The sequence below is a fragment of the Myodes glareolus genome, chromosome 25, assembly GCF_982192425.1.
Source record: "Myodes glareolus chromosome 25, mMyoGla1.1, whole genome shotgun sequence".
Classification (NCBI taxonomy): Eukaryota; Metazoa; Chordata; class Mammalia; order Rodentia; family Cricetidae; genus Myodes; species Myodes glareolus.
The window spans coordinates 6,499,555-6,571,643 of NC_142050.1; the positions used below are offsets into that span (position 1 = coordinate 6,499,555).

General features: G+C 42.6%; 1 long non-coding RNA gene and 1 pseudogene across 1 annotated transcript; one reads left to right on the forward strand and one right to left on the reverse strand.

The window, feature by feature from the left end:
• Positions 1 to 42,340: 42,340 nt before the first annotated feature.
• On the forward strand, positions 42,341 to 42,964 carry LOC125402496 (U1 small nuclear ribonucleoprotein C pseudogene; annotated as a pseudogene).
• A 49-nt stretch (positions 42,965 to 43,013) lies between these two features.
• Positions 43,014 to 47,496, reverse strand: LOC148117810 (uncharacterized). Its single transcript, XR_015736616.1, has 3 exons — positions 47,373 to 47,496; positions 46,505 to 46,614; positions 43,014 to 43,069 (listed from the first exon to the last, which is right to left on the reverse strand). It is a non-coding gene; the product is annotated as an uncharacterized LOC148117810 (long non-coding RNA).
• Between the last annotated feature and the right edge of the window lie 24,593 nt (positions 47,497 to 72,089).

The following is a 72,089-nucleotide window of genomic DNA, read 5'->3' on the forward strand; positions in this document are numbered from 1 at the left end:
TCTTCTTGAGGATGACTCGAATTCTCTGTCTGTGTCGTGTGTGTCTGTGTTTCAACCCCTAGGACAATATAGAACTCGTGGGAGGTGGATGGTGATGCTGACCACGTGGCGTGGAGCGACCCCCACATGGACTCAACTTACCTTTAAAAAGACACAGGCTAACAGATTGGATATGAAAACAGAATCCACCCTTCTGCTGCATACAAGAAACGCACCTGAATCTCAAAGACAGATATCACCTCAAAGTAAAGGGTTGGGAAAAGTTTTCCAATCAAATGGACCTAAGAAACAAGCTGGTGTAGCTATCCTAATATTTAAGAAAAATGCTTCAATCTAAAATTAATCAAAAGAGACAAAGAAGGGCATTTTATGCTAGTCACAGGAAAAAAAATCTGTCAAGAGGAAATCTCAATATTAAACATCTATGCTCCAAATACAAAGACACCCTCATATATAAAAGAAACACTACTAAAGCTTAAGCGATACATTAAATACCCCAGACTAATAGTGGGAGACTTCAACACCCCACTCTCACTGCTTGTCTGCCAGGCAGAATTTAACAGAGAAATAAGGGAACTAACAGATGTTATGACTCAAATGGACTTAACAGACATCTATAGAATATTCCATCCAAACAGAAAAGAATATACCTTCTTCTCAGCACCTCATGGAATCTTTTCAAAAACTGACCACATACTAGGTAGCAAAACAAACCTCAACAGATACAAAAAAATTGGAATAACCCATGTATCTTATCAGATCATCATGGCTTAAAACTAGAATTCAACAAGAACACTAATTCCAGAAAATCCACAAAGACATGGAAATTAAACGATATTCACCTGAGTCACCAGTGGGTAAAGGAAGAAATAAAGGGAGAAATTAAAGACTTCCTCAAATTCAATGTAAATTACCACACGACATACCCAAATTTATGGAACACAATGAAAGCAGTGTTAAGAGGAAAGTTCAGAGCACTAATTGCCTACAAAAAGAAGCTAGAAAAATTCCACAGTAGTGAATTAACAGAACTGAAAATTCTAGATCAAACTGAAGAAAACTCACCCAGGAGGACTAGAGGTCAAGAAATAATCAAACTGACAGCTGAAATCAACAAAATAGAAACTAAGAAAACAGCACAAAGAATTAATGAGACAAAGAGTTGGTTCTTTGAGAAAATCAACAAAACAGACAAACCTTTATCCAAGCTAACTAAAAGGCAGAGAGAAAATATCCAAATTGACAAAATCAGAAATGAAAAGGGGGACATAACAACAGACATGGAGGAAATCCAGAGAATCTTCAGGTAATACTTCAAAAACCTGTACTCCACAAAATTGGAAAACTTAAAGGAACTGGAAATTTTCTGGATAAATATCACTTACCAAAATTAAATCAAGATCAGATAAGCAAATTAAATAGAGCTATAACTGCTAAAGAAATAGAAACAGTCATCAAATGCTGTGGGAACACATTCTGCCCCTTCAGCCAATAGCCTTTAAGATACCAGCCCACTTGGGCGTGGTCCCTGATACTGTAAAAGCAGTTGCAAAGTGTGTGCTTACTCTTTTGCTTCTGGCTTCCACTTCCGGCTGCTAGAATCTGTTCCTGTTTGCGCAGAGGACTGTTATCTAAGACAGTGACCTGTAAGTTTTCCCTTAAATAAATAAACCTTTTATTATTCATAATTCTAAACTAGTGTGAGATTATTTTGTGACTTCTAATGAAAGACCCCCGAGGGATGTCTTCCTTACGAGAGAGGCCCCCAAACCTCTCTCAAATCAGGCGAAACCACACTTACGGATGCAAACAGCAAGAGGTTTATTCGAATACACAGGTACCTGGGGCGACAAGGTCTCTCGGAAGACTTGCGCGCCCGTCAGGCTGGGGTGAGGGGTTTTTATAGGAGAGCAAAAGCGCGGGAACAGAAGCGAAAAGCGTGGTTATGGGGATTCATTCCATTGGTCAATTCAAATAAGGCTAAGAGTGCGCGCTCAGTGGCAAATTCTTGACCTTTCACCTAAATACCAAGGAGGGGGTTGTCCAGGAGCTTCACCTAAATACCAAGGAAGGGGTTGTCCAGGAGCTTCACAGGACAAAAGGCCTCCTCCCCCTTATTCTAATACCTTTCATTCCAACATTCAGGGTGGTATCTTTTCTTTTTTCCTTTTCACTGTCATAAATCAAAAATCACCCAACCAAGAAAAGCACAGGATCAGATGGTTTCAGTGCAGAATTCTACAAGATTTTCAAAGAAGAACTAATACCAATACTCCTCAAATTGTTCCACACAATGGAAAGAGAAGGAACATTGCCAAACTCTTTTTATGAAGCTGTAATTACCCTGATACCCAAATCACAGAAAGACATTACTAAGAAAGAGAATTGCAATTTCACTTTGAATTTCATCCCTATTTGGAAGACAAGGTTAAAAAAAAAAAGTAAGCACCAAAGTTCTGATTTGCTTAAGGTCAGAAGGTTACCAAGAATATACCTGAGGCTGGAGCCCATGTCTGCCTGAACCCACAGCTTACCTTCCCTAGTCTCTGCTCAAATAGTTCCCTTGGACAAAATAGGCAGTCCTGTTGGTGTTGCCTGGAAAGTCGGGTTGGGTCTTCATTAAGGAGAAAAATTATTTCATCTCCTTTCTCTTTCAAGTGACAGTAAAATCCAGTTTCCACAGCATGTCTTTTTCATAATCCTCCTATTGTAGTCTGTTATAAAAGTCATAAATGTTTTTAAAAATACTTCATTTAAATTATTGAGAAAATGAATAAAATATTTCCTTACTCTATACAGACTTTGTAACTCCTGAATACTAAAGTTGATCAGATTTATAAGCCTTTGTACATAAACAGAATCAATAGCTTCTAATAGCTTTGGTCTAAAAAGTGGTTTTAAATCACTAAACACTGAAACTTAGAAGAAATATTTAATGAAAATCTAATTTATTTGATCATATTCATGTCATGTGACTGTCTTTCCTTCCAAACAAAAAATTGTAACCCTACATGAACACTGTATACTTTTAAGGTAACTGTCATGGTTTGAATGTGATATGTCTCCCCACAGGGTGATAGATTGAGGTCTTAGTTTCTGACTAATGATGGACTTTGGGAACCAATTTCTCAGGGCTCTGACCTAATCAACGTGCTTATTACTCGTTTGGTAGATTTATAATACAATGCCATTATTCTGGGTGAGTACAGGAAGTGGGCCTAGCTGAAAGTAGTATCCTAGAATGATGTGTCTGTCCCTGGCTCTCTCCCCAGGTCATCTCTGTTCACCACACTCTCTTGACACTATATGCTGTCTCACCAATTTCAGAAATGATGCTTTGAGTCAACCATGAACTAGGCACTCTGAAAAAGGAGGGAAATAAATTCTTCTTTTGAAGTTGTTTTCCTGGGTATTTGTCACACTGAGGAAAAACCCGACTAACAAAGTCACCATGGTCTGTGTGGTGGTTGGAATATGTATGGCCCCACAGACTCAGGTGTTTGAATTCTTGGCCCATAGAGAATGGCACTAGTAGGAGGTGTGGCCTTGTTTGAGAGGAAGCATGTTACTGTGCGGGCAGGCTTTGAGGTTTCAGAAGTTCAAGCCAGTCCACTTCTTGCTGTCTGTGAAGCAAGATGTAGGACTCTCAGCTCCTTCTCCAGAATCATGTCTGCCTCCATGCTGCCATGCTTCCCACCATGATGATAATGGACTAAACCTTTGAAACTGCAAGCAAACTCCAACTAAATATTTTTCTTTATAAGAGTTGCCATGGTCCTGGTGTATCTTCACAGCCATAGTTGGTACCAGGTACTGGGGTATTTCTGTGATAGGCCTGATCATGCTTTTCTTAATAGGAATGTGGACTTTGAGATTTTGGACTAGAAAAGCCCCACATTTTAAGTGGGGCTTGGTACATAATGGACCATACTAGTAGGAGTATGGAAGACAGTAATGCTGAGGGTGATTTGAACTATGGGGCTGGTTCAAAAAATTTCAGAGAAGAAGAATATTAATATATGGCCTAAAGATTATTCTTATAATATTTTGGTGAAGAATATCACTGCTTTATGCCGTTGTCTGAAAAGTTCACCTAAGGCTAAAGTGAAGAGTTTTAGATTAATTGCATTGGCAGAAGAAACCTCAAAGCAGCCTAATATTGACTCTGTTGTATAGTTATTTGTAGGTACACAGGTTCCCCATTCCCCCCCCCCCCCCCCCCCCGCCCCGGCGCTTTGCAGGGCTGTTCTGCTTCCTGGTTCCACTGCATCGCTTGAGGGTGTAGCATAGAACTGCCCTCTCCTGTTATGTTAATTTCACAAACGGCCCAAGGGTGTAGCTTAGAGAGAACTCTTCTGTCATGGTAATTCCACCTGCAAGCAAGGTTCTCGCCCGCCCGCAGGCAAGGTTCCCAGGTCAGCTTTTCTCTGAGCCTGAGCATGCCCACCTGGCTTCCTCTTTTCTCTGTTCAGCTGCTCTCTGACCTTGGGTGCGGCCCCCTGACTTTTCTCTTTCCTTGTTCCTGATGGGGGGCTGGTGTCTTTCTGCCCCACAGTATATATACCCGACTTATGCTTAATAAAGCTGCCATTTGCCACTTGCTCCTTGGCAGATGAGCCTGGTCTCTTTGTGTGTGTGTCATGTGTTTTAACCCTTAGGACAATCGTCCGTTCTCGTGGGCTCGAGTCAGGAAAAGCGCGCGCCTGTTTCGAGGTTCGGGTGTTCACAGAAAAGTGCGGAAGCTTACAGTTATTAGTGATATATTAGTGAGATATATTAGTGTTATGCAGTCCTATAATGTAAAGGAGTAAGCTAAGCAAGGAAGAATATAAAACATATACAATTTGAGGAGAAAAGGAGTACCAGAAAGTAGAATGGAGCTAAGTGCTAATCAAGGAAATAAACAGATTAAAGAAAAGTTTGAAATTAAATGGAATAAAGGGCTGGTGACTTCAGGACAAGACCCCACCCAACTAAGCTTCCAACCAGTGAAAAGGAATTAAAGAACAGTTTAGGTTCAGGCATAGTGGCACACACCTTTAATCCTAACATTCAGGAGACAGAGGCAAATGGATCTCTAAGTTCAAGAATAGCATGGTCTATAGAGTGAGTTCCAGGACAGTCAGGCAGCAAAGGAATCCATCAAAGACAGAAAGCTGGTAAAGAGATATAATTGAACAAAGGGGCCGTGTTCCAGCCCCAGCAAACAGCAGAACTTGGTCACTTTAGCAATGTGGTTCTGGCTTTATAGTCAAGGGTAGAAGAGGTTATGGAATCTCCCTCCACAACTAGGGAAAGCTATTGAGGCCAGGCTTGAGTGTCAAGGATGTCCCTGAATGGAGGCCTACAGTCTGTTCCATGAAGTTGTGAAGGTGAAGCCTGAATATTTTTAGAGACCCCAAGACGTTGGAGATGCCAGGGCCAGGGATATCAGCTAAGCAGAGCTGCTAACAGGGAATGGAACCAGCCCAAGGGAAAGATGTGTATTCCAATCAACAAAGCTGAAAGGAGTTTAAGATCTGGAGTACTTTGATATCAGAAATGTAGATGCAGAATCTGGAATTTGCTCAGCTGGTTTTCAGTCTTGCTTTGGTCCAGTATTCTAAACTATACTCCCTTTCGGAATGGTAATGTATATTCTGTGCCATTATATGTTGGAAGTATGTGATCTGAATGTTGATTTTGATTTTTACAGGGGGATTACAGGTAAGAGATTGTCATGCATCACATAAGAGACTTTGAACAAAGGATTTTAAATAAGTTTGAGAGTATTATAGACTACAGGAACTTTTGAAGTTAGACTAAATGCATTTTGCATTTGTTACAAGTCTTTGTGGGTCAGTGAGTGGAATGTGGTGGTTTGAATAGGTACTTCTAGACCTGGAAACTTCTGAAGAATAATGAATAAATATTTACTTCAGAATGAAGTAAATAGGAGGTGGGGTTTTGAGGTAAAGAGTTGGTGAGACTGATGTGACTCACAAGGGTTGCATGAGTTAGGTTGGAAGACAGGGGAACATGCAGATATGTCCTTGGACATGCCTGTGAGCATGTAAGTCTGATAAGGAGGGATAAGATAAGATAAGATGGATAAGCTAGCTATTCGTCAGCACTAAACTCTAATTATTAAACACATAATAGGAGGCGTGGCTTTTGTGAAGTGGGTGTGAACCTTTCTGGAGGAGGTGTGTAACTGTTGGGGCAAGCTTTGAGGTCTCAGAAGTTCATGCCAGCTCACTTCTTGCTGCTTAGGGATCAAGATGTAAAACTCTCAGCTCCCTCTTCAATGCCATCTCTGGCTTCACACTGCCTTGTTTCCCACAATGATGATAATGGACTAAATCTCTGAAACTGTAAGCCAGTCCCAATTAAATGTTTTTCTTATAAGTATTGCCATGGTCACGGTGTGTTGTCACAGCAATAGAAACTAAGACAGACTGAAAATGTTTCTGACTCAGAAGTCAAAGTGATGACTGCCAACTTTGGAAATAAGTTTCTTTTTCCTGAATCTAAATAGCATCTGTATCCATCTGAAAAATATAATTGGCGTGCATATGTGTGAAAAATATCTGACTGCAAAGCAGGCCAGGGCAATTGTCAGGAGCCTTGCTTGGCATATCACAGATATTAAAATTTATTCTGTGTTCAGAATGGAGCTAAGAAAGGTTTTAAATCAAGCTCACAGGAACGTATATACGGCATATGGATAGATATAGATATGATAGACAACAGCAGTTTGGGAAGCCAAATGTGCTTTGGAAAGAAAAATGGCAGAAGGTCAGAAGAAGACGGGAAATGGAGCCAGGAACCCCAGGGATGCAGAGACACCTCCAACCACACTTGTAGATGAGAAGTGAACAGCTAGGTACAGGCATCACAGGGCACAGGGCCCACAGATACTTCTAGACCTGGAAACTTCTGAACAATAAAGATCAGAATGAAGTAAATAGGAGGTGGGGTTTGGAGGTGAAGAGTTGGAGAGACTGATGTGACTCACAAGGGTTGCATGAGTTAGGTTGGAAGACAGGGGAACATGCAGGTATGTCCTTGGCCATGCCCTTGAGCATGTAAGTCTGATAAGGAGGGATAAGATGGATAAGCTAGCTATTAGTCAGCACTAAACTCTAATTATTATGACAGTAGCTTCTAATTCAGGCATTCCCCAGCTCAAATCCACTTACTAAAGGGAGAAAAATTCTGAGCTTTACAGACAGGAACTTAGTTTCCTCATCTAGAATTTGGATTGTTAATTAATACCCAATCAGTAACTTATTTCAAAGCATTTAAGATTTTTGAAAATTCTTTATTAACACTATACATAACATGTGATAGTGAATCATCAAGTTTTGGGACTTTGTAAATCACAAATCACTAGAGTGTAGACATCTTCCCTTGAAATAATATGTTGTGACCAGTGCAGAACAAAAGGGAAAAAGAGAAGCCAGGGCCCTGGAATGTAGTGCTCAAAGAATGCAGAAGAGGCTGAGAAGGAAGGAAGAGGGCCAGGCAAAGATAGGGACCTGGAATTTATGGGAAAAAACATTTCAGTAAGCAGAAAGCTAATTCATTTCCTGTGGCAGAGACAAAGTACTCTAGAAGTGATAAGAGGACACTGGAAAAATACTGGTGTAGGATGCAGACCTTGCAGAGAAAAAAAAGGTTAATTATCAATATTACCAATATTATTTTAGATAGCAAGAGAGAAGAAGGAGCTTAGAACATATTTAATAGTGTTGACACCGTTAGGGAAAAAGTATTGATGCATCTATTTGACAGACCTGGAGTGGTTAAAGTCTGCTGCCAAAGGTTCAAGACTGACACAAGAACAAAGCATCCTCATGTCTGATTGTGGTGGCCAAGACTGAAGAAGAACAAAGCATCCTCATGTCTGATTGTGGTGGCCAAGACTGAAGAAGAACAAAGCATCCTCATGTCTGATTGTGGTGGCCAAGACTGATAAAAGAACAGAGTATCCTCATGTCTAATTGTGATGGCCAAGACTGACAGAAGAACAGAGCATCCTCATGTCTGATTGTGGTGGCAAAGACTGACAGAAGAACAAAGCATTCTCATGTCTGATTGTGGTACCCAAGACTGACAGAAGAGCAAAGCATCCTCATGTCTGATTGTAGTGGCCAAGACTGATAAAAGAACAGAGTATCCTCATGTCTAATTGTGGTGGCCAAGACTGACAGAAGAACAGAGCATCCTCATGTCTGATTGTGGTGGCAAAGACTGACAGAAGAACAAAGCATTCTCATGTCTGATTGTGGTACCCAAGACTGACAGAAGAGCAAAGCATCCTCATGTCTGATTGTGGTGGCAAAGACTGAAAGAAGGACAAAGCATTCTCATGTCTGACTGTGGTACCCAAGACTGAATGGGAGAAAGAGGAGGGCTGCAAAACTAGAGAGAGAGAATAATTTCTGTAACTCACAAACAATCTTGTCAATAGTGAACTGTTTTACTCCAAAGAAATTAAGTGTGTGTGTGTGTGTGTATACATATATATATAAAATGTATTATACATATATATAATGTTATATATATATATATATATATATATATATATATATATATATATATATATATGTGTTGAAACAGAAGTATACAAGAAACCATTTTTTTTCTACTGGCTCCAGTTTTCCAAAGGTGCCGTTATCTTCATTTCTAAAGTCAGCCGCATCCCTGACCTTATCTGTGGTGACTTCCTAGTGGATTAATTCAGCTGAAAGGCAGTACTTTCCCAGAATTTCACTCTCTGTGTAGCTGTGGGTTAGGACTGGACGTCAGAGACACTGACACACGATTTCGGTCTTAGATGTGAAGCTTTCTCAATTCATCTCTCCAGGTCAGCGCAGGATGCCTGCTTAGCTCACTGTTGACTCACTAGCTGGAGTGGAGCAGTTGCTGGACTGAGACTCCTCCATCACCCCTCCTCAGAACATCTCTTCAGCCTCTCCATGCCCTGACCAGTGCTGCAGGACTTACAACACCCAGGCCTAGAAGAAAGGCGTGGATCCAGCTGGTCTGCACTTCCCCATGCTTCACATTCAGCTCTCTGCCTCAGCTCCTGGGCCAACAGATTTCAGTGATCTTAGCTCTACCGTTAGATACACAGTCAACAGCTCCCCACAGACCCCTTCATTTCCTACTAATAAGTAATTTTTAAACCCTATTATAAATCCCACATTTTGTATAACTGATAGTGGTTGTTTACTCAGCAGAATTCTAAGTGATACAGAAATTGATACCGTATAGAAGTAGTTCTGAGGGAACAGAACCTTGAAAAGGAGTTCCCTAGATTTGGCCTATGTTTGCTGATATAACTGAGCCAATAGAAAGAGACACTGGTAACTCCCAGGTTGGGGGTGGGGGACCCTGGAACTAATTACCTGTACATATTTTGCAGCCAAGAGTCTACAGAAGGCGAACGCTCGAGGAAACTAATTGCTACCATTGAAGGTTTCAGTCACAACAAAGTAGTATAAAGTTAGAGGTTTGCTTCTAAGCACAGCGAAGAATGTAAGGGAAAAAGTGTTGAACTTAAAGAGTTGTGGCTGCCCTGCAGGTTAAGGGTATTTTCTAACTATATTACAGGGCTGAGATATTTGAAAACCAAATGGAAAATTTAATCTTGTGGGTGGCTGAATTACGACCTAAACTGAGCACCCAACTTCACAGAACCTTTTATGTTAAGAATAAGACATAGACTGGGGGAAATTAGGCCCTAGAAACTGAAAAGGAAATATGGGAGCAGCTCCCAATAAAGTTGGAGCCTTGGTCACCTGTACGTGCAATAGAAGACGCGCCTTTACTCCTGGTTGAGGAGCTGGGTCTTCTCAAGTCTGAGAAAACCAAAGTCGTCCCCTCATTAGTTGTTTTCTTAGGGGCAGTTGATCATCTTTAACAGCTACATGACACCTTGCCTCACTGTTAGACCGGGATCAAGGCTCAATCCCTTTCATGCCCCAGGAGGTAAGCTATTATGTGTAACTCATAAGAAGGTTGATGTAAACCAAAAGAATCACAATTATTTTTCAGTTTACAGACAGAGCCTCAGTGACATGTAGGAGAATGGATCCTAAGATGTTGAAGCTGTGAAGAAGAAACATAGCATTGAAACTGGAACTGATTCAGACACACGAGTGTCTGAGGATGGACTCAGTGTATAAGCTCAAGGGAATTGAGATTGGCTCCAAAAGTAATCGCTTATTACTGAGTTAAAATAACTTTCCATTAAATCTATTCAATTTTTAATAACCTTGACAGGTTCATACAGTGACCAAAAGCTTATAAAGACTGGTAAAATGGATATCTGACAAACTAGATGTGGTAACGGAAGGTAATGGTGGTGTCATAGCTATGGTTTGTTAAAAGAGGGATTACTTGATAGCTTTAGCTTAAATAAAATTTTGTTTGTGAAATGCAATATCTGCTTAGGTAGCCTCTAACTCTCCAGAGTTGTCCAGAGAAGGGGGCATCCTCTACTGTGGCTCTGACAAACACTGGGAAAGGAAACCCCTCCAAATCGTCTAAGGGCTAAAAGTGAAAGAAGAAAATGCTACCATATAACTGTGGTTCCTGACTTCCCTGCCTTCTACAAGCATCACCTTGGGGATTATAAGTTAACTTATGAATGGAGGCGGCGGGACACAAACACTCTGTGCTCTGTACTCTTTGACATCTTACTTGGTTTCTGCAATCAGATGTTGTACCTGAGACAGCACAATAAACAGCTGTGCGCTGTGAACTGATTCCCACTCTGAAGACCAAAGCCCCCTAAAGAAAGGCAGCTGAAGAGCTCTTCATTTCCTTAAACCCTTAGTTGAGCACTTCTCAGCCTAGGACAACTCAACCTCCCAGGGACAAGTTGCCAACGTCTGAAGACACTTTTACATGTCAGAACTGTGTCTGTGACGCTAGCATCTTGTGCACAGGGGTTGGGATGCAACCAAACATTCCACAGTGAGCAAAACCTACCACAACAAAGAATTTTATATCCTCAAAGTCAAAAGCGCTATGGATGACTGAGAATCCATACTTTTCAAACACCTGTGACCACTGATTTTCAGCCATTAAGAAATGAGAAAGAAACCTGTCTTTGGTGATTCGTGACCAAGACGAAACAGTAAATTCAGATTCCTCAGTGAGACCGTCACTGTAGGGTTGTGACAATGGACCTGCAGGCCCAGAATTTTGAAAAGTTCATTATAAAAATAATTATTTAATTTCAGACCAGGCAGTGGTGATGCTTGCTTTTAATCCCGGCACTCGGGAAGCAGAAGCAGGTAGATCTCTGAGTTCAAAGCCAGCCTGGTCTACAGATCAAGTTCTAGGACAGCCAGGACTACACAAAGAAACCCTGTCTTGGAAAACCAAAACCAAACAACCAACCAACCAAACAAAAACTTACCAAAACATTATATAATTTCAAAAAAGAAAAGCAGTCTGAGCCTTAAATCAAATGGTACGATTAACCACAAAAAAACAAATTTAATTAAGCTAAAACTATCAAGGAGTCCCTCATTTAACAAATCATAACTATGACACCACCAAGAAACTTCGTTACCACATCCAGTTCATCAGCATTTGCTTTCAAAACCAGACCCAAACCAAACCTCTTCTCTGTGTTCCTAATTCTCTTTGGGTGGTTCTTCTAATTGAAATAACTGCTGTTTCAGGCAGCAGAAACAAACCAATAGTATTTGATCACAAAAGGCAAAGAATTGTAATACCCTAAGAGGCAATTTAATAGCCTCTTTATTTCCTTTCTCCATTTCGAGTGCCTCATTATATAAGCATGGAACTGGCTATATAGACCAGGCTGGTCTTGACTTTGTGCCCCTTCTCCTGTCTTGTCTATCAAGTGCTGGCACCACAGGCATGAATCGCTGCCTGGTTATAAGGGAATCTATCTTTACTATGCTGCTTCTGTAAAACAATTTTCTTAAAATGCTGCTACTCATAACAGCCTTGAGCATTCCAGAGCGATGTTGAGGATGAAGCAAAGGGCATGGTTTGTGAGGTCATTAGAATCTCTTTCCTATCTCCATGGAAAGATTGGAAGCGCAAGAAAGGAGGAACACCTGGTCTATTCTGCTCTGCTTGGTAGTGACCTTAGGGTAGGTTTCCTTCCTCTCTGTTTTCTCCCGTTGCCCCGACTTCTCCCAAACACGTTCACGGCAGACTCCATAGACGGCAGGTAGACAGCAGAGAGCTATTCTTGCCGGAAATCCAGCCACTCATCTACATCCACATCTACAAGTCTTCTCCAAGCCAGTGCTGGATCTGTGTTCCTCAAACAGAACCCAGAAATCTTTCCAGCTGACTCTAAGATATCCAAGACTGAACACCCAGGCCAAAGCTGCTGAAAACATCACACACACACACACACACACACACACACACACACACACACACACGAGAGTCTTATCGACTCCTTTCTCACCTGGTAGGGCCACATGGCCCCTGAAAAGTTGCATGCCCTCCAAGGTGCTACCCCTGTTGCATATTAAGCCCACCATATGGATAATGGGAATTAAAATGAATTAAATTTTCTTACTGCACTTGGAGCTGTGGTTTGCTCCTGCTATCCCGCTTACTCTCTGCCTCAGCTAACTTTCCCTTACCTTGAGAAACAGACTTGTAAGTTCTTGCAGGTGTATCTCCCCCTTTGTATTAAAACGCCCAGCTCAGGATTGTCCACAAGGACAGAGTTGTGGCTAAAAAAACAACAAGGACGTTTCCTACTGGGAACAAGTCTGGAATAGTCTAAAGAGAAACACCATTTATCCCAATGGGTGGTAGACTTTCTTTCAGCTAAAATGCAGTAAGACTCACTCCTGCTATTCCCTTTTGGAGACCAAGTCCTCAAAGTGACATGCTAAAGCCTTATCTAAGCATACTTCTCTCTCTGATGTCCCTCTAGAGCAACCATTCCCAACTTTTTCATTACCAAAACCCTAAGGATTTTATAACCCTAACCATACCCACCATGAAGGATTAATACCACAGATAAGCAATGCATATATTTCTATTCTTCTTCTCCCTTTAGACCAACAAACCACTATAGCCCTAAGAATTGCTAGCAAGTCCTGTGTGGGTAATATCACTCTCACCAGGAATGCACGATCAATATCCATTTGCTCATTCAGACTGCCTGGAGTGCTGGCCTTGATCACATGCTTGAACACATTTCTCCATCCTAATGTTCACAGACCAATGTGTAAAGTAGAAATGGTGCTCTCTTTAGAATTAAACAAATCAATTTAAAAACAACTTCACCCACTTACAAATCACTAGACATTAAGTATCTCTATTATCCTTGCCCTAAGTATCTCAACTGTAAAAAAGAAATTAAATGATTCGTTCTCTCTCCCTCTGCCTTTCTTTCTCTTTCCCACTGAAACTACCCTTTCTCTGTGTTGGTACTGGAGATCCAACCAAGGCACCTCCAGTTGGAATTAACTGTTACACAGGAAGCTTAGTATGGAGGTTATGTAAGATGCCCTGTGCTAGTTAGGATTTGTCAACTTGGCACAAACTAGAGTCACTTAAGAAAAGGGATCCTCAACTGTGGAATTGTCTTGGCCTGTGTGTATGTCTGTGGGACATTTTCTTAATTAATGACTGATGTGGGAGGACCCTATCCATCATAGGTGGTACCACTTCCGGGTAAGTGATTCTGTTTGAGTTTTTTTTTTTTTTAAACAATCTGAGTAAGCCAGGGGACACAAATCATTAGGCAGTGTTCTTCAAGAGTCTCGGCTTCAGTTCCTGCCTCCAAGTTCCTGCTTGAGTTCCTGCCCCAACTTCTTCCAATGATGGTCTGGGACATGAAAGCCAAATCAACCCTCTCACCTTCAAGGCCCCAGGCTGCTTTTGATCAGTGTTTTATCACAGCAGCCAATAGGAAAACTGGACAGAAATTGGTACCCAGAGCATGTACCATTTCTATGATAGACCTGACCACATTTGTTTTGGAGGATTTTGGAAGCATTTGGAACTTTGGGCTGGAAATGTTCAGAGTTAAATGAGCTTTTGTTGTGGGAGCTTAGAAGATAAGAATATTGAGAGAAATGCAAACAGTGGGGTCGTTTGTGTATTTTCAAAGGGAAGCAAAGACTCCATCCAGTCTTGATTCAAGTCATCCAGACTTGAATGACTCCACAGTCATTCCTGTGATATTTGAATTAAAAATCTTTGGAAATGAAACTTGTGATTTTGTTGAGATAATAGGCACTACTCATCTGTGGTTGAAGAAAAAAAAACTGTGATTTAATAAGAGAAAAGCATCATTAAGGCAAAATCTTCAGAAAATTATTTCTTCTGGATCAGGGCAGAGAAGTTGTGGGCCGTTGCAGGGCAAGGCTGCACATTGTGCCAGCAGGAGAACGTGGCAAATATTGTGAAAGAGGATCCCAGGCGATGCTCACCTGAAGGTCATGGAGGTCAGCTGAGGCTCGGCATTGTGAGAGGCTAGGGAAGGATATTGGGGAAGGTGCAGCCCCCATGGCTATGGAGATTCCAGCATATTGGAGATGTCAGGATCATGGGCTGACCACCAAGGACAGGAACAGGTGCAGAGTGGTGTCAACTTGAGCTTACTGAAAAATCTGCCCATATTGTGGGTGGCAAACTGGAGAAATGAGACGGTCAAACTCCTTTGGAGTCAAGAAGATCATAAATGAGCCCCAGGCTTTGGAAGTTGAACTTTTCACATTGTTATATTGTGGCCAGCCTTGAGTAGATTATAACCGTGCCCTGGTTCTATACTCTTGGGATAAGAAAGCATGTAAATCATTTTGAATTTTACAGGAGAACACAATTAAGATACTAGATTTTTTTAAAAGACCTTGGACTTTTAAAGTGTTGAAAAATTTAAAGACTGGGGAACTTTTAAAATTATATTATCCTTTATACCGCTATCGTGACAGGAGAGCCTGAAAATAAACGAGAAGTAAAAGGTTATTTCAACAGTTTTGAACACCGTTAAACAGTTATTTTAACACTGTTTCAACAGTGATGGATTTGTGTGTCAAGGTGACAAGGAGTCAGCTGTGCTCACTAGTTTTTGTCAGCTTGACACAAAGCAAAATCACCTTAGAAGAGGGAGTGTCAGTTAAGGAATAACCTCCATCAGATGGGCCTATGGGCATGTCTGTGGAGAGTTTTCCTGATTATTAACGTGGGAGGTGGGGAGGTGGGTAGTAGGTAGTGCCCGCTCCCAGGCAGGTGGCTCTGGGTAGCTTATGAAAGCAGAATGAGCAAGCCACAGAGAACAGATCTGTCAGCAGCATTTCTCCATAGTCTCCACCTTTGTTCTTGCCTGCAGGTGCCTGCCTTGAGCTCCTGCCTTGGCATCATTCTGAGATAGATTGTAATTTTTAAACCAAATAACAGCGCCCCCCCCGGCACACATATGCCTACAAGTTTTTGTAGTTTTTTTTTATGCTTTTGTTCAGTGTATTAATGTAGTAACATAGGAGCCAATTTGAATGCCCCACCCTCTGACTAGTGCCCTGCTATGACCAGATAGTCATAGATTTCACACTCAAAAGCTGCTATAGATGCCTCTCAATCAACACAGCTCCTTCCCAGTGCCAAGTTCTGCTCTCACCAACACCCAGTTCTTCACCCTGCTTGGACTCACTTGACTAAATTCCTCACCCAGGACTTGGATCCTCTAAGCAAGTACTTGCCATCTATTCCTCTTGAAATGCACACCTCTTGAAGCTGTGCTCAGCTTACAGGTGACCTGCCTCTCTTAGCTTACCCTTGCCTTTAAAATGGCAGCAAAAGAGCTCTCTCCTGGGGACATTATGAGGGTTGGGACAATTAGGTAATTAGACTGTTCTGAGGGTACCTGGCTCCTTTAGGACCTCCCTAGTGAGAGACTGACCCAAAGAGCTGGTTGCCTGGTGATGGTGCCTGCGGAACAGATGGCTTCACCGGGAGGATGCGTTTCAGCTCTGAATAAAATTGCAGGATGCACGAGAGGACCAAATTACATCACACAGTTCAGACTTATGACTAAGAAACTATTAATCCTTTTCACTGACTTTTAACTCCTTCCTATCAGATTCTACTGTCAGACCAATGGCCTCTTAGGATCCTACCCTGTAAGAGATCCATGCCAACAGTCACTTTGAGCTGTATTTCCCTTTAGGGCAACTTCTGCCCATCTTAACTTCTGCCCTGCCAACACCCATTCCAAAAGTCAGCACCATGACTGAAGATATTAAATTCAAAACCAAGACCTATAGGGCTATTTCCAACCTCCTTTGCCTTTCAGAATGTTTATTCTTTAATAGATATCAAAATGAAATCAAAAGCAAAGGATCCCTCCTTTACATGACAATGTACCAACAGAAATCCTGATCACGGGGCTTTTCACTTTTACCAGAACCCTTAGGGATATGAGAACAGCTTCAGGTCTGAAGGAGAGCCGGTACAGAAGACTGTCCCTTCTGCCAGCTGCTTCCCCAACCAGAAGCTGACTGGGAACTGCAGGCTGGGTTATATCACAGAAAGACAATGATTGTAAAAGAGGGTGGTATCTCTATGGAAAACAGCACCAAATACACACAGTTCCATTCTCCATGCAGAATGCACACAGCTCCACACACACCCCCTCCATGTGGAGTGCACAGGGATCCATCCCCCATGTGGAGTACACACAGCTCCATCCCCCATGTGGAGTGCACAGGGATCCATCCCCCATGTGGAGTGCACACAGCTCCATCCCCCATGTGGAGTGCACAGGGATCCATCCCCCATGTGGAGTGCACAGGGATCCATCCCCCATGTGGAGTGCACAGGGATCCATCCCCCATGTGGAGTGCACAGGGCTCCATCCCCATGAAGAGTGCACATGCCTCCATTCCCCATGCAGAGTGCACACAGCTACATTCTCCACATCTTGGGTCTCATCCAATAGCCAGAGATGATCTGAACCGGCTCTACCCACCTGATGGAGGAGGGTTATCTGTCTATTGTGTTATTTTCATTGGTCAATAAAGAGACTGCCTTGGCCCTTTGATAGGACAGAAAATTAGGTAGGCGGAGTAAACAGAATAGAATGCTGGGAAGAGGGCAATGAGCCATAAGCCATGGAGCCAGCCACCAGGTCAGACATGCTGAATCTTTTCCGGTAAGCCACCACCTCGTGGTGCTACAGATTATTAGAAATGGGTTAATATCAAGATATGAGAGTTAGTCAGTAACTAACTCTCTAGAGATAATGGGCCAGGCAGTGCTTTAATGAATATAATTTGTGTGTTGTTATTTCTGGGACTAAGCTAGCCGTGCGGGAGCCGGGCAGGATGAAAAGCGGGCCTGCCCGCAGCCCCTCACTACACCCACCTACCTTCTAATCTTTATCCTCAGGTGGTGAAGGGACCTGAATGTATAAAAATGTCCACCATGGGACTCAAAATCATGTCTTCCACAAGAACTCAATGGAAAAGCATTTCTAAAAAGTACTACCACATGACAAAACTTACCTTCAAAATATCTGGTATTTCAGAAAATAAAAAAATAACTCTGGCACTTTTTTTTTTTCTGTTTTGTTCTCCCAAATCAGTTGAAATTTACAGCCAAGCATCTCCCCACCCCAACAGAATTGGAGCCCAGTGGTAAACTTCCCAGGGGGACACAGAAGAGAGTTTATGGGATTCTGCAAATTACTTGGAGTGTGAGCCCCAAGAATGGGAGAGAGGGAGGCAGCAGTCCCAGGCAGCTGCAGCTTCCCTCGGCTGTCTCTGCCCTCTTACACCCTGCTTGGCTGACAATCTGAATGCAGACTAGACATTTCATCGTTTTTTACAAGGCTTTGTGAGAAAGGCTCTGGACTCTGATGCTGCTGGATGATAGATCCTGGTTGAGACGACACAGAGTCTGGGGAAGAGAGGTGGGGGTATGGGGAGACGATGAGTTAGTTCTGGGCTTGACAGCTAGGAGTGAGAGTAACAAGAAAGACAGGAGTGCTAGCTTATAATAGGTCAAAGAACCCCATAGACCCCCAAACAGCTTTTATATTGTATTTGTTTACAAATCTTTAAAGAAATATATCAATTATTTCCTTAATTTCCATCTGCAGCTTACCTTATTTCTTTCTCTTAACTTCAAATGGTTATCAATTTTCAAATACGAATCCTACACAGCCCCACATTTCTACTTCATAGATTGACTGTGTTGAACTGATAAATGGCATGGCTAAGAGGAGACTCCGAGTGATGGGAAGCTCGCATCTCAGGCGCTGTGGTTTTACTGGAGTCTCTCTGCAGCTCCCGGCGAAGGCTTTGGCTCTGCTGCACCTGGCTCCTCTGCAGAGCTACTTCCCCAGCGCACCTGCCCTGTGTTGGGCAACGCTGAGACGCGAGATGCCACAGATCCCCGGCTTTCACATGGTCCCTGGAACAGACGCATCACCTGGAAGCATTTAGACATACTTGTCCTCAGGACCCAGCTTAGTTCTGGAGTAGAACTCTGGCTACGTGGCTCAACAAGCCTCCAGAAGATTCTAGGCAGGCAAGAGTGAACCTCAAAATCCAGAAAATGCATTCCTGAAGGAAAAGGGCATATCTCAGTTCTACCCCCCAAGACCTGAAAACCCCCAGAAAAAGTCCAAAAAGGAAAGACAAGCAGTGTTTCTAGTGTTAGAGACTGGGTTTGTTGAGGTCCCCAAGGTAAATAAAGAATACAAAAAAGGGACTCTTTTGGTTTGTTATTGTTTCCACAGGGAAAGGTGCAGTTTACAGAAACAAGCATAAGAGTTAAAATCTGCGTGCCTCTTTTCAAAGCTGAAGTCACCTGAATGCATTGTCTACTGGGCATCCCAAAGCACTGCTGTGGGATGTGGGGCATGGAAGGTGTTCTTCCTGGAAGGAGAAAGATGCATTAGAGATTTTATCTGAGCATTTCTGCTTCCTTTATAAAAGAAGGAGGTCCCATTGTCTGCTGAGTGCAAAGTGATTTGAGAGTCTGGGAAAACCAGGAGGTGAACCAGTGAAGGGGATTTAATCAGGTGCAGCTGAAGGGGTCACTGAGCAGCGCTCAGAATGCAGAAGGGGCTAGAAGGCATGCACAGTTGGCAGTACAGTCTGCGGCGTGAGTTTTCTCAGTAAGAGAGGTGGGCTGATATGCTTGCCACCTTTAATCCTTCTAATCTCTGCGGTGGTATAAAAGGAGCAGGTGAACAAACTGAAAGGCTGATAAATGAAGGAACTGGAGTTTGAACCCAGGGCCACATCTCATAGTCTTATTTGCCATCCTCCTTCCCTGCTTGCTGGCGAGATGCACAGAAAAGTGTGACAAATGAATGCATTGAAAACAAAGATAGTGCACACAAAAGATTGTTCTTATAGCAGAAGACACACAAAAACAAGTGATGGAGATTTCAGGAGGAGGATCCTGGCTGAAGAAAGTATATCGTTTATTATTGGGTATATATCTCTGAAGGTATACATTGTTCCTGACCAGATCTCTCTGGTTCTCTCTTCCTCTTCCCAGCCCCTTCCCAGTCACCATGACATTAGCAACTGAGCTCTACCACCTTCTCACCACTATAGTTCTCTGCCTCCGGTCTAACCATTAGCCAATAGACTTCTCCTTCTCCTCCGGTCTAACCATTAGCCAATAGACTTCTCCTTCTCCTCCGGTCTAACCATTAGCCAATAGACTTCTCCTTCTCCTCCAGTCTAACCATTAGCCAATAGACTTCTTCTCCTCCGGTCTAACCATTAGCCAATAGACTTCTCCTTCTCCTCCAGTCTAACCATTAGCCAATAGACTTCTTCTCCTCCGGTCTAACCATTAGCCAATAGACTTCTCCTTCTCCTCCGGTCTAACCATTAGCCAATAGACTTCTCCTTCTCCTCCAGTCTAGCCATTAGCCAATAGACTTCTCCTTCTCCAAGCTGCTTCGCTCAATATCTTTACACAGTGACAGAAAATGCCAACTATAGGGTAATTAATCTAGAATGCTTAAAATAAGATTTGTAAAGCATTTTGCTTTGAATCTAATCAGATGGATAGTTCTCATTTTTGGGGAAAAATTTTAATATAAGTAAGCCTCAGAATTTTACAATATAACTTTTATTTTTAATGACTAAAAACACCCAAAAGCAAAAAGGTAGTATAAACATTAAAATCATCTTTGTTTATCAAAGCATAAATTTGAAAATTCACATTTGAAACTACATGTATTCAAGCTGTTTTCTCTCTCTCTCTCTCTCTCTCTCTCTCACACACACACACGCAAACACACACACACACATGCAAACACACAGTGTCTTTTAAAGCAACTTTGTGCACATCTGAAAGATGGTAATTGAGAACAATGAATTAAAAGAGACAGAAAAACCTTTTCCACAAAAAAACAGACAGTGAATACCGTAGGTTTTGCCGGTCACATCTGTCTGTCCAAATAGCTCTACTTTGCCATTGTAGCCCTAAGCAATATGTAAACATGGAGTGGGGGGGCGCTGTATTCAAATGAGACTCTTGTGTTCAAAAGCAGATTTGGAGACACTTGAATATTCTCCTAATTATAATTCCTGACAATGCTAACTGCCTGTTCTCAACATCAACCTGTTAGTTCTGCTCCCAGAATTTATGGTCCTGACCAAGCACTGGAATGTCACGCAGAGGTGCATTTGTCAGCGCCTTTTAAGGGTCATTGGCCTCAAAAATGAATGCATATTCAGACTGAGCAGTTTGAACCTATGCATCTAGGGCTATATAGGTACATGCTCATACCTCTGAGTGTGCCAACTGCAGGAAGGAAACCTAAAAGTTTACCCTGCCATCAAACACGCCTGTCACGTCTCTTTCTGTGAAAACCCCGGTGCTCTGTGTGGCATCTCCACACTCTCAGCACGGTCCCAGGTTTCCTCAGAGACGGCCCTGCTCACCCGCACAGCCTCAGCTTCCACAATGCGTCTGCACAAACGAGTTCGAGCAGGATGCAGGAGGTTACAGCACGTGTGTGAGTTGAGAGGAATAAATACCCGGATCTTAATCTCAGACAGAGGCTGAAATGGAGGGAGCTGCCATCCCAGAGGACGGCTGTGAAGACAGGAGCTTTGCCACCAGGTTCCTGCGTCTCTCTGGTGGCAGGAAAGGCCAGATTTCAGGTGCTCTTGGGATGAAGACTAGAAACCTAGGGTGTCTTTTTCTGACTAAGGATAAGTCATAGAACTGTTCTTCCTTAGGAGACAAGAAGGGACTAAACCAAGGCCTGTGCGCAAACAGAGTCATCCTTGTTTATGGGGCAGTGGCGGAGACTATGGCTACGGATGGTCCCTTGCACCTATCCCCTCCTGCTGGCCTCCTCACGCTCTGAAACAGATTAGCCTCCAAAGTCCCATGATGGGGTGTAGAGGGGACTGCACGCTTTTCTTCACCTCTACCCACTTACAATCAAGTTCTCCTGGGACTCCTTATTGAGCCAAACAAATGAAAAATAGTGACAGTAAAAATCACTTTTAGACATTTCTGGGTTTTAGGCCTCATCTCCTCTAGCCTTAAAGTTGACATCAACTGTATTTAGATTGGAGTGCTAGTGCTGAAAACACTTGGATTCTAGGGATGACAGACTCTATATGTTCTCTGATTACAAATCTCATTACAAACTGAACCTAGATAGGGTCAGAATGCAAAACGGAAAATGACAGCTGTTGGATGTCTTGGCAAATTTTCATCTTGTTTTATTAACAGGATAAATATCTATATATAAATTTACACATATATGAACATATATGTATATATGAAATTTTGCTTGATGTTTTCATTTCTCAGTGATGCCTAGGCTATGAGAAAGACACCCTAGTACATGAGGCAGAGGAGACGGAGAGGAGGATGAACTTGGACAATCATTAGGGGAAACACGGTGTCTCTGGGTTCCTTCTGGGGTTAAGTGACTTTAATGTAGGAGTAAGGGTCTCAGGACTGTGTTCTTAGATCCGCCAGCTACTTTCTTTTGAGACGTGGAACCAGATTTGCTGAAGGCAATGCAAGCACTACAAATTCTGGTCTAGATTCAGAAGAGTTAAAGGAGGGCAGAACAGCTTTCTAGAGGATGCTGGCTACTTTGCACGGTCGGAGTCTTCCAGAAGGGGTTTGTGCTGTGGTTGGAGCTTTCTGAAGGACGCTGTGAACTGTGGTCGGAGGTGATTTATGGGTGCTGGGTAGAAGGGCAGGGGCAAGAAGCCAAAACTACTGCTTTCTGGAGTCCTAGGGGTTTTTCCAAAAAAAAAAAAATGGGAGGAATTCTGCATTTGGAATCCAGAATAATGATTGCTTCTCTTTAATTCCACCACAGACCCTGTTCATGACTGACCCAATGCTAAGCTCCAGATAAGAGATGGCTACAATCTAAGCAACTGGCACAACCCGGGAATAAATCCACGTTTCCCCTCTGTCTTTAAGTTACATAAACCAGAACGTGTATAGTTAATCTGTCACATTCATTAGGCTGGAAGCTGGGAGAAGTAACTACTGCAATCTTACTTACTCCAGCACAAATGTCAGCATCTCAGCCTGCTGGGTGTCTTGTGCTTGACAATTTAATTCAGCCTTCTGGCATCTTGGACCTGTTTGGCCTTGGTGTAATTGCTCACCAAAGCCACCATCTCTTTAAGCCTTAAATCTGAAGTCAGCTTCTGTCACTGACTTACCAGGTTGTTCCACTGTTTGGGGGAATCGACATCCTGTTATCGTTCAGTAGCTGCCTGTTTCTACCTGGCTAATTCCTTCCTCATCTGCTGTGTCAGACATGTTTTATCTCTCTGCCTTGGTCTTCCTGTGTGCTTATAAAAATAGCAGCTATAATTTCTTGAATGAAGTGGTGTTATAATAAGTACCGTTAGAGTGCAGCCCAGAACCCTCGCCGGCAGCTGCTGAGGAAGTCCTGCAGAGAAGCTGAGCACTTATCCAGCAAGGAGGTCATGGGGAAGTAGACACGGAGGTGCCAGAAAGTAAGAAAAACGGAAGAGACCCAATTCACATGAAGCCTGTGTGTCAAGCTATTACAGAGAAGCACTACAGCATTAAAAGGGTAGAGATCATTATTTAATAGAGAAGGAATACGACAAGAAGAACGGTTAAAAAGTAATTGGTAAGAAATGAAGAGATACAAAGAGAATGGGCAACCTTGTCTTGTGGGTAAAGCTAATGTTTCTGCCCAATTCTAGTAGATGCAGGCAGAATCTCTGAAAACTTGAAAAACATTTTAATAAAACAACTTTTCGTAGTATCAATCCATCCCACATTAAATACAAAGACTTGACTCTGGTGTGCTGACACACAGCAGATGCTGTATCAGACACTTCCTGATCTCCCATTTAAAACCCCAACAGCTTGGCAGCCCCTACTAAGACCTCCCACGTCTGACTTCTTATGTGCCTCCCCCACAGCCTCAAAACACCTCCATCAAGAAGCTGGAATTTTGAGGTTTTGAAAGTAATAAGAGAAACTCTGTGTGAGTGTGTCTGTGTCTGTGTGTATGTTTGTGTGTTCATCATAGAAGATGACTTTCAGAATTGATTCTATACTTTTACCATGTTGCTCCTGGGGTCATCAGGCTTGGTGGCAAGTGCTTGTACCCAGAGAACCATCTCCCAGGTCCTGGGAACTCCTTTGACAGGGCATTAAAGCCTGCCTGAATGGATTGCTTCGGTGGAGTCTGCTTCCCCTTGACATCTTGCTTCTATTTAAATTTTTCATTGTAATTTTTAAGGTTTTGAGAACTTTATATATTTACATTATTTCTATCTTTCCCTCTCCCGTTACCAACTCCTCCCATGCCATTCTTCCCTACTCTCTAAAATATATGACCGCTAGCTTAATTACTGTTGTTAAATATCCTTGACTGAGTCTTTGAGTTAATCTCAGGTATGGCACCATACATAGCAATACCTCCACTCCCCTAAAGTTACTGTCAAGGCCCTACCCAGGAATAGGCTTTCATCTGAAGATTCAGCTGAGAGAATCATCCACTCCAAGTCACTGGGGTGGCTGCTGGCAGCTGTTAGCTTATATTTAGCTGTCACAAGGGAACTCTTGGAAACTCTTACCATCGAGACTTGTGTTCACAGTCACAGTGTGGCATTTGTCTTCCAGCAAAGACAAGAGAGCAAGAGGGAGCCCCAAGGCAGAAGCATAACCTATTCATAATCTAACCTCAACAGTGAGATTCCTTCACTTCCACCATAATTTATTCTTTAGAAATAATTCACCCTGAAGGTGAAGTGGGTACACAAAACTAACCACGGGGATCACTAGGGACCATCTCAGAGGCTGTGACCACATGGCATGATGTTCATGATCCTCCCAGAGTGGAGAGAGAAGCTTAATTGCCCAAAACCCAGTACTGCATAAATCCTCATCTTTACTGCGGTGAAGCTGTGATGACGTACAAACAGACCAGCATGTAGTCCAACTACATAGGCAGATCACTGAATAAAAATAACTCCAAGAGTATGCTTAGGGTCTGTTTGTTTTTGTTTTCAGTGATGGAGACTGACTCTAAAGCCTTATGTCTGCTGAGAAAGTGTTCTATCCCTGACTTTTCCCTCCCTTCCTTCTGGTCGTATATGAGTTTTCTCCCAGGGACCTTCTCTCTGCGCTTGTCATAGGCCCTTTAATCCGCTAGTGAAACTGACTGAAACCCTACCTGCTAAATTGCTAAAACCGCCCCTCAAGTCTCAGCGTTGTTTATGCACGCCCTTGAGTCAAATCTCATTACTCACCTACTGATGCTTTTTTATTTTCTTAAGCCTGCAGTCAAGCAGTACAAATACTCCATCTTTCTTCATTGATGTCAAGTATTGATTCTGGGTAAATAGATTGGTCTTGCAGACTCAACCTCCCTCTGGGGTGGGCTGCTCTTGAACCACAAGTAAATCTAAAATAATAGAGATTAAAACTAAAACCTAATTTTGCCCCCCCACACACAAAAGCACCATAGTGATGTTGGAGACTGGGGGAGGGATGTACTGAAGTGATGGGCAGGATCAAATCACTGAGTTCTTGTCCCCACGCTGTGGACCCTAAGACTAACATTATAGAAACTAGCTACATTCATCACCAAACCCTCAACAATCAAAACTGTTGGAGAACATTTCATGTTCATACTGTTAGATCATACATATTATAGGGATTGCCATCTACTGTCAGAGACCAATGTAGGCCTTGGGGTCAGACTCATGCCTGGGCCACACAAAAGGAAGCAAGGGAATATAGGTCTCCTTCCTAGATGTTCACCTTTAGGGCTGACAGGGATGCCTCCCTTCCAGCTTCAGCTGCTGGAAAACAGTTCTGCCTCAGCTTGTCTCCAAGGCTTGGGAAATGAGGACATATCACGGCCCTGCGTGCTGGCGTCTTCAAATCTAAACATGGGTGCTGTTTGTACTTGTCTTTTCACTGTGTTAGCCCATACTTGGTGCTGAATGTGAAGATTCTGTGTCTGGAAAAATAGGAGGGACGCTTATATTGAATGCGATGATGAAGGATATCTTAAAACTATGCTAGGTATGAATGTAAATAACTGCGCTGGGGCTTTTTCTTTCCTTTGTTAAGTTGCCTACTGTGGTCTCTGTCGGAATCCTCCACTTGAATAGTCTTGATCCCAGGCCCGTGTTAGGACCGGGCTCGGAGGAGAAGCTCTTGCAGGGGATGGCACATTAAATAGATCTGTTTTTGCTTTGTAGATACATTTGGACAAGCACTGTGATTACCTTATTACTGAAAGAGAAAGGGTTTGGGACATGTTATTGATTAAAACTACAACTTGAACAGACAAAAAGAAGTCAACGAGAAGGCAGAGAAGAGTTGGACATTCTCTAGTGACAGGACTGTGCTGCAGGGGTGGAAAGGAGAGTTTGCCGTGCCAGCCACCACCCTATCTCCAGCAACAGGTCCTGGCCTGCCTGCAGGGCCTGCCTAGCCTGTTCAGATAGCGATGAATGGGTTTCCTTGGTTACATAGGCTGACTCACTTGTGGCTTCCAGGCAGGCATCCTGCTCCTGAATACTTATGAATGTCTGCCCTTCTGCCTTCCATTCTTGATGCTGGCATTTCAAGGGCATGAAGATAGCCCTTGTTCCTGAATCTCACTTCAGCCTGCAAATCCAGGGCGGAGCCTAGATATTAACACCCGAGAACAGAATCAACTCAGAAATCCCGGCTCTAGCTGCCGCCCCTCAGATCACCTCCTCTCCTTTCAGATCTGTTTATATCCCCTGTATCTGTTCACCAAGACCCCAATTATCTGATTTAACTTTTCAATAGGCCTCACCATCCCATCTTAGATTCACTTCCTCCACTCCATGGCCCACCTTCAGTTGTTCTAAATTATTTTCTCACCAGAGAAAACAAAACCGAAGGTCAAGGTTACAGTTTACCACCTCTGATCCTAATTGCTACTGTCCCTGTTACTGGAGGTTCATAGGGTCAAAGTCTGTGCCCTCACAGATCTAAGAAGCTAGGTTCTGCTGCCAGTCTTCAACACATCGGTCAAAAAGACATTTGCAGTGAACGCAGAGAAAGGAGACTTTCCACTAGGGAGAGAATAAAACAAAAAGGACCAGCGATCTCCACGTGTGTCTTCATGGTCCTGACAACAGACTTTGGCTTTTAAAAGAGCAAAGGGTGTAAGTAATTGGCTGTCCAGGTCAGGGTATAGTCCTATTATTGACATACCATTTTCTCAACTCTCCATCTGTCCTACAAGCTGTCAGTATCCCTCCCAGCGCACAGGTTCTCCTCTGGCTATCACCAGGGCTTCAGCCTTTCCTTTCTGCCATGAGACATTATGCTAGAAACATAGAGAACTTGTGAGAATTTATTTCCTCCCAATAAAGTGTCTTGGCAGCTTGCTATGGGGAATGCAGATCTTTTTATATTTATCTAAATAATTAATGTTAACCCTCATATTGCACATCACATAGCACAGTAAATATTAAATATATACATAGGTTACAGGATGAATACAAGTAAAGAGGCTAGAGGAGAGTTCTAGACATTTTAAAAGTGGGCAGAAAGGGAGAGTCTGTGCAGACAAAATAATAAATCTGGTCAGTGCCTAGAGGGAACTGTTGCTGGAGCAGCTAGGAGCAGCTATGAGGACAGAGGTGTAGTGCTCTGCTGCTGGATGACAGGTTCAGTTAGGTCCAGAGCAGGACATCTGTCAGGAGCAGAAGGCAGGGCAGCTTCAGACCCAGGCAGGAGGATGGACAGGCAGGCAGCTGAGAAGACAGAGGCCAGCCAAAGCTCCAAGAATAGTTGGAAGTCCTTAATCCTTTGCATGCATACTAGGAATCAGATGATGGTAAGTATGTGGTTATATGTTAATCCCAAAGATGGGTAAAAGAAGACCACCAACCCAAATCATCATGGCCAAATTAATTAAAGCAAGCTTTTTAATTCATGTAACCAGACTGTCTCCCATTAAAGCAGGGTTGAGAGGTTTGGACATGAGAAAGGCAAGGTTTTTATAGCTCAGGGGTAGGTTTCTTTGACCTGTGCTGGTGGCTAAAAGGTCTCAGGAAAATGGTTTTTCTTTGTGATTTTGTACCCCAACTAGTCACAGAGGAAGCAAGATGAGAACACCTTACTGAGAAAAGGTACCAAGCCACATGGCTAAACATAGGTAAGAATTATGGGTTAATTTAAGTTGTAAGAGCTAGTTAATAATAAGCCTGAGCTAATAGACAAAAAAGATTATATTTTACAAGCCTCTGTGTGTTTCTTTGAACATCTGTAGGACCAGGTGGGACAGAAACTTCTATCTACAAGTTTCCAAAGGGGTATTTGGTGGGCAAAATAGGCAGGGTTGCAGGACCAGAACATAAACATAACAAGTTAGTAGAGTGACTTCCTGAAACAAAGATCTAACTGCAAGGTAGTGATAAGGTAGTCATAACAACCATTTGAAACAAAGGGAGGCTTGCAAGATGGTTATAGCAACTTTTAGAAACAAAGACACAGTTGCTGTTTCCTGGAAGAGGCAGTACAGAACCATTTGTAGCTAAGGTTACAGATGGTACATAGCCCAATCCTTAAGAAACAAAAATGTAGCCATAAACAGGAATGAACCTAGTTTTCCTTTACCATAAGATGCCTTTTAAGCTTCAGATAAAGGCAGGCAGGTCCATTATGCGCCCTTCCACTGTTAGGTGCCCATCACTTCCTGAGGTCCAGGTTGAGAGGGACACACCCCTTCCTTGGTTTGAAAGTCCAGTAAGCCTCTGGTCCCTGATATGATTTTGGTTTGCCTATATACTCCTTTGTTTCAAGTCCCCCCAATAAACTCTTTTTATTCTCAGGAATTAGTCATTTACCAGCCTGTGTGAGGTGATGCTGCTTCATGGCCTACTCAGGGCCTACAGTCATCTTTCTCTCTCAAAGTGGAGTCAAGAGCTACTTGTAGAAAACCACAGTTTACACACTGTGGAGCTCCTCTCCAAAGTCTCACCAGGATTGGGAGGGCGGCCTCTCCCCAAGTCTTCACAGTATCCTGATGGCATACTTCCTACAGTATATCATGCATCTTTGGGTTTGCATTTCCACCCTAGAGTGTGACTGATCCTCGGGGCCAGAAGCTGGATTTCATGAGCCTTTGTATTTCCAGCTTCTAACACAGAACAGATTTTTTATTACATTCTTGGTGAACTGATAAATAAATATGAAAAAAACGACATTTTCTATGTTGTATCTACAGGACACTGTTGCTAATGTTATTTTAAGTATGCTTCATGGTTATGTTACTGCAACATTTTAATATTGTATCAAAGATTAACTTAATCTTTGATGATTTGCATCTGAATGCTGGGCCTCCACTGGTAGCACTGTTTTATGGAGGAGGCGCCTAGCTGGAGGAGGTGGATCATGAGAAGTGGACCTTGAGTGTTATGCCTTAGCCACCCCTCATTAAGCCCAGCTCTCTAATTCTTGGCTAATACCTCCAGGTGCCACCTGACTCAGGGTCTGATGCCACAGCCACAAGTGACCACCACGGCCATGCCACCCTCCCATGATGACCTCCTGACCTGTGAACCAGAATCACCCTCCCTACCTCAAGTTGTTTCCATCAGAATTCTTTTATGGCAATGGAAAAAGTACCTTATGCTCATACAGCAGTTATTTTCAGAAAGCATTTACAAGGGTGCTATAACAAAATTTATTATAATCATCAATAAAAGTAGCAAAATTGGATAATAAAAGCCATTGAATAAAGCAGGACTTGTCAAATAAACACCTTATTTAGCAAGACATAGCAGACACACACCCCTTTCTATTAAATACAAAGTTAACTGGGACAATTTGAAAAGTAGTCTGTTGGTTGCAGAATTTTATTTTGTGGAATGAAAGATAATAGTATCTCAGGCAAATGAAGGAGAAAAGTTGTCTTTCTGAAAGGACTTGAAATTATCCGTCTGACTTGTGGAGTACTTTAAAGAATCTTGTGGGCGCTAGCTTAGGAGGAAGCTTGTCTGTGGCACACAGGATGTGAAGTGAACTAATGCCGGTTGCTCTCCCTGCTCCCGTGTGCATCTGTGTTTGTGGGACACAGCATGTGTCCATCACTGTGTGACAATCACTTCACCCTTAAGATGTATAAACACAACACTGGTAATGGAAGCAGAAAGTCATGGTGTTCTGTGCCTGTAGTCCAGGCTACGAGAAACAACACTCGAGGTCAGGCATTTGTTTGTTTTGAGTTTTACTTTTTGAGGCAGGGTTCCCTGTAGTTCAGGCTTAGGAACTCCTGGTCCTCCTGCCTCCGATTGCTGGAATTGTGTGTACTGCTGTGCCTGGTGGGGTCATGGGCTTGAATCCAGCCTGGGCAGCGTAGGATACCCATGTGTCAATACAAAATAAAACAAATCCCAAACAACTGAAATTGGAACAAACTTCTCCTTTTCTACCAATAGGTGGCTGTATTGCTTTGGGACAAATGACAATTATAGCATGTCCTTTACTTTTGAGTTATGGTCTTCCAATGAAGTCCACGTTGGCTGGAGGCTCACTGTGTAGGCCATGGTGGCCACTAATTCTGTCTCCTGAGTGTCAGAATTACAGACATGACATTACACCCAGTCAGAGTCATTTTTAATAATTCTAGACTAATTTCTTTTCTCTAGTTTGCTTAAATATTTACTCTGCAATTTTTAAACATAATGTTTTATTGATTGTTTGGGAATTCGCATTATGAACCCAATCCTACTCATTTCCCAGTCCTTCCATGTCTGCCCTCCACCCTTGTAACCTCCCTCCAAAGAAAATTAAAATAAACAGACAAACAAAACAAACAAACAGATATTTCTCTGTCTTTCCTGCTTCTCTGTCACATATTTATTTATTCATTTCTCATAGTGGCCTTGGGACCTGTGGTGTGTCCAAACAGCTTTGGCCTCAACAGCTTTCCTTGCAAATGTTCATTGCAATGTATTGTTAGTCTGGTTCAAGGCCTCTGACTTGTGCTACATCAACAATACTGGAACCTCACCAAAATTCTTCTGGGATACCCTGCTGGTGCCCGAAGTCATGGAGACTCCACAGTTGTGGTTCCGCAGGACCAGTCCCTTCATGTGCTCCACCAGGTCCTATGTGAGGTGGATGTTGAGGAGTGCACACTTCAAGCCCTGGATGTGGACCTGGGTGGCAGCTGTGCTTGTCAGTCCTCTGGGACCAAAACCCTCAGACAAGGGTCAGAGCCAGCTCTCTCGTGAACACAGTGAGAGTCGGGGCCTGGTGCTGTGGCTAGTGGGGGATGGAGTGGGTGGGGAAAGCAATTGCCCAGGACTGTGTAGGGTTTGGGTCAGCTCTTAGGTGCCAAGGCCATCTCCCATGGCCTCCAGGCAGTAACATGGGCCAGGATATCAGTACAAACTCCAGCTACAATAGTACCACAGATCCAGACGTGGTCTTTGGCAGCAGCTAGTGCCTGGACATCACTATGGTCTTGGGTGGTAACCTGAGCCACTCAGATCAGTATGGCCCTGGCATAGTGTACCTCTTGAATACCAGCACGGCCACAGGTGGTGGTCCAGACCACAGGCATCCATATGGCCTGCAGTAGGCCAATTTTTAACCCCATTGAAACCCTAAATTCAAGGCTTCCAAACACCAATACAGACATTTTGTTCAGAAGAACTTTGCACTGGCCTCTGTACCCCCAGAAGGCTTTTCCCCTACCGAAGAAATTCACAGTCTCCTTGTTGCAAGAGATAACCTTGCATCCTTGAAAATCCCAGATGGGGCTATATTCAGTTCACTAATCTGCTTCTCAAAGTTTTATATTAAAAATGTATTCATAGGGGATTCTCTTAAAAATTGATTGCTTCAACCAGAATATGGTAACACAAACCTTTAATCCCAGTACTTGGGAGGCAGAGGCAGGTGGATCTCTGAGCGTTCAAGACCAGTCTGGTCTACAGAGCAAGTTCCAGGACAGTCAAGGCTATGCAGAGAAGACCTGTCTTGAGAAAAAAAAACAAACAAACAAACAGCGAAAGCAAAAACAAACAACAATAAAGCAAAAGCCAAACAAAAAAAACCTGATTGTTTCAGTAGTAACCAGGGATCCCAGTTTGGTTGGTTTGTTTGTTTGTTTTAGTTTTGGTGTTTTCTTAATTTTTCAATTTTCTGCATGTTGTGCATGAATATGCAATGTGTCAACACACTGGTTTAGATATGAGGATCTAAGAGTGTAGATCGGGTGGAACAGTTTCCTACTATGTTCAAAGCCTGATGTTCGGTCTAGCGAAGAGAAAGAGGAGGAGAAAAAGAAGAGCTCCACTGTTTGGACTCCTGAGGCTCCTTTACTTCTTAAAGTTGAGAAAGTGTTATATTTCTCAAAGTTTGTTAAATAAACCAGACGAAAGCAGATAGCAAGCAAACACAAAGCATGAGATGGAAGGGTTGAGGGGAAGACCTCTCCATACATTGTTCTGGGTCTCTGTACATGGCTTGGAGTGGTTACGCCACGGTAGAAGGTTTGGGGGGGGGGGGGGTTCTCCAACCCGGGAACCATTTCCTTCTCTGAAACTGACTTCCCAATCAGTATGTGGGTTTTTAGGAATCATGATGTCTGTAACTTCCTATGCGTCTGGATATAGTTAACTGAAATAATAAAAACCAGTACTACCAACCAGCTACCGATTTATTGACCAGAAACTAGGAACTGGGTATTATATCACTGGAGTGATTCTAAATACTCTTGTTGTTCAAGGCAAGCGGAAAAAGTGAAAGGACATAGAATTATTCGGATGCTTTCCAGGATGCAGAGGAAAAGAGAGATGAGAACTCAATATACAGCCTTTGAATAAATAAAGCTTGTCATTAAACATGGCTAATAAGTTCAGTCTTCTATAAATGTCAATATTAGCCAAGGTGACATACAGGGAACGGCAAAGGAGAAGAGCGAGTGTTTGTATTGGCTCCTGTACCAGAAGACAGCCCTGAGGAACAGGAAGCAGTGGATCAGGATGAAGCAGGCGGGGCCATGGAGACCAGAACCGGCTGTTCCTGGGACTGGAGAGAAGCCACTTTGGAGTCCAGCAGGCCAAGGTGTTTTTCCGAAGACTGCATTTTTAATATGACTGCTTTACCCCTATCTCCAGGTTCAATTAGTCTTACAAGGGACAAAGCAGTAGAGATTTTCTCCACCTTCCCAGTGATAGAAAAAGCTAAGAATTTTTATCAGCTCAACCTAGTGACCTGTTTATAAACCAGCAGTTGGAAAATTGAGGCAGGAGAGTCACATATTCAAACTAGACTTGACTACATGAAGAGACATTGTCAAAAACAAACAAACAGAAACAAAATCAAACACTGCAAAAACAAGAAAGAATAGCATTTGCAACTATAGGAGAATGGAGGCCGTAATAAACCTGGCCCCCACATGCATGTGCACACATGTGTATATACAAGCACACATACATACATACAAGGCAAAAGTATGTTCTAAGCTACTGTCTGTGATAATTTATTACAGCTGCAACAGACACTAAAATATTCATATTTAGATAATTATTGCCAAAATTTCATCCCTCAAAAGCTGAGGTTCTTTTTTATAATAACAGTTAACAGAAAAACTTTTACTTAAAATCTAATCCAAAAACATAATTAATTTTTGTTTATATTGGCAGTCTTTTCATTTTTCAGCATCTTTTATATATTTATTAAATTTTAGACCTAGATTGCCAAAGTTTCAGAGTTATGACTGTGTATTAATTGTGTCATGTTAGATGTTTGTTAGATGTTTTTAATTTAGTGGTTTATATTTCCTTTCTGCTCTGGTAATTATGTTGCATAGTAAGCCATGTGGCAGTATTTACCAGAGGTCTGCCTGAATACTAACAAGGCCTTTCTTAGTGAAAACAGCCTGATGCTTCTATCTGGTCATCATGCTGCCCAGAAAAAAGGACTCTGCTTCTAGGCGGGCCAGTGAGGCGTAGGTGAGCAAGGTCATCCAAAGGCTGCTTCAGCTTCTGTGCCACTGCTTTGGAGACTCCTTCCCGCCTCACTTCGTTCTGTGGGCTGCATTCAAAGTAATGGGTGCAGTTTCAGCAGCCATCTTGGATGTTGAATGGAGAAGCCATTTGCTAGGTGGCAGAAAGAGGACGGTGCCCTGATGCCCCTGGTGACTCAGCTGGAACTTCCTTCTTCCTTCCTGTGAGTGGGAAGCTTGGCCAAATCGTAGTGCTGTCTGATTTAATGAGTCTCTGCTGTGTACAGTCTGATCTAACCCTGATGTCCCCCTGCTTGTTTTTTATCTCTTATCCTCCCTCTTAATCCTCTATTTCCTAGATGACTTTCTTGGTCATCTTTATATTGGCAACTCTTTTTATCATCACATTTGCAAGCTTCCTTTAAAGACTGTCTTTTATTTCTTTGACAATGTGTCTTGATCATATCTCTCTGCAGATTCTGCTCCCCCTCTTCCAACACCTCCAACAGGTCTCCATCCCATCTTCAAGTCCTCGCCTTTTGACATTTTTGTCCAGCCCACTGAGTTCAATCAGTGCCCCTTGCTGGAGTATCGGTTCATCAGGTGTAGGGTTTGTGCAACCGTAGCTGCTGGGAGCTCCAGTGCAGCAGTCACAGCATGTCTAGAAGACAGCATTTCACACATCCTCTCCATCCTCCAGCTCTTAGAAGTCTGCTTCTTTTCCAGAATGCTCCCTAGTCTTACATGGGTGACTACAGGAATTGTATATGGATCTGAGCACTCAAAGGTCAGTTATTTGGAGCACTCTCATCAGTTATGAGTCTTCACATTGATTGCTGCCCAGTGCAGAAAGAGGCTTCTCCAAAAAAATATAAAATGGAAGAAATAAAGTATATTCAACAAATAGTGCTGGCATAATTGGATATCAACATGCAGAAGAATGAAAATAGATCCATATCTACTGCATGCACAAAACTCAAGTCCAAATGGATCAAAGACCTCAACATAAAGCCAACCACACTGAACTTTATAGAACAGAAAGTGGGAAGTACACTTGAATGCATTGGCACAGGAGACTACCTCCACTTCCTAAATATACCCCAGGAACATAGACAAGTAATAAATGGGACCTCCTGAAACTGAGAAACTTCTGTAAAGTAAAGGATATAGTCAACAAGACAAAATGACAGCCTACAGAATGGGAAAAGATCTTTACCAACCCCACATCAGACAGAGGGTTGATCTTCAAAATATACAAAAAAAACTCAAGAAATTGGTCATTAAAAGAACAAATAAACCAATAAAGAAATGGGGTACAGAGGTAAACAAATAACTCTCAACAGAATAATCTAAAATAGCTGAAAGACACTTAAGGAAATGTTCAACATCCTTAGCCATCAGAGAAAAGCAAATCAAAACAACTCTGCAATTCCATCTTACATCTGTAAGAATGGCCAAAATTTAGAGCAGATCTGAGGCAGTGAATTCCACAGGAGCAAGTACCTGGGAGCAACTGCTGAGAGAGTGGGCCAGAGCAAGAGACCTCTGCAGGTCTGGGCATGAATGACCTTTGAGGGAGTAGACCTGAGCCAGGTCCTCTGTGGTCAGTGTGCATCCGAGTCTGAGAGCTCCAAAGGAGTAGATCAGAGCCAGAGACCTTTGCAGGACCCAACCCCAAGCCGGGGACCCCTGCAAGAGTGGATCCAGACCAGGGATATTTATAGAAACAGGTCTGAGTTGGCAACCTAGGCCAGAGCAGGCCTGAGACAGTGAACAAACTCCACAGGAGCAGAGCAAACCCCAGAGCCCTGAGCGAACTCCAGAAACACAGTGACCAATGGGGTAACAAGAACTGTGGCACTGACTGCACCCTGAGGAACAACCACCTGGCACCTGGAAGATTAATCACCAGAGTCACAGACAGCCCCAACTATACCAATTAGAGGAAAAGATGAGTAGATAAGGTAAGAACAAACACAACACCACAAAGAGCAACACGACACCAGTAAAATCTAGTGGCCCTACAACAGTAAGACTTGAACAACCAAATATAGATGAAGCAGAAGAAAATAACCTAAAAAATAACTTCAGGAGAATGTTTGAGACTTTTAAAGAGTAAATGAGAAATTTACTCAATGAAATGGAGGAAAAGACAAACAAAAAAATGGAAGGCATCAACAAATTCCTTTAAGAAAATCAAGAAAGGCAATCAAACATATGAAAGAAATTATTCAAGACTTGAAAACTGAAATAGGGACAATAAAGAAAACACAAGCCGAGGGAATTATAAAAACAGAAATCATGAGAAAATGAACAGGAACCACAAATGCAAGCATGGACAGCAGAATACAAGAGATGGAAGAGAGAATCTCAAGCACTGAAGATACAATAGAGAAAATAGACTCATCAATCAAAGAAAACATTAAATCTAACAAAAGCTTAACCCAAAATATCCAGGAAATGTGGGACACCATGAAAAGACCAAACCTAAGAATAATAGGTTTAGAAGAAGGAGTTCAACTCAAAAGCACAGAAAATATACTTAACAAAATCATAGAGGAAAACTTTCCCAACCTAAAGAAAGATATGAATTTGAAGATATAAGAAGCTTACAGAACACCAAATAGACTAGAACAAAATAAAGGTTCCCTCTCCACATAATAATCAAAACACTAAACATAGAGAATAAAGAAAGAATATTAAGAGCTGCAAAGGGATAAGGCCAAGTAACATATAAAGGCAGGCCTATCTGAATTACACCTGACTTCTCATTGGAGACAATGAAAGCCTGAAGCCTGTGGTCAAGCTTTATGCAGACATTAAGAGACCACGGATGCCTGCCCAGACTACTATACCCAGAAAAAGTTTCAATCACAATAAAAACAAGATATTCCATGACAAAACCAGATTTAACCAATATCTAGCCACCACAAACCAATATCTAGGCTACACAAAGTACTAGAAGGAAAACTCCAATCCAAGGAAGTTGGTTACATCAACAAAACAACAGACATTTGATGATCTTACAGCAGCCAATACCAAAGAAGAGGAAAACACACAAATTAGCATCACCAACAATGAAAACTAAATTAGCAGGAGATAGCCATCACTGGTCATTAATATCCCTTAATATAAAGGGACTCAACTCACCAATAAAAAGACACAGGCTAACAGATTAGATACGAAAACAGAATCCATTCTTCTGCTGCATACAAGAAACACACCTCAACCTCAAAGACAGACATCACCTCAGAGTAAAGGGTTGGGAAAAAAATTATAATCAAATGGACTTGAAATGAGCTAGTGTAGTAATCCTAATACTTAAGAAAAAAAACTTCAATCTAAAATCAATCAAGAGAGTACAGACCTAAACAGAGAACTCTCAACAGAGGAATCTAGAATGGCTAAAAGACACTTAAGGAAATATTCAACATCCTTAGTCATCAGAGAAATGCTAAGCAGAACAACCCTGAGATTTTGTCTTACACCTGTAAGAATGGCCAAGATCAAAAACACTGATGACAACTTATGCTGGAGAAGTTGTGGGGGAAAGGGAGCACTTCTGCATTGCTGGTGGGTGTGCAAGCTTGTACAGCCCCTTTGAATATCAGTATGGCAATTTCTCAGAAAATTAGGAAACTAACTTCCTCAAGACCCAGCAATACCACTTTTAGGTATATACCTAAAGGATGCTCAATCGTACCACAAGGACATGTGCTCAACTATGTTTACAGCAACATTGCTTGTCATAGCCAGAACCTGGAAACAACCTAAATGCCCCTCGACTGAAGAATGGATAAGGAAAATGTTGTATACATACACAATGGAATACTACACAGCAGAAAAAAATGACATTTTGAAATTTGTGGGCAAATAGATGGATCTAGAAAACGTCATATTGAGTGAGGTAACCCAGACCCAGAAAAACAAATATCATATGTACTCAAAAGTGACTTTTAGGCATAAAGCAAAGAAAATCCAGTCTACAATTCACAATCCCAGAGAACATAGACAACAATGAGGATCCTAAGAGAGACGTACAGGCATCTAAACTACATGGGACAAGAAAAAGACAAGATCTCCTGAGTGAATTGGAAGCATGGGGACCATGGGAGAGGGGAGAAGTGGAGGTTATAGGAAAGGAGGGGAGCCGAGAAAAATATAAGGCTCAATAAAAACAATAAAAAATAAAAAAGGGGCTTATCTGGCCAAGAACAGCACCAATCTAGGGGTGTAGTGATACTTCATTTGTATTTTAATAAATAAAGGTTTCCTGAAGATGAGAGAGTAAAACACTAGACAGCCTTACAGACCAGACAGTGAAGACACACACCTTTAATCTCAGTAGCCACGCTAGTTTGCCATATTAACTGGGCAGTAGTGGATATGTCTAATCCCAGCCCTAAAAAGGAATATAAAACTAGAGGAGAGAGCTCTCAGACACAGTCTTATTCTGAGGATTTCTGGAGGCAGTATGGGCATTTTGAACTGATGTAAAGTTAGAGTCGGAACTGGCTGTTTTGCTTTACTGGCTTTCAGGTTGAACCCCAATATCTGTCTCTGGGTTTTTATAATTTGTGCTACATAGAGGTGTAAGCATAACTAAAAGGCCATTTGACAACATGCCCATTTAACTAAACAACAGCAGGGGTACGTGCCGCCACCCCAGAGTCTATAGCTATTTTATTTTTTTAAGAGAAAATCTTATTGTTTTGTGTCTAATAATCTTTAAATCCAGAATTCACCAATAGGAAAGTCTCTCCTATTTTGAAGTATACCACTGCTCTCTGAAGTTTTTCTTTCTGCTAATGTCATTCTGTGTTCATTTGTTTATCTTGGGTTTTCTGTTTGTGTCAGAGATTTGCCCCTGATATCCAGCCATCTTTCATTGTCACTTACTAAAAGTAAACAAATGAAATGAATTGACATTGCTTTCCTGTTGATAAGATGCCGACGAAAACATCCATTTCTGTGGTGCTCTTGCAAAGATAATCATGAGGAAACTTTAGACAAACTGAAACTATAACCGATGGACATTTTACAGAATAATTCACCAGTGATCACAAAAGTCAAAGCTACAGAACACAGAGTAGAGGATCCCACCACGGGGGCTAAAGATACTCAAATGCTGTATGATCCGAATTTTTCTTTCCTTTTTTTCTGCTCTCTCTCCTCTCTTTTTGTCTCTGTCTCTCTCCTCTTTGTCTCTGTCTCTCTGTCTCTGTCTCTGTCTCTCTCTCTCTCTCTCTTGAATCCAGTGATACATACAAGCGAGATAATTGCTCCATTACTAAACTACACTCTCACCCAGCTCGGGAAGTCTTTGGCCAAAAGGACTTTTGTTCGAGTAGTTACCAAATCTTAATGTAGTTTATAATTAGAAGTATTATTATCAGTGTTAGCTTCCTGATTCCGGTATTTGCCCTGCAGTTACGTGAGAGAATGCTTTTAAGAAATTCATTCTAGTATCTGGGCTCAGAGGACATCAGGTCGCCATTGTGCTCTCAAATGACTCAGAAAAGTAAAACATGTGTCTGTGAATATGCTTTCACCCGTCTCTGTAAGTTACTACTTCCGTATCTGTCGGTGGGGATCAGGAGAAGAAACAAAGGATAAAGTGTACACACTTCGGGAATCTGGCTATACTGTGATGCGGTTTCTTTATACTTCTCTTTCAAGTTTTCATAAGCCTGTAACTGTGCTAAAGGGTACTGTGATACAAAGATTGATGAGTGGCAGACTGTCTGAGGACTCTGGAATGCCAGAATTAAGAGGCATTATTCTGGAAACTTCCTTCCCAGCCCCAGACATAGCTGATTAGCCCACGTGAGCAGTCTTTACACTGTTTGCTGCTTGGGAGAAGCCCGCCCCCTGCCTTGCTCCTTGTGACTTAACCAGACCGACTCGGCCTCAGGTAGATTCTTTCTACCATGATCTCAAACTAAAACAGAGCTTGTCAGTAGTCCGGATGGACCTGGGAGGGTAAAGTTGTCAGCTCAGTGGATGAGAAAGTGATTAGAAAGAGGAGCAGTAAGCTAATGCATCTTCAAAGAGGAGCGAGTGCCGTGCACGTGGGAAAGAAAGATGCTGAAGCGCAGTAGGGTTTGTCTCCTGAACGGCTTTCCAGTGTGGGCAAGGCCCCACTGCACAGTGGCGTGATCCTTTCTCACATGGAAATAAATGCTTTTTTTTTTTTTATTGTGTTTTGTTTTTTTTTTCTCCCCAAGACAGGGTTTCTCCATATAGCCTTGGCTGTCCTGGAACTTGCTCTGTAGACCAGGCTGGCCTCAAACTCACAGAGATCCTCCTGCCTCTGCCCCCCAAATGCTGTGAGTAATGGCGTGCACCAGCACTGCCAGAAAAATTCATTTATAATGGAGCTAGTTTGACTGGGTGAGTTTCTAGTCCTTGCTTCCAAGGGGCGAGGGGAGCCTTAATTTTATTACTTTAGCTTCCTGGTTTTCATTTTATTTTTCAAGACTTATTTTTGTTTTATGATTATGAGTATTCTGCCTGGTGCATGTCTGTTCACTATGCCTTGCCCTCAGAGGCCAGAGGAGGGTATTGGGCCCTCTGGGACTGGAGTTAGAAAATGCTGGGAGCCACACATGGGCTCTGGGAGTCAAACTTGGGTCCTCTGGAAGAAGAGTGAGTGCTCTTAACTGCTGAGACATCTCTGCAGCTCCAATTTTCATTTTTCAAAAGAAAGCATTCTGTGTGTGTGTGTGTGTGTGTGTCTATCTGCCCATGTACATGGTGAGAGCATGTGTGCATGTATGTGTGCATGAACACAGTGCAATTCTTTGGGCGCCATCTCCATCCCCCACTTTTTAGATAGGGTCTCTAACTGACCTGGAGCAAGTCAAGCACTCTAGGCTGGTCTTCACACACACCACAGACACACCCCCTGCAGGTACTAGTCTATCTCCACCTCCCTGGGGCTGGGAGTTGGGGTTACAGTACGAGCCACCATCCCCAGCTTTTGCGTATGGGTTCTGCAGAGTGAAATCACATCTACATGCTTACAAGGCAAGCATGTCACCTACTGAGTCTTTAATAAACTATGCATCAAAATCAACACCAGTGTCAACCAAAACTTGCATTAAAATATCAGAGAATTAGGAGTTATTTTCATTTCTTAGAGGTCTCACCTTGTCTGATTTTAGTGAGTTTAATCAATTTCTCCTCTTAGAGCAAAACTTTTTTTAAAAAAATGTTTTTTTCAGATGCACATTTCAAGAGTCAATCACTGATCAGCATGGGTCTTCTGTTGCAAGTGTTCCTGGAAGAGTTCCTGTCAGCCACCCACCAGGGAAAGCTAATGCCCTCCCTGCTGCCAGCAGCTGTTCCTCCCCATCTTTTCCCAGCAGCTGGAGAAGACACAGTGCCCACAATGCCTTTCTGTAACTGCTGTGGTGAAACCAAGTCTAGATGTGCACTTTGACCTTTGAAGCTAGAATTTCTTCTCAATTCTAAACTGAATGGATTGGCTAGAACATGGATTTGGGAAAGAATGCATAGTATTATGAAAGTATGTAGCCAGAACAAAATTACTTAAACAAATTTTAGTTTGAAGAAGACACATAGAATAATTTTACAATCATCCTCCAAACTATGCCCCCAGTGTAGACACCATGTACTTTTGTGTCCTTTCCCTAAAGTGAATTCTGTGGATTCGGAGCTATGACCTTCAGCAGTCCAATAAGTGTGGTAGAATGAAATCATTTTGATTATCACATAAAATCTTTATTAAAATTTTGTGCCAAGTTTCAATAGGAAAATACTTTTAAAACCAAGTTTGTAAATTTCATCATATTTTTTGAGTTACAAAGTAAATAATAAAACTAATACTTCCAAACAGCACGGCCATCCCCTGGGAGTGAACAGCTTACGGAAGGATGCAGAAGCTTGACGCTGTGCCTTCATTTGATGTTGGGACACGCAGGGTCCTTCCCAGAACAGGTAGGAATCTCATTTTATTTGGATCGTTAACCGATTCTTTAAAAATAAAATAAAATAAAAGAGACGAGAGAAAGAGAGAGAGCCAGAGCAAAGAGATCTTCGTATCAGTGTCCCCACTAGAAGATGGTTTCTATCCAGAAAAGAATACAGAATACATAGAAAACCCGGCAAAGCTGGGGAAAATTTTCCCACTGTGCATCAACAAGATTTTTTTATTTTGTTTGATTTTTGGTGTTCATAATGTTTTTATCATGGAAGTGTTTGTTACCTGATACACAAAGACACGAAGGTTGTACATGTTAATGGGGTATTATTGTGTTTGTTTGACACATATGCCCGAACAGTGTTTAAATCGGGTCTAATGGGGTTGTCTCCTCAAACACTTTTACTTCTTTGTAATAAAAACTCAGAATTCTTGCTGCTGCAGCTTGAATTTGCAGTAAGTGCTATCTTCTGCAGCCCCGCCATGCCAGGACTCCCCCTCCTGTCTACCGCAGGACTAGTTCTTTAACCTTTTCCCTAGGTCCACTTTTTTCCTTTTGAAAATGTTTTCATTAGCATACCCTACTTTTGCACAATAGCAGGCTTCATTGCGACACTTTCGTGGAAATACACAATATATTTCCAGCCTCTGCTTTTATGTAAATACACATTATATTTCCAGCCTCTGCTGGGATGGATTCACGGTCCTTCGCTCAGCCTTTCTTGTCACCCTCCCCACCAAATCCCCTTTGTTATTCTCAGTAGCTCCTTGTGTTTTCCTGTCTTCTATTTTTCTTTCTTTGTGACCCAGTGAATTGAGTTTTTGCCTGTTTGCTTGTTTAGATAGAAGCATAGGTGAGAACAGCCTGCCGAGCAACATGCCTAAGTTTTATTGTGACTACTGGGATACGTATCTTACGCATGACTGTCTGTGAGAAAGACACACTGCAGCGGTCGGAAGCACAAGGAGAATGTGGAAGACTACTACCAGAAATGGATGGAAGAGCAGGCCCAGAGTCTGATTGACAAAACAAAGGCTGCATTTCAACAAGAGAAGATACCTCCAGCTCCATTCTCTGCTCCTCCCCCTGCAGGGGCCATGATCCCGCCTCCCCCCAGTCTCCCTGGTCCTCCTCATCCTGGCATGATGCCTGCACCCCACATGGGAGGCCCTCCCATGATGCCGATGAGGGGTCCTCCTCCTCCTGGGATGATGCCCGTGGGACCTGCTCCTGGAATGAGGCCTCCCAGGGGTGGCCACATGCCCATGATGCCCGGGCCTTCACTGATGAGACCTCCTGCTCGCCCTACAACGGTGCCCACACGGCCTGGCAGGACTCGGCCAGACAGATAAGAGCGGAAAGGCTCTTTTTCGGTTTTGTATTTCTTGTTCTGTTTCAGCAGGAGATCACGGTGCTGAGCCTGGGTGTTTTCCAGCTGCATGACAAGCAAGGCTTCCCCTTTCCTAACAGAATAGTTTGGAGGGGAAAAGAGGGATTAGAAAAAGTGCAGCGCTCACTTACATTGTGAAATGTGAAAATAAAACTGTCAGCTGTTTGAGTTAAAAAAAAAAAGCATAGGTGAGCGTCTGTTTACAGGATAATGGGAGCCTTACCAGTGACTCCACCGCTGAAGAAAACATCTCTTCCTTCCATAGATCTTTGCCTATAACGAAAAGAAAATTGAGATTATAGTATTTTATTTTTTCCTCCCCTTTTCTCTGTTTAATCCCTCCCATGGACTCCCCTTATCCTTTCTCAAATTCATGACCTTTTTTTTAAATTGTTGTTAGACATATATATATATATATATATATATATATATATATTCATATGCACATATGTATGTGTATGCACACATACATATTCCAAAACACACAAACAACCTTCTCAATCCATGTGTTACTTGCATGTGTGTGATCTCAGGGCTGATCACTGAGGTTGGATAACCAATGGGCCAGTGCTTCCTTGTGGAAGATCAATTCTCCCTCAGCATTTCCTAGTTGACCATAGTTCTTCATCTACAGTTGAGGCCCCTTCCATGTTAGCATGCCCACTGGTGTTGTCTTTGTTCAGGTCTTGCTTCCCATAAACTAGTAACTGTGCAAAAGAGTAGGGCCCAGGGCCTCCTCCCGATCTCGTGTGAGAACGCTGGCGGCCCAGTCTTGTACAGAGTGTGTGTTCTCACAGCTGTGCTGCGTTAGTTTAGTGATGATATAGCTATGACATGTCCATGTTCAGTGTTCCTCCTCCCCGCCTCCTCCAGCTCTTACGTTCTTTTCATCCTCTCTTGTGTGATGTTCTCTGAGCTTGAAAGGGTTTATCTACATGCCCTACTTATGGCTGAGCATTAAAAATCATTTATTTTCAGGGCTTTGACCAATCATGGGTTAGTGGTCACTACTGACCCCCATAAAAGTAATCCTCTCTAACCATAACTGGTATCAGCACTATTTTCTGAGTATAAACATAGCTATTTAGAAGGTATTTGACAGGCACATCACGGCCTTTTAACAGAAAAAGCAGTAGATTTCCCCGCTAGGGCCTTGACATCTCTGCCATAGAATGTTGACAGGAATTCCCTCCTCTGGAGTAAGCCTTCCATCCAATCACAAAGTAGCTAGTCATCCCCATTGCAAACTGCTACTACTGCACCAGTGGACACATTTTGCCGGGCCAGCTGGACACAACATCCACATCTGAGCAAGGTCACTGATGACAATTCTCCAAAAGGCTGCATATTCCCAGGACAATGAGAGCTGTCCAGCAGGAAGGAAACTTCCAGTCCAGTTCTGGCTTGATTTCTCTATGTCCTGTGTCCGAGGCATTTGCCATCTTCAACAAGATTTTACTTGTGGGCAACCCATGGCAGTGCAATTAGGTAATTTGGTTGCACTGGGGGCCTTGGGGAATTCCCTGACCAACAAATCTAATGAGTTAGTCCACCCCGTCATTGGGATTTTCCTTTAATCACTTACGGCTTGGGGGTGTATCCTTAGCCATCCATGCAAACTATTTTTTATTGTAGTTTTAATAATCTTCTCAAATATTAGATTTCCTGTTAGATACACTTTTCACATAGTCTTATAGTAAGAAACTAAAGGATATAACTACTTTTCATGTGCAATAAAAAGTCCATCTACACAAATTCTGTTTCGTTTATTTCAGCTACAATGTGCCACTTGTGAATGACTTCTCTCAGAAACCATTTGTCCCCAATTACAGAATTTCTGGTACATGTGTTTTGAGGAAAGAGGGGGGAAAAAAAAAACAATGCTTCTCAGACTTTGCTGCATGTGGGATCCATCTCACAAGCTTGTTAAAATGCACAGCCGGCATTTTAGCAAGCTCCCAGATTACGCTGAAGCCACTAGGCCATGGGCATGCATTAGAGGCAAGATCCTAGTACAACCTAAAACATGGAAAATTTGATGGAAGAAAATTTTTGCCTTCTTGTATCTGCCTACCATTAAACCCATTGGCCACAACCCATTTCTGGGAAAGCATGGGTGATTTCTCATTCCTGGAAGGTTTCCCAGGCTGAGGGTGGAGGAGAACTTGTTTGTTGCAATACAAGTGAAAGTATTGAGCAACTAGGTTGAGTTCCTTCTCTACACTGGAGCCATTCCAAAGATTATAACACATCTGTTTATATCATTTTCCCTGGTACTAATATAATCATATCAGGGGCATGGATCGTGCCATGATAGTGCTAGAATAGAGACTACAACTTTCAATCTCACCTAAAAGATGGATATGGCCATATTACCAAGTTCCAGTCAATACAATAGTACTGAAACAGAAGTTACACACAAGTCATGGCTCGAAGATGAGAGGCTAAATTAATTTACCACTCCAGGCAGAGCACCAATGTGCTCATGGAAAGACTTGTGTCCTAGAGGTGGTGACTCTACTCCTGTCACACCTTTCTGGGTCCACCCTGGACTCCCAGAATATCCCAAGTCAGTTTCAGAAATAATCTTTTAAGGCTGAACAAAATTACTAGCTACTGTACTAGGCCTGGATTTAAATCCTTTAATCCTAGCCCTCACACTGGAAAGTAGAGGCAGATGGATCTCTGTGAGTTCAAGTCTAGCCTGGTCTACATAGCAAGTTCCAGGCCAACCTGGGCTGCACAGTGAGACCCTATTCAAAACCAAAACAAAACCAAACCTATATTATTAATTAATTAAAATTTGTGTGGACATTTGCTATCTTTGGTAAACAGAGTGAAAGAATTCAGTGAAGCCCAAGTCTTTTTTTTTTTCAAGCCAGGGTTTTTTTGGTTTTGTTTTGTTTTGTTTTGTGTGTGTGTGTGTGTGTGTGTGTGTGCAGCTTTGGAGCCTGTCCTGGAACTCGGTCTGTAGACCAGACTGACCTTGAACTCACAGAGATCCGCATGCTCTGCCTCTCAAGTGCTGGGATTAAAGGCATGCGCCACCACTGCCCGGTGAGGCCCGTGTCTTAAACCTGGAGAAAAGGTGCTGAGTCTCACTCTCTACACAATGCAGAGTCCTGCTTTCAGCTCTAGGGACCCTTGGGCTGCCTGGTGCTGACTACACAGATAGCAGTCTGGCTTCTGAAATGATGTCGTTCCTGCCTTAGTTGGACTTTCCAAACCTGCAAGGTTTCAACCCAGGGGACTGAGATTTCAATGATTTGAAAACAGCAGATTCTATCATTTATTACTAATCCTGTCCATAATTATTTTGTTCTAAATGCCTTCTTTCGTAGCTTGTTTTCCATGTAAATTCATAACAGGGTTGGAAAGACAGCTAATACCTTTGCCTTAAATACATTGCCGTCTACCACAAAAACATTCATAGGAGCTAGCAGTATGAGGTAAAACAGGTCTTGGTCCTTCCACGGCCCTGGGATATGGCATGGAAGGCTCTCAAAGCCTTCCCAGAACACCACAGGTCTTCAGGCTGCTTCCTTTGCATGTGCTTTTGTATCATTGCGAAGCAGATTGCGTGAGATATTATCATCATCTCACATTTTCCATAACTTACAGCAGAAGCAATCCTGATGGTCTTGTGTGTCCCGGTTATGACAGATTTCCCCACCCCCCCCACACACACATACTCCTTCATCCCCATACCTGACTGTAATTTAGGGTTCTCCCCTGTTCCTTCCTCTCTGCCTTTTCAGATGCTTCTTTGTTCTCTTAACTGCTTCTGGTCAGAAATAAAGACTTCAACACTGCTGACTCTGTAGAGAGATATCACTTCATTTACTGTCTCAAGGAAATACGCTAATTAAAATAATCAGGTGGGATTCTTTGGGAAATTTTACTCATCCAAAGTCCAGCTCATGAGAAAGGTACAGACTATGATGATGAAGCGAGTCTTTGAGAGTCAGCCTGGTAGAGTAGGAAGTAAGCATTTAACAGCAGTCTATTAATTTTTTGAATACCACTTTTCCCACGGAATTCTAATATGATGCTGAGCTGGGGGGGGAGGTTCAAAAAGGCTTAAAAGTGTGAGGTCTTTATTTGTTCCTTTTTTCTAGTGTATTGGAAAAGTAGAGAAGGAAGTGAGAAAAGAAAGGCAGAGAATGGTAATAATCCCAAAGGTAGTTTAACTGACAAAGTCATGTTATAAAATCTCAACTGTTATTTATGGTAAGACATTTGCAATTTTGAAAAGCTGTGTGTCTATGAAATGAACACAAAAAAATGAAATAAGGAAAATAAAATAGCAGGAAATACTGTACCATGTTTGGGTTGTATTTGATCCTTAAGGATAAACTCATTTTTATTTTTCAAATCACAGACTTTGAAGTATATGGTCTGAGAGTACAATGCATGATTCCTGGTTTTTCTTTCATTGAAAAATACTTAAGACTAGGAAGGTGTCTTAGTTCGGGTTTCTATTGCTGTGAAGAGACACCACAACCACGGCAACTCTTATTATGGAAAAAATTTAATTTGGGCACTCACTTACAGCTTCAAAGGTTCAATCCCTTACCATCATGTCGGGGAGCATGAAGGCATGCAAGCAGATGTGGTCCTGGAGTGCTACATCTTGCAGGCGACAGGAAGTCAGCTGACACACTGGGCAGTATCCTGAGCATGGGAGACCTCAAAGCCCATTCCCGCAGTGACACACTTCCCCCAACAAGGATGGACACACTTCAACAAAGCCACACCTCCTAATAGCGCCACTCCCAGTGAGATTACGGGGACAATTATATTCAAACTACCACAGGCAGCGTTTTTCCCTTGAGATACAGTAAAGGTGAGTGATTACACCTCTACCAAGTTAGCCATGGTGAAAGTGTTCATTTCTGAACAGAAGCATTTGAAGAGGATGCAGAAGTTTCTGATAGTACAGAGAGAAAGGAGGACCTGTCTAAGTGTCTAATGCCATACTACAACGGGACATAAAATATGCACCTGGTGAATCTGCAAGGATGAAGCAACAGACCCAGCTACTTCTCCATCTCAGCACCCAGACTGCTTGGTGTTCCAAGATCTAGAGTCCCAGTTGTATCACCCTGCTAGATAGTTAGACATCACTTTAGACAAGCTAGTCAGTCTCTCTGTACCATAGATGAGTTATCTGAAGACTTGCCATTCTTGTGTATCTATTCATGCTGAAATGGGCAAAACAGTGTTTATAGCAATGTTGTTCAGCCCTGGGTTGCATCTGGGGACCCAGGAGGCAAATCGCTCCCCATGCTGGAAGGAAACTTTGCCTAATAACAGCAATGGATTGTTGTGGCTACACCATGCAAGCAACATGGTTTCTGCTGACCCTCTGCAGCATATGCCTGATTAGAGCCCTTGGGCAATAAGTCTTTGAACTGCCCCCTTGAGAATGCTTTGCCTGTGTTCTCAGCACATCCTTGAAGGAACCGCGGCATTTCACTGTGACAGGACGCTCAGAAGCCTGGGCCTGGGCTCGTTCTGCCTCTGTCTGTGCATCTATTTTTCTCTCTGGTTTGATTTTGCATTTTTTTTTCTGGTCACAAATGTCAACCTCAGTTCAAATACATGCTGGGTTTTATAAACTCTTCCAGCCAAGGAATTAGGGGGTAGTCTTAGCAAACTCTGGCATCTCAAGAACTGTGAGAGAGATTTTTTTCTTCCACCTTCATAAAGGAAGTGCCCTAGCTTTCTGTCTTTCCTGTGGTGTCCCCTGCCCAAGCTTCCTTATTCATTCCCTGCCAAAGTCCAAGCCAGCACATGGACACGGACATGACTGTCAGGAGTGACACTTTCAGTTTCCCAGCCTAGAGAAGCTGTAGAACTTCTGTGTTGCACATAAATGCAACACTGGTTTGTGCGCGTTTTCCTCACAGTCCATTTGTGCTTTCCTTACACTAAGAGGTGAGGTTCTTCGTGGTACTTATTGAATTAAATGCGTCACTGAAATTTCCCCATAAAATATTTACCCAAAGACTTATCTGGTGAAGCAAGTGTTTACTTTGTGATTACACGGAAGGTCTCTGTAAATCCATGGCCAGTCGCTAAACACCAACGCCACGTCAGCAGCAATCCACACGCATCACATGGAGCTGTGCAGGATATCCTGTCCCCCCAGCGTGGCCTGCTTTGCCGCATATCCTCCTCACGCTGTGTAATCTGCATGACGTACCGTCCGATGACCTTCTTGATAAGCTGTGTGATTATGCTTTCACAGCATTAACTATTATTTCTTTAACCTTGGAGAATAAGGAGTTTGGGCGCGGTGGTGAGCAAGGTCTTAGATTTCCCTTGAAACTGTCTACTGCGCAAACTCTCGAGAAGTTCACCAGAGTGAAGCTGCTGGTGACCTGGGCTAGAATGTGACTAAGTCCCTCAGTCGTGTCCTAGATGCAGGAGTAAACAGGAGGAGACCAAGTTCTACCCCAGACTGCCTGATAAAGATGTGCTCTTCAGAAAGCAAGTCATCCCTCGCCAGCCTTGATCCACCTGCTGCCCAGCGAAGCATTTGATGTCACATACAGTCTGTGACTCAGTGATCCACAGCGCATGCGGGGAGTGCCAAATGAGAGGCTACCAATGAGCTTAGCTGGAGGGAAAAGTGCCTAGTGGGTGAAACTGGAAAATGAGTTTGCCGTAAAAGAAAAGCACATTTCCTAGTAGAGAAAGCTGAAACTTGAAAATACAGATTGCTTCCACTTTGAGAGATCCTCGGGAAGTGTCAGGATGAAACAGTGGTGATTTTAGTAATAAGCACTCCTTAGTGAGCTCTAGCTAACAAGCATTATCTCAGTTGACTCCTGCAGCCATCCCAGGTATCATTCCCATTTTACATAAGGGAATCGGAGGCATAGAAAGACACAGAATGTGTATGAGCAAGAACCCAGGAACACAATCTGATGATTCAGGGACCAACTTCTAGCCACTTTTGCTACAATTACATCTGAAAAACAGCAGTAGAGTTCTCCCCCAGAAAGCACTATGGTGTCGATAAACTTGGCCAGAGTAAAGAGAAAAGGATAGGCCATCAACAAGAATAAAGTGGACATCACTCTCCGAATGTCAACTATGTGCCTTCATATGTGTGTCCTAGCCTTCTCCTCTGATGTTTTGTCTTTGTTTTAAATTATCATTATGGAGATAAGAAATTTAAGTTCAGCACATTCAACTTTTACAAGGTCAAAATTAGTAGGAGGCAAAGCTGAGATTTAACTCTGTCCACATCAAAGACCATTCTACTATGCTCTGTTGCATTCTTGGCAAGGAAAAGGAGAAAAAAATCTGAAAGAAAAAAGGAAAGGAAGGGAGAGAGGGAGGAAGGGAAGGAGGGAGGGAGGGAGGAAGAAAAAAGGAGGGAAAGAAGGGAGAGAGGGTGGGGGAGAGAGAAAAGAAGAAAGAAAGAAAGAAAGAAAGAAAGAAAGGAAGGAAGGAAGGAAGGAAGGAAGGAAGGAAGGAAGGAAGGAAGGAAGGAATCGCTATCCTGAGTATGATAGCCCAGACCCAAAAAGATGAATATGAGTCTTTGTCCAGAACAACGAACTGAGCCCCCAAGGTCCAGTTGAAGAGCAAAAGGAGAGAGAAGATGAGCAAGGAAGTCTGGACCACAAGGGGTTGGTCCACACACTGAGACAGTGTGCCTGTTCTAATGGGAGCTCACCAAATCCAGCTGGACTGGGACTGAATGAGCATGAAATCAAACCGGACTCTCTGAATGTGGCTGACAATGGGGGCTGACTGAGAAGCCATTGATAAAGGCACTGGGACTTGTTTCTACTGCATGTACTGGCTTTTTGGGACCCTAGTCTATTTGGATGCAAAGCTTCCTAGGCCTGGATGGGGCGGGGGGGGGGGGGGGGGGGGGGAGGGACTTGGACTCCCCACAGGGCAGGGTACCCTGCCCTCTCTTAAGGAGGGAGAGGGAGGGAGGAGGGGGAGTGGGAAGCAGGAGGGGAATGGGAGGAGGAGAGGAAGTGTAAATTTTTGAATGGAAAAATAAATTTAAAAAACGAAAGAAGGAAGGAAGAAAGGAAGGAAGAAGGGAAGGAAGGAAATGAGGAAAGAAAGAAAGATCATAAGCAGGCACTATAACCTAAAACTGCTCTATCTCACTGCACGGCTCTGTTTACTTGAAATCTAGAGTAGGAGAAATGTGACAGAAAGTGGATCAGAGAGAAGTGGGGATTGCCTCAACAGGGAACTGTTTGGAATGACAGAGTCTGTTCTGTTTCTTTTTTCCTTCTGTGATCAGATCTTTCTCTTACCTAGCTGACCCTGAACTCTTGAACTCTTAGTAACTTTTCTATCCCCGCCCCCTGCATACATTCCCCCCCCCCCCACTCCCTGGAGCTGAGGAACGAATCCAGGGCCTTGTTGTACTGCTAGGCATGTGCTCTACCACTGAGCTAAACCCCAGCCCTTGCGGTTTTTGTGTCTTGTGTGGTGGTATTTACATGCACATCATCTGCCAAAACCCTTTGGATAGTGCATCGAAACTGGCACATTCTATTGTATGAAAACTATGCCGTTGCTAAGATGATTTTTTTAAGTCCAAATGAACACAGTATTCAGGAACTACAACCTTGCATGCACATGGAATCAGCATGGGAGACGGAAAAGGCTGATCACATCCTGTGGTAGCTTTCCTTAGTTACCAAGCTGGCTAATTTCCTGCAAACTCGACACAAGCTAGAGTCATTTGAGAAGAACAAAACTCAGTTGTGAAAATGTCCCCATCGGACTGATGCACGGAGAAGACTGTGGAGCATTTTTCTTGATTGACAGCTGATTAGGGAAGGCCCAGTTCACTGTGGGCATTGCCAACCTTGGTTTTGGGCCCCATGTTGTATAAGAAAACAAATTGAACAAGCCAGGAGGAGCAAGTCGGTAAGCAGCCCTCCTCCATGGCCTCTGCCCCAGTTCCTGCCATCAGTTCCTGCTCTGGTTTGTGTCACTGGTGGAGTGTGACCTGAGAATTGTAAACTGGCACACACCCTTTCCTCCTTGAGTCGTTTATGGTCGTGGTGTTTGGTTAGAACAATAGAAATCCTAACTATGGCCCTTAGATTTCTCCGACTCCTCCTCGGCTCACGTTCTGATTATGAGTCAGATATTGACTGGGAAGGCTGGGCATTTCTACTGTAGACTTCTCACTGCACATGTGTGACTGGAGTTATGGCTCTAGAGTCAATCTGTTTGATGACTGTCTCCTAGGAGTATTGTTGCTAGAGGCTTGGTTTAAGGATTGGTCTTCTTGATTTCCTACGAATCTAATATTTCTATTTGAAAATCTTTCCCTACTTTAGTAGCTGAAATAATCTGTTTCTTTGAAGCCAGACACTACAGTATACCTGTATCTGAGTGTCGAGGTTTTAAAAGTAAAAGAAAGGATGACAAAGTCATAGGTTTTCTGCTCCCTGATAATAGGTTTTTCCTATTTTGTCAGTAATCCAAACCAAGACTAAAGGAAAAGTATAATCGCAGGTTTATTTGAGCAAAGCAACTCCAGGCCAGTTCTCCAGTTCCAGAGAGGGAGGCTGGAGAAGCCTCGCCACCCCCACCCCACTAAAGCAGGGAGACTTTACAGGTTGTGGGTGCTGGGTATCTGCCACAGACTGGGTTTGTGCCCAAGTATGATCAAAAGCTGAGCACTTTAGGCAGGCACTTGGGCAACTGGCAACTTTAGGGGAGGAGCTGCAGTTGTCACCACGAATGCAGAACCGGGGTTTTTGACCACTGTCCTTTGTTCAGAGACTTTCTAAGCAGGTGGGATTTGGAGAAAGAGAGAGTGGAAGGGGGCTTTTTGGATGTTCCCGCCAAACACAGAGTAAAGAGTGGTATTTAATATTTAATATTCTCATTCACGGTGAGAACAGAAGTGATAAGAAGTAGAACTCTTTTCCTGGAATTCACTCACACACCCATGGGACCTTCAAACGCACAAACAGCCACAAGATTTCCAAAGTATAATTGATACAGCTGAAAGGGACACATTTGCATAGCCTAAAATACATACTACTTTTGATATCTGAGATTTAGCCTATTTTAAGAATGCTGATTTAAGTAATACAGACACACAATTAAATCTTAATGCAAATGCCTAAAACATTGATGGCTGATCACAATAAATGTATATTTTTTTCACTTACATCGTAGTCTACTATGTGACACTTCTAACTATGCCACTTGGAATGCTTGGTACCCACTACAGTGGGGAAAGGACACAGAAGAAACCACTTTGACTTCTAATTCCCTCCATCCAGAAGTGACACAGTATATATTCTGCTCATTCTACAAACGAGTGAGTCTGGGTAGTACCTAGGATATCTGCGGAACCCTAACTGCCTTTGTTATGGCCAATAAAGGGAATCAGAGTATAAACACTTTAACCCTTGTTGAGATATTTGCTGGATGACTACTCTAAGTGGAAACACTGTCTTTACCTGGGGTGTGTCAGCTTGCTGCTTTCTCACCCATAGGCAGGTTGTTACAGCGCCCCCCTGGTTGCAGACATTAAATGCCTTTCAAGATTCTTCTCTTGTTTACCCTGGGCGTTCCCAAAGGAGTGCCTCCCATTGTTACCCTTCAAAACTGAATTGTTTTAAGTGTAAATGACAGACTTGGAGGTTTTTTAAAGGCATTCTGGGAAGGAAGAAGTAACAGTGAGAGAGTGCCAGGACTTGGAAGAAAAGTTAAAAAGAATCTGAAGGGAGTCTCTGTCAGTCAGCTGGCAACAGGCCCAGGGCAGAGCAGTGGCCAGCACTGCAGTCCCCAGATCAGTACAATGAATGGCCAACAGTCTAGATTATCAGCCCTCTCTCTATCTGTAATCCTGTTCTTGAGTTTAAACAATATTCAAATCCTGATATCTCAGAGAAAAAAAAAATCTAGTCCAGTCTTGGGAAGGCTGGAATGTTCACACATATTCTTGGCCCATACTTTCCAGGACAAGGCCACTGTTTGACACTACATTTTAAGATGATTTGCCTCTCAGACCTCATGTCCCATTTTTAAAAAAAAAAAAATTGTCACCATGGAAATCATCTCTGTGGGAAAATGGAAAAAAAGGACTTTTCTGTGCATCGGGATTGTCCATCGAAGCAGATGACAGCACAGATTTGAAAGGAGGACCAGGCAGCATATTTTCATAACTTTTGCCAACAACATTCAACAGAGAAGACACATTTTTATCTATTCCAATTGTATTATATTTGTGCAAGTAAACCTGGAGGAACATCAAGGAAGCTAATTAAGTAACTATTTAGAGCCAGGAAAGAAGAAAAATGGGGCAGATGAGCTGGGAATGAGAATTTCCACCCTGGTCTCTTATATCTATAATAAACCTTGAACATGTAAGCGCACTCTGCACTCAATGCTTTGGCGTCATGTGAAAAGGGAAAATCTTGCAGTGAGCACGGTCGTGTTTAGAGCTGTTTTAGAACCGCTGCACCTAGAGCGGAGCAGTAGAGGAGAAAGAGCCGTGGTAGAGCGGACATGCTGGGGCTTGTGGGGTGTGGAGGCAGATGTGTGAACTACACCGGGGTGTCACCTAAGTGCTCCAGGCTCTTGGCAACGTGACCGACCCTTCCTGGGCTGCTCCTCTCTCCTCCTGCACCACTTTTCTCTTTAGAGACCAGCAAAGCTAGGTATTGAGAGGACACGGGATAAAACTGAAAGACCTGGATAAATCCAGATCCCCCTAGCAGGAAAACATAGAGCCAAAAATCTAAGCAGGGAGGGAAGAATCAGAAATCTAGGATTAGCTGGTTCAGTTTCAAGAACTAGCTGAAGATAAAGTTAGATTGTAATCTTGAGAATAATCTTGAGAAACAGGAAGTTGCCCCCTGTGATCATCACTGGACCTCCCTACCCCCTTCGGATTACTGGTTTCTTCCCTTAAAAACCCCTTCTCCCAGCTACTCGGGGTCGAACTCTTCCCCTGTGTGGGTTCTGAGTCTCGGCCCCAGTGCACTGGTTCCCGTCTTCCCATCGATTAAACCTCATGTGATTGCAGCAAGGACGGTCTCTCGTGAGTTACTGGAGGGGGGGGGGGGGTCGTGTTATCCCGAGACTTGAGTGAGAGTCTCCCCACACTGGGGGTCTTTCAAAACAAAAAAAGATTAAGGTGCTCTCAGGCTGGATGACAAAGAATAACTTCAAAGGTTCTACTCAGACAGTAGAGTTTCAAGGGGTTTTCAAATGTTGGTCAGCTGCATGTATGGAAACTAAATAAAGTGGAATGGAAGGGAAAGGGGAGGGAGTGCAGAAGTAAGAGGTTTTCTATGTCACAGCCTCTATCTGTCCCACAGACACCTTCTTACCGATGCTTTCCCTACACCACTGGCTTTCATGAGGACTGATTTGGATCTGCTGGAACAACACAAGGCTATCAGAAGTGAGATAGCGTCAGCTACACCACGGTCATAGAGTTAGAGGACTCCTGTGCACTGCACTTTCCACACTATGTGCTTGTGCTACCTGGGTAGCCTTAGCTAAATTACACACACCCTGAAGAGTAGCTTTCTCAGCTGCCCAATAATCTGCATTACAGTGTTAACACAAGGATTGAACAGAACAACATGGGTAGAATGCCAGGAACATTGAAACTGCGTGATTAAGGATTAAACGATTCTACAAGTCTATGTTTCGAACACACTGTAAATCAGTGCCTTGCTGTCTGCCCTTCTGAGGACCGACTGTGTTGAGGGTGTCTCTGGTTTCTGTTGCCATACAACAAAATGTCTCACAATTTACTAGCTAAAAAGCATGAGGGCTGGGGCGATGGCTTGGCAATAAAGACACTTCCTGCCCAATCTGAGTTCGAACACCCAGAACTCAAGTGGTGAAAGGAGAGAATCAACTGTGCAAGTGTTCCACAGACCTGCATATGCACGCACAACACACACACATGCACACACATACACACACACATACCACAAGTGGGGGACTGTATTTTTAAAAATTAAGTCTTGATTCTGCAAGCTGTTTAGGTAACTATTGGTTGTTCTTGTTGAGGCTTCTTTGTGGAGTTGCATTCAGCTGGCTAATGCTAGGGAGTCTAGACAGTGCTCTAACCCACCTTTCCGGAGCTTTGATTTGTGGGAATTGCAGCCCCGAGTTACATTTCCCTGTCCCCATTTGAGGTGCTTATCTGCAAAGAAAACATAACTTCCCTCTGCTCCTGGAGTTGGGTAAGGAAGTTTGAGTGCATGTGATGCACGTGATCATTCCTTGATCCCTACTAGGGTCAGGTGACTGTCCCTTCGCAGCCCCCTCCTCATTTGGTGCCGTGGTATAAAAGCTAGCCCCAGCAGAACAATAAAGCTGTTCCACCTCAGCCTCGTGCTCTGTGGATTCATTCAACCTGGACACCCTCCGCCGAGACTCGTGCAGCCCGTGCAGGCGCGGCATTGATTAAAGACGCTGGAAGCTAGAGCTTTAGTCTCCCATCATGAGTTGTCATTATTTCATGATCTACCTCAAGCCTTGTTCTCGGTGGCTGGCTTTGAACACTGACATTGAGGCCGCAAGGCCTGTTCCTGGCGTGGCCTGCTGTGAAGTAAGCTACTTTTAGACAACTTCGCCATTTACACATCATTTATTGAGAGGCAAGGGTTCTGAGAAATGCTCCTCTAGGTGATTTCATTGTAACCCACTTGGTAAAAATAAATATTTTCTAACAAGACATATTAGCTCTCAGGCTATTAAAAAGAGGGGAGGTTTTAAAATATTAGAATCCTCCAGAAATCTCATCCTGGAAAAGAAAAGCCTGGGCCACTCAGAGTAGAAAATCCCCAGGAATTCTTCTCTTCAGGAAAGATATAACTTCACGGAGACAGCAGTGACTCAATTGTGGCTGAGACCACACCTAGTCACACTAGGACTGCTGAGGTGAGCAATCCACGGCTGAAATGTGAACTTCAGAACGACAATGGACTTAACAGTAATCATTGGATCTTTTTGTCCCTCATCCCTATGTGGCCACATGGATTAAATCTTATGTGTGTGTGTGTGTGTGTGTGTGTGTGTGTTTACTAATCTGGATGCTGTAATTGACTAATCTAGGACACAGTCTGTGCCTTGTGTCCTCAAGTTTAGTAACTGTATCCATGTGACCATCATTGAGCATGCTTACACAGGTCTACAGGCACAAACCAAGCATCCACTGAGGCTTCTTGGTACAGTGGGCATAAAGAATCCAACTCAACTCAAAGTGGGTAACAGACAATTTATTCTGAAGTCAAATGTGAGTAACCATGGCCTAGGATTCAGGTTATTCCTAATTCCATGTTACCACATGGTAATGAAAGACCCCCGGTATGGGGAGAGTCTCACTCAAGTCTCAGGATAACACAAGCCCCCCCCCTGCCCCCAGTAACTCACGAGAGACCGTCCTTGCTGCAATTACTTGAGGTTTAATCGATGGGAAGACGGGAACCAGTGCACTGGGGCCGAGACTCAGAACCCACACAGGGGAAGAGTTCGACCCCGAGCCACTGGGAGAAAGAGTTTTTAAGGGAAGAAACCACAGCCCAGTAATCCGAAGGGGGTAGGGAGGTCCAGTGATGTTCACAAGGGGGGCAACTCCCTGTTCCTCAAGGTTATTCAAGATTATAATCAACTAGTTCCTGAAACACAGTATCCCAAAAATACCAATGATAATCACAAGGTGGGGGGGGGGGGGACTCCCTGTTTCTCAAGATTACAATCTACCTTTATCTTCAGCTAGCTCCTGAAACACTGAACCGGCTAATCCTAGATTTCTGATTCTTCCCTCCCTACTTAGATTTTTGGCTCTATGTTTTCCTGCTACGGGGATCTGGATTTATCCAGGTCTTTCAGTAACAGCTCTATGAAGTTTTAATAGTAACAGAACAAAATAAATGAATAAATAATAAATAAATAAACAAACAAACCAAGGCACTTTTTTAAAAACATCAGTCTTGTAGATTGTGTGGAAGGTGTGGCTTCTTGCGTTCACAGTGCAGTCAATGACAAGGTGCATGTGACAGATATGGTACTGCTGACAGGTACAACACACTATTCTGTAGTAGATTTTCTTTTTAAAATGTCTTTAATTGAGAGAGAATTACATCACTTCCCCTCCCTTTCCTCCGGCTCCTCCCAGCTACACTCCCTTGAACACCTTCCAGGCCCCAAGTGTAGGGCCGGGGTCTAGCCCTGCTCCTGGGGCTACTTGAGGACAGTTTCTGGTCAGCCAGCATTCTGTTTGTTCCTGTGCTCCCTCTGCCCCACCTGATGATTAGCTGTAGGGCATTGTTTACTCCATCTTGGATGTGGCGATTTCCCACCAGCTGGTGGAAATTCCTCGTGCTGTAGCTAGATATTTAAGGATTTCCCCAAGGTTGAAAAAATGGCATTTGGCTGATCTCCTTTCGAATGACCCAGGTCTCATGTGTGTTCTTTCAATCGCCAGGCCCTTGCCCGGCTCACGTATAGTACAATGCATGCGAACTGTACCAAGAGGGTAACACAGAATCGGGTGTTACACCCAAGTTGATACCCTCTTTTTCTTTATTATTGCCACATACATCTATCTATAGAGACACAAACTGTTTTCGTTGTTTATCTGTATATGGTTTCAGGGCTGAGCACTCTGCATTCAACAACCATATGGGAGCTCATCCCTAATCCTCCTTCTCCAAGTAGTTACTGGTTCTTTGTCTAGGGAGGGACCCTGTGAAAATTTCCCCCTTTCTACTTAACATGTCCATTGATTCTGGTCTTGTTTACGCAGCCATTTCCAAGATGACTGTTTTACAGCAGACTTCTGGATATTCTGGGTCTTAGAATTTTTCCACCTTCTCTTCTGCACTGTTTCCTGAACTTTAGATGCAGGAGCTGTGATTCAGATGCACAAACTGAGTCTGGGCTTTCCAGGATCTGTTCATCTGTACATTGTGTCCAGTTGTGGGTTTCCATGAGAGTCTAAAATTTAGACTATCATTTGCTGTAAGGAGAGACTTCTTTGATGAGGGGTGGTAGGTATACTTATCTAGGAAAGCTGGCTTGCATACCTAAATTTTCTTTTTTTTTAAGTATGAAGCAAACTAAAACACAGTATAGTAAATACATACGCTATGCCAGTAAAAAAATCTTTTATCATCAATATCAAGTGCTGTGCATGGTAATCAATTGTATGTGCTATACTTTTAGATTACTGGGAAGCTAGTAGATTTATTTACATCAGCATCATCACAAACACATGAGCAATGCACCACACTGACATTACAAATGTCACCGGGTCTTAGGAAGTTTTTGGCTTTGTTATCTCACGGTACCAGCATCACCCATGTGGATCATCATCAACACACGTTACTTTGAGGTACGTGACTGTATGTGATCTATTTGTCATGATTTTACAGTTAGAGTAAGAATTAGCAAGTTGCCTCTGCACGCTCATTGTTGACTGGGGCATTTGACTAAAGCTGCCAGATCCAAGGCACCGGGTTTCATTTGCAAGCCCGAAACTCTTGCTGATGTTACTGACATTGCTAGGGTTATCCGAGTACCATTCCCCACCCCCATTTCTCAACTGGTAACAATGCAAATGCCGCTTCTTTCATGAAGGCTGATCCCTCAAGTCAAAAGGAATCTGTGAGGCCTTTTAAGGCCTAAGCCTGCAAGTCAAACTCTATCAGGTTTAGCATGTTCTGTTGATTTAAACAAGTCAGAGGTTGATTAGAATTCAAGGGACAGGAAATCGATACCTACTCTTGGTGAGAGTCTAGTAAAGTGACCTCCAAAAGGGCGTGGAAAGAGAAGACTGAAAGGGACCATCCCGAACAATGACCTGCTCTGGTGGGTAGCACAGGCTGAAAGGGTCTACATGCTGGTCTTTGAGCTTTGCTTACCCATTCGCTGTACGGTTCTCTTTCCCGGGACTTGGGCTTGCTGCTCACCAGCTACAATGCCTGTACTCAAGCTGTTTGATCTTCTATGTACTGGCTATGGCTGCGGATCTGCTTCATTTGGTTCAGAGCCTGTGCTGCCAGGCTTTGCTTCCTGAGCAAAACTATACAGAACTGAAGCAAAGACTGAGCAGCAAAGGCAGGAACATTGTCCGAGGTAGAATTATTGTATTATACTGGTTAAGAACATCAATGATGGAGGAGGGTTATCTGTCTATTGTGTTATTTTCATTGGTCAATAAAGAGACTGCCTTGGGCCCTTGATAGGACAGAAAATTAGGTAGGCGGAGTAAACAGAACAAAATACTGGGAAGAGGGCTATGAGCCAGACGCCATGGAGCCAGCCACCAGGTCAGACATGCTAAATCTTTTCCGGTAAGCCACTACCTCGTGGTGCTACCACAAGATTATTAGAAATGGGTTAATATCAAGATATGAGAGTTAGTCAGTAACTAACTCTCTAGAGATAATGGGTCAGACAGTATTTAAATGAATACAACTTGTGTGTAATTATTTCTGGGACTAAGCTAGCCATGCGGGAGCTGGGTGAGGCGAAAAGCAGGCCTGCCCCGCAGCCTCATACTACAGATGGCGCCAACGTGGATAACTGAATCCACAGAAAGCTTGAGAAAGTTTGGGAAAGAATAGAGTAAAGCATGGCTTCTTGGTGGCAGCAATTTCTCAGGTCTACTTTGCTTGCTAGAGGCAAGCAAGCGCTTTCATTTAAGAGAGGTTTCCTGACTCAGCTTTAGCTGCAAAACTTTGTAGCTCATTGAGAGGTCCTGCCGTGAAACACTTAAATGGTATTGATGAAAAGCTGAACGCATGCTTTTCGGTTTTCAGTCGTAGCAGGAAAAATGCTGTGCTGTTTTAAAATGCCGGTTTTCTGGGCCGTCCTGCCAGGGCAAACTCTGACTCTTTCTGGCAGGCAGTCCGACTGAGTGTGGTCTGTGAGCAGAATGCTGCAGCTTGCTTGCTGGAAAGGACCTTGAAACGGCATAGAGTTGTGGCAGTGAACATAGCTCTGGCTGATACCTCAGCCATGATGATGGAAAGCAAAATAATGGGCTGGATCTAGCTGTCAAAGCCACGGCTTTAGTCCTACCGATATTGCTTGGTAAATTAAAGGCTCATGTGGTCAGAAAAAGAGATATACAGTAAAGAGAGATTCAAAGAGGAAGAAAACCTCTAAACATTTTACAGTGTGTTAAAAATATATATGCAGGCTAAAAGTTAAAGTTCTTAGGGTAAAAAAGGAAGAAAGAGAGTAGTTGGGTGTGGTGGTATACACCTTTAATCCCAACACAAGGGAGGCAGAGGTAGATTGACCTCTGTGACCTCAAGGTGTGGTAACACACACCTTTAATCCCAATGCCTGAGAGGCAGAGACAGAGGATCTCTGAGTTCAAGGTGTGGTAGCACATGCCTTTAATCCCAGCACTGGGGAGCAGAGACAGACAGATCTCTGTGAGTTCAAGGACAGCCTGGTCTACAGAGTTATTCCAGGACAAAGATATACAGAGAACCTGTGTCAAAAAGTAAAAGAAAAAATAAAAGAAATAGAGGTTAAAAATAAAGCTGCATAAAGATGGAAAATACACAGAGAATCTTGATACTGTATGCTATTATGCTCTCTTTAAATTGTTTAAATGCTGAGAAAGGAGCAACAGCTGCTAAAAGATACTTGTTTATAAATGCTGCTGAACTAATCCAAGATAGATATGTTGAAAATACCTTGACTTCAGAATTTTGTTCTAAGAATATGATGCTTTGGAAAGGAGGTTCTTCTTTTGTTTTCACAGAGGATGAGACCCTGTGGATTGCTTCTATCCCAATATGGTATGATAGACCACGCCCTCCTGAAAGGTTTCTGTGAACACCCTCAAAAAATTACTTCATTCAACTATCAACTGAGACGAAGCTAGCAAACAGGTTTACTGTGAAAGACCTGATTAACAGCACCCCTATTCAGCAGGAAGAAGTTTGGAGAGAAATAACTACGTCCATATTCCCAGATATTGTTTATAAATATTCTTTTACATTTAAAGGGGGATATGATATAGATATTAATAATTTCATTGGTATGGATTTTAAGGTCAATTTTGTTATATGTATATATATTTCTGATCTTGACTGATGTATTGTGATTGTATAGTTCATTTTAAAAATGTAATGTATAATTAGAAAATATAGGTTGTTAATGGATAATCATCGATAATAGTCAAGCTTGTAGTAATGTTAGTCTGATTTTCTAGAAGTGCACAGATATATTTCAGATAGACATTCATATCTTTCAAAGACTACAGAGCATGGCATTTAGTGTTTTAATTACTTAGGACTTTTCATGACAATGAGACACGTCTGCTCCTGGCAGCACCAATCTACTTCAAGAGGAAGATGGGCATCGAAGAGGCTCCTTATGGAGTTGGTTAGCCATTTGGGCAAGAAACTGCTCTTGCCTGGACTGTTGTATAAACTGGACACAAAGAACCCACAGAGAGAGGACTGCTGAACTTGCCTAAAGGTGAGATGATCTTTCGGGGTTCCTGATTCATGAAAGAGTCTGCGAGACATTCTGCAGGACACAGCAGATAGTGACTAAATTGCCTTTGAAATTTCCTGCTTCATGGAAATGTCTCTGGATATTATGGGCCTGAAGGCTGAAGATGGATGCCCCAACGATACAGAGGAACTTTGGGTAACTGTCCAGGCAGCGAGATGTCTCTGTCATTTCTAGAGTTTTGGAAGTTGCTCACTTCATGCTTACTTAGGTAATATATCCTTCTGGAGCCTTTGATGGAGTTAAAGAATGGATAGTAGTAGTTATAGTTTTCCATTATTATGATATAGTTATAAATATTGTGACTGTAATTCTTGCTTGATAACTGTTTTGTTATGTGTAATTTTACTATGTTAAAATGAAAGCCTTTCTTTTTTGTTTAAACAGAAAAAGGGGAAATGATGGAGGAGGGTTATCTGTCTATTGTGTTATTTTCATTGGTCAATAAAGAGACTGCCTTGGGCCCTTGATAGGACAGAAAATTAGGTAGGCGGAGTAAACAGAACAAAATACTGGGAAAAGGGCTATGAGCCAGACGCCATGGAGCCAGCCACCAGGTCAGACATGCTAAATCTTTTCCGGTAAGCCACTACCTCGTGGTGCTACCACAAGATTATTAGAAATGGGTTAATATCAAGATATGAGAGTTAGTCAGTAACTAACTCTCTAGAGATAATGGGTCAGACAGTATTTAAATGAATACAACTTGTGTGTTATTATTTCTGGGGCTAAGCTAGCTGTGCGGGAGCCGGGCAGGATGAAAAGCAGGCCTGCCCGCAGCTCCTTTCTACACATCAACTCTTGAGACAGAAGCTCACCTTTGAATCTCAGCACTGCTGAATATTACTGTATTACCTTGGATAAATGTTCTCTCAATCTGCTTCCTCATGCAAAAAGGAAGTTTCAGAATAGCGCATGTCTCAAACGGCTGAGGTGAGGCTCCAAGAGAACACGGCAAGCGTGGTGCAGAGCTTACTCCTGCCTGCACAGCCAATGCTCAGTACACCTTCGCCATGAATCACACGGAAACATGGAGAAATGTAATGGCAGCATAATGTAATGACGGCTTTGCCGTCAGAGGTAGCAAGTTTACTCTGAGGGTGATAAAATCTCCTACAAAAGAAGTCTGCCCTAAAAATTTTAAATACAAAGAAATATAAAGGAAAAACAAGCAAATGTTCTAATTCAAATGAATTTTGAAAACAAAACATTTCAGTTGAGCAGTTTTCTCTTTCACAAAGGGTACTCTGTGAACCTTTGTAGAAAGATGGGGTTGTGTGTTTTAAAGGAGGGTTTAAAAGCTGCCAGAAGAAGAAGGGAAAAAAACTAAGTAAAATGGTAAAATCTCAAGAGTCAACAGAACTATCCAATGATGAAAGCAGAAAATTACTTAAATCTTTAAGAAAAATGAGGGGAAAGGAAGGAAAGAAGGAAGGAAGGAAGGAAGACAGAAAGGCAGGAGGAAAGAAGGGAAGAGAGAATGGAGGAAAGGAAGAGAGAGAGGGAGAGAGAGAGAGAGGGAAACTCCAGGGTACTCAAAAACAAACACTAGCTTCAAAAGGTCAAGAACATTGTTAAGAAACCAATATGTAAGCACCCAGCGCTGAAAGGCTTGAACGCTACTGACATGGCTTTTATTAAAAGGAGACAGTGCAGGGGAAGCTGAATGTGGCTGATATCTGATGGAAGAAAAGTCCCCGACATGGTCACTGGGGTTGTTTAAATAATTCCATTGGGGCACACTGGCAAGCCTTTATTAAAAAATTAGCAAATGACTCCTGGAGACAGTGATGCATCTTAAATTAAATTTTTTCCTCTTTCCTGCATCTACTGTGCCTTGCTCTTCTCCTCTGTTCTCTCCATTGCCCCTAATCTAAGAGCAGCAGAAGCGTGGGGAAGAGGAATATGTAAGCTCCCGAGGCCACCGCAGCCCTCTATATAACACACAGAAAACCACCACCCAAAAAGTATGGTTTTCTAGGAAGAAACTGAGTGCGTTTTAGCTTCAAATAATAAATACAAATTGAAACAAACCGCACACACATGCGCATGCATGCACAAGCACACACACACGCGCGCAACACACACACACACACATTTGAAATGAAGACTTTCTTGAAAGAATTGCTGTCTGTGAGGTTCAACAGGGTTGCAATGCTCTCTTTCACTTTTCCTGTTCATGATGCAGCTTTGTAGACCACAAATGATGTAGCACTGTAAGCGCAGTTCTTGGAGAAGAGGTAGAAGGGGTACCATTTGTTAGAGGCGTTTTACAAAGGGAAGAAAAATAAAATACAAGATTGCTCAAGTTTCATTGGGTAAAGCAAAGATATTCATTTAGTCATCTGTTCAGCAAATATTTGTCTAAGGCATAAATGCCAGGCACTGTTCCAGAGCCTGGGGAGACACCGAGTTCCTGTTCTCTTGGGTTTTCTAATCCAGTGGAGGGAAACAGACACTAAACAAGACACAAGAAGTGATTGGGTCCAATGATGAAGCTCATCCAAAGGTGACAGCTTACAGGTCTCTGGGGAAGACATTCATGAAGGTCTCCTGATCAAAATAGCCTGAAGGAAATGCTGGGGCCTGGCAAGAGAGCGTCTGAGTAGAGAAATGACGAGCTCAAAGTGTGTGGTGCCCCTCTCAGAAATACCTCGTGTTTTCCTTACAGCTCAATAGCCACTCGGTTGAACTTCTATGTCACTTGATATAGCGGCCCCGTATTTTCACTTTGCATTAAACCCACAAGTGGTAGCACCAGCCCCAATGTGAGGGAGAGGTCAATCTGGCCTTCGTGAAGAATGAAGAAGAGATAGCAGGGGTGAAAATGAATGATTGTTAAGGAGTGCAGGAGATTCAGTGTGAAGTAGACGGAAGAACTGGCACTCCAGTAACACTGGTAACTTAAGATGTCACTGTTTCAGATCTCATCCTGCTGCTTGGCAAGAAATTCATAAACTACTTGAGAAACAGATCACTTATTTCAGATCCGTGGACTCTTTGTCTTCCATGAAGAATCCTAAAGTTATGAGAACATACCATATTTGGAATCAAAAGCTTGAAGCCTGGGTCAACAGCGCTCTTTAGTTTTAGGAAGCAATCATCATTGAATCTGAACCAAAGATGTGTTATCATCATCAAAAACATCCATTTTTAAAACTATCCTTCAATTTCAAAATGTTTTCAGCGAGCAACAGATGTCTTGGGTATTGGTGGCTAGTTCCTACCTGTCTCCAGCGTTCGGTACAGACTGAGTTCTTCTGAGGTCTGGAGTCATGAATCCATCCCCACAGGTGATACTTTACATATGTAACACAGTAGGCATGAGGGTAGCAGCCTGCCAACCAATTGCAGACTGTATATGTTCTGGGCTTTCTTTATTAGAAAGTCTTCTCTTTTCTTCAGTCTCTAGCCCCGCTGTTGTGATGATTTGAATACGTACCTTGCAGAGTCCATGTGCTGCAAATGGTCCCTAGTGCGGCACTGTTGAGATGGAGGGTCTGATGGGAGGTGCTCAGGCCATGGGAAAACCACCTCTTGACAGATTAATGTCACCACCATGTCAGTAAGTTTATTATTATTATTTTTAAAAGGTATAGGGGCTTGGGAAATGCTCTATTCAGTAAGAACTTGCAGTAAAGATGAGTTTGATCCCTGGTACCCACATAAAAGGCAGACATGGCTACATGCATCTGTAATCTTAGTACATTGGAAGTGGAGAAAGAGGGGTCTAAGACCAATGAAAAGGCTAACAACACATTCAACTTCATGCTGCTGTCCAGTTGGGAGCAATCTCCTTAAACTTACAGCTGCATTAAAGAAGCAATCGCATTTCAGGTTTCAGGTTTGCTGAAGTGCAGAGTGCTGCACAGTGACAAGTGTCTGGATCAGCACTGAACATCATAAGCCACCACATCCCCATTTCCTGGGGCCTGGAGATTGGTTGTTTGAGCAAGAGTTCTCAGAACTGCTTCTCCTGGGTCCATTGCTCCAGCTCCAGCTATTCTGGGCAGCGGTTCGCACGTCCATTGTAGTTCACATGGGCTCACAGAAGCCCACAGAATCTCTCCTACTGCTGAGCTGGATGCCATACCATTTGCTCAATTAAACCTGGGAGGCTTTTCTCTTCTCTTCTCGTCATACTACCACTGTTTTTGCGTAACTCCTTGGGCATTCGGATTTTCTGTGACAAATGCATGCCAGTACAGTTCTCATTGGGTGTTTCTTATCAAACGTGTCCACATTTCATTATGTATTTAAATTAAAACAGTATTGATAGCAAATGGGTGACTTACACTCATAGTCCTGATCTGACCTGTAACATGTACTTGTATCTATGCCAAAGTAGGGGTTGAATGTTAGGGTCATGAGAGTAAGAATTCCCCCCCCCCCCACCCCGTGGCTGTAAATGCCATCTAAGCGCTCTCCAGTCTCTACACTCATAGCACAGGCCTCTACTGCAAACCTCTCAGCTGTAACTTCAGCTACCGACCAGATATCTTAAGCTGCACATCTAAAAGACGCTTTAACTACCTTCGAGATATCTTAAATTGCACATCTAATAGACACCTCAACTACCTACCAAGTATCTTAAACTGTACATCTAATACACACTTCAACTTAACATACCATTAAAAAGAACAATATGTGATATTACCCAAAACACCTTTTTTTTCCTAGTTCCACAATCTACTTATAAATAAAACCTTACCTTTCCAGTTGCTTAGGTGAAAAGCTTTGGTGTCCCCTTTCAAGCTCTCTGTTTATAGTAGATCCAATCAGCCATCAACATTGCTGCCTCTGGCTTCAAGATGGAAACAGGAATTTTAGAAAGAAAAGACTTTTTGTCATCGTCCACTACCCCTTTGAAAAGTCTAATTACAAACCAATAGCTTGACATATGCTGATTACTCAATAAACCTAGGCTAAGTGACTGCAAAGTCATCCGGGGCTCCTGGCGAATGTGAATCTCCAGAGGTGTTTGCTGTTGAACTCACTAGGATGCCATCAATTCTAGAGACCACTGGCTTCCAAGGAAAGCACACACAGCAGTTTAAAACTTCCCACGGTTCCCTCATGCAGTGCATGGGAGCCTTTCTTGTGGGACACTCTGACATGCCCACCATGCTCCAAAGAGTCCAGGTCTGGATGGACCGTCCCCTCCAGACCAACACATAAATGTTACAGTGGTTCTAGTGTGCCTGAGACTTCCGGTCTCACGCTAACCTCAGTTCCCATCCTCTAAGACCTTAGAACACAAGAAGCTTCCTGTTGCTCTGAAAAGAGAACTCAATACCTTTGAAAAGGGCCCAGAATTTAGAAAAGCCAGTTTGTACTGCCTGGGGAATGAAAGGGCCCAGAATTTAGAAAAGATAAAGACCTTCTTTTATTCTTTCTCAGTACGTGTGTGTGTGTGTGTGTGTGTGTGTGTGTGTGTGTGTGTGAGAGAGAGAGAGAGAGAGAGAGAGAGAGAGAGAGAGAGAATGATTACACTAACATATACACACTCTTACAATTTCTCTCCTAAAGTTATCTGCCATCTTGTCTTCAACGGGCAATGACTTTGCTAATCTTACGTTGTTTGAATGCTAGGGAAGACTGAATAATTTTCAGAAGTCAAAATATGTATAATAGAGCATATTTAAAAATATAAACCATTTGAGAGATATAAACCATATAAATTACATATAAACCACGATGAGAGATTTGAGTTTTGGACAAGAGCCTCCGGGGCTTAATTAACCGTAGCCTATGCAGCTCCATCCTAGGAGAGGAAGAGTAGATGGAGGCCTGCAGTGACAGGTGAAGCAGGGTAGTTTCTGAGAACACCGGCTGAGTGAGCTCCTCACTAACTGAAAAAAGTATTCTCTATTTTTAAAACTATATAGATGGGTAGATAAATTTATATATGTATGTATTATATATGAATATTACATAATCGTGTTAAATATGTGTCATGATTGTAATGCTCATTCCAAAGAAATATTTTATAATTGGCACTTCTTCTAAGATGGCTATCAGGGCAGAAGTACCACATTAATTTGTAAAGTGCAAAATTAGGAGACTGAATTGCCACAATCAGCAAAGGAGAAACTTGGTCTACTAAGAAACAAGGTATTTCCATGTTCGGGTGCCAATTCAACTTAATTAAAGGTAATCAAACACGCTAATGGTAATGTGAAGTAATAAAATCAGAAAATAAGGCAAGGTCAGACACATAGAAACAAATCATTCCAAAGAAAGCCATTGCCAAAGAAGTTGTAGAAAGTGAGGTGTCAGAGCCTCAGTTCCACAAGCCAGAAAGATAGCTCTGCAGCCAAAGGGGCCTGGGAAATAAATTTGAAATCATTGTTCTGTGTATCTTTAATGCAAACTTGGAACTAGAACAATAAAAGAAAGAGGAGGAAAAGCATAAATTGAGACATACATATTTAAACATATAGCATGTAAGTGAAAACTAACAATTCTAGGATTTACTTTAGTCCAATCATATCAACTGCCCTCTTTCATCTTTCAACTCCTACTAAGATGACATTATCTTGTCCCTTTAACTCCTAATAAGACTTCCTCACAGAGAGGTCATACAAGAGATCCTAGCCTCAAAACCAGTCACTAAAGATTTGAACTCAAGTTGGCCTAAATCCCAAACTTTATTTATGCTACTTGGCGATTTTCTTCTACAACCCAAATTTAATTGAGCATGGTTCTGAGAACTTGGATGTGAAGTGGGCCAGCAATGAAGTTTTAGTTAAGACTGCAACAATAGTATCAAGCAATAACAGCAACAATGAAGATTGTGACATACCAGACACCAAGCCAAGTGCCAAGAAGCAATCCAGGAGTCTATCAAAATGATGCTAACCAGTGTCCCAAGAGCAGAGGGAGCCCTAGCTGGATACTGTCTTATTCAAAAAGATCGCTAAAAAATAATGGAATCTTTCCCACCCAGGGAATGGAGTAGAAGGAAAAGGGAAGCCACCTCTCATGTCTGAGTGGCACTAGTGAGAACCCACAGGAAGGCAGAGCTGTGAATAACTGTGACCTCTCATCCTCAGAGGATCACAGTGGCAATAATGATCCCAACAGTAGTGAGAGCATACCAGCTGACCCTTGCTGAGACCAGTTGACACCAAACAGCACATTGACTGACCCTTGCTGAGGCCTGTTGACACCTACACTAAGCGTCTTGCAGCATTGCATCATTTGACCACAATACCCCGTTACAGTCTATGTTCTTAATATTCTTATTTTATAAATAAGAGAATCAAGGCTGGGGAGCATTATGGCTTCAGAAAATCAATTATTATGCTATATTAATTTCCTTTATAAATGTTCTCATTAGTAAGGAGATTTCTACGTTTAATGACTCTTTCTTATCAAATAATGCTCTGGTTCTTATGCAACGATCTGTTGCCTTTAGGTGTCTTTGATTCTGCTCCCAGCAATGATGCAAAACGTAGTAACTAATTTTAAGCCTGTAAAACATGTTAATGTCCAAAAAATCAACCCCAACAAATCACTGGGACTCTAATGCAAAGTATGGAAACACACACATTAAACCCCTATAGGAACAGTTACATTACATCATGTGCTCATTAGAACTAAACTTTCATTTGGTGAGAAGAAATTGCTATTTTCTGTGAAAAATTATTGCCCTTTAATATGCTTGGTAAGACATAGACTGGAAAAAGAAAGGGTCTACCAACTCACCTCCCAAATATGGAGACAGGCAGCTTCTTGTGGCTGTCCCAGTCTTCTCCAGCCCTTGTCATGGGGCAGAAACCTTTCTTCTCCAGAGGCAGACCTCCTTACTGCATCTGCAGAAGAGGCTGGGCCTGAAGAAAACCCTGTGCACACAAATAAACGCACACCCAGCTTATCTGCTCACAGCTGCTTTCTTTTTAGCATCCAGCCTTTCTCGCTCTCACTCTTGCTCGCCTCTTCTTTCCCACTCAACGGAAAACCTGTCTCCAGATTCATGAAGCTGATCATTTCGCCAAGTCTAAAAGTTATGCCAATATGTCATCCAGATCCAAAGATCAATTAGGCACAAACAAGAAAGGGTTATTTAAAAACATATCGAATGAACACACACCTCAGGAAAATAAAACACAAGGCAACATACAAGTTTCCATTTCTATTGCTATAAATCTGTTTTGAAGACTGTGATTTAGTACAGTATTTACTAACAATGAAAAACAATCATAATATATGTTGTGAAAAAGTCTGCCAACCTATATGGCATATACTTCTAGTTTTCTTTTAAACATGAGTATACTGCTATTCAAAGACAGAAAATTCCCAAAACTGGTAATAGTTTTTTTCTAACTCACTGAACTATAAGTAATAAGTTTTATTTCTAATATTTCTATAGTAGATATAAGTTACAGCAAATTTTAAGTAAACGAAGTTATTCTATTTTGCTATTAGTTACAAGGAACAGAATTTTTTTGTTTATTTGGGAGGATGAGTAATGATATTTAATGTCATTGAATAAGCTCTTAAAGTTAACTCAAGCAAGCACCAAAAAACTCTGGATCAATTTCCTGGCTCAGCCATGGACCATCTGTACATCTTAGCCACAACACTCACACAACAGCTTACTTATTTAAGAAATAAGGGCGCTAAATTACTGGATCTAAGTTTTTTTCTCTAAAAGTAACATTCTTTCAACGTGTTCTCATTCCATCAGATTGTGTGACGGCCAGTGGCAACAGCACCGGCTCCTTTTCCTTTCTATCTGAACCTTAAAGGCAATAACCCCTCTCCCCCACACACACTTAGAAACTCACTCATCTATCATTTGTTCAAATATCATTTATCAGCAGACTCTCACGTGTCTGCAGTCGGTTGGAGCCTCTCCTGCAGTATTCTCAAGGGGGCTTTGTTTCTGGGCAAGTCTTCTCAGGGAATGACAGGCTATGCCCACTCGTGTGTTCATTACTGCTTTGATTTTTGTATAAGTTATACTTCAAAGTGGTTTGTGTATAAGAATCATGATTCATATCTTCTTTAGCATTTTTAGCATGCTGTTCCACCATTTTATGAGAAAACAAAGTCAGATGTAAGTATGATTTATTTATTTTTATAGTGACAGTCTTTAAGGCCTAAATACACATAGAGGATTTTTTTTAATTGTTCAGTTTTGTTCAAATATGCCTCGGGACTGAACATTCTGGGTGCAGTATTTCAAGATCAATAGGGGTCTTTCAATACAGGTGTTCTTTTTTATTTCATGAGGCTTTCCAGGCACTGCAAAGCTTGTATTTGCTTTGTTCGATGCTTTCATTTTGCCCCTTCCACAGTGACGTACGCACAGGCTGGGCTTTCTTGTCCCATTTTCTAAGTCACCCTTCCTCTTGAAAACGAATTTCTAAGGTATTATCTCTGATGATTGTGGAGTAGGTTGCTTAAGAATGAACTGAGTATTGAAAACCACACAATGTAGATTTATGGGACCAGAATTCAAAAAGAAAGGGAACCCAGAGTGCATTGCTTCTACCACGGAGGCTTTTGCCCATTAGAATACAATAAAGGATGGGAAATTAAAAAGAACTTTTGATGGGTTCCAGAAGCTGAGTGAAAAAACGAGTTCAGCTCTATACAGCACAAGGGGATCCTTAAAACACTTCGGTGTTTCAGTTGGAAACAAGAGGGAAATACTTTAGGTATTGAGTAAACTGTAATAATCCTCAGAGAACAGTGAATCAGTCCAGTACTGATTTATAGCAATCCCCAGTTGATGTTTACCCGCCACGCATGATGTCCT